A 72,089-nucleotide genomic window follows, 5' to 3' on the forward strand; every position below is an offset into this window, starting at 1 on the left:
TCCGCCTAAACTATCATTCTATGCAATAAACCTAACATATATCATTTTATCATTTTATCAGTCAGTCAAAAAGTATCATTTTATCAACTCAGAGTACCATTCCATCCGGCAAAACTATCATTTTATGCAATAAACCTAACATATATCATTTTATCATTTTACGTGATATTTGGCGAAATTCAGAAATTAAATGAGGGAAATGACATATTATCATTTTATCAACTCAGAGTATCATTCTATCGGGCAAAACTATCATTCTATGCAATAAACCTAACATATATCATTTTATCATTTTACGTGATATTTGGCGAAATTCAGAAATTAAATGAGGTAAATGACATATTTAACCCCGCGCTTTTTTTTTATGAAGTAAATCTAAGTTTGAATTTCAACCACAAGATTAGAAAATATGTGTGGTTCAGATTTGGTTATAGGGTTATTACGTGATTTAGGGGTTATCATATGATCACAATTATATATATATATATATATATATATATATATATATATGATCAATTGAGATTTTTAGGCTAATTGAGAAATGAGATGCAATATTAGCCACTCATTTTTATTAAATGAGTGGTCCAGAATTTGCCACATGAAAAATATTTTTAGATTAATTAATTATAAAAGGGCGGAATGGTAATTTCATGTTTAAAATGGGTTGTTCAGCTTGTGTTCTCCCTCTCCTTCCCAAATCACCGACGCAGATCCACGACCCTCACGTCCACGCGGCCCTTCCTCCTCGCCCTGAGGCGGCGCCGCTCCTCCTCCGTCAGGAAGCCGTCGCTGATCTGGCTCGCCGGGATCGAGAGGCGGTTGTGGTTTTTGCTCACGTCGGTGCGGAACAGCTCCTTCTGAATCACCAGCGTCGCCGGCGCCGTCAGCTCCTTTCCGCACGCCATCTCCTCGATCGCCCTCCTGAATTCCTCCGGCAGCTGCGGCGGCAGCGGCCGATCATGTTCCTGATGCGGCGAATTTTGCCTTATACTCCTCGTCGGCGCTAATTTGGATTGCGCGCTGCGTGGCGGCGGCGAGTACGTCGAATTTGTGGCCTTCTATTGTGAACAACAGAACAAGTCTTCCACATCTTTCAATGTTAAATCCCTAAATCCCATGAAAATCTGTCTCTGCGGCGTTTCTCGGATGTTGTTTATTTGTTGAAAATCTGCGGCATTGGCTGTTGGTTTTTGGGTGAACAAATTTGCTGTTGACATTATACTGAAACTTCAGTTGTAGACATTTGCTGTTGACATGTTGAAATGTAGGAGATGCTGGTTTGTTGACATTGTGAATTGAAGATGAAAATTTAGGATGACATTTTGTAGGTGCCTTTGGAGGTCTGTTGACATATTGACATTTGCGTTGCTAGTGACATTTCTCTGAAATTTATGAATACATTATGGGATGTTTTTTGCTGACATTTGTGGAATTAGCATGAGAACATACCTTGAGCTTCGTAAGACATATCCATAAAATACCAATTTTGTAGATGAGATTGTATAAAATATTGACATGTCATGTCAACTACGGTACATATCGTGTCAACTACACGTACAAGCCATGTCAACTACACGTACAACCATGTCAACTGCACATAGAAACCATGTCAACAACAATTATAAGTCATGTCAACTAGACATACAAGCCATGTCAACAATCCGACACATTAAAACACGAAATGACACTTATACCCCCGTGTTGACATAATGTGATAGCTGTTGACATGTCGTTAATCTTGTGGATTAGTGGCTGAGATTGCATCTCATTTCTCAATTAAGCTAAAAAATCTCAACCTAACAGGACCCTATATATATATATATATATATATATATATATATATATATATATATAGGGGTGCATTATAACGATAACCCCAATTTCCGTAATAACCCTATAACTAAATCTGGACCACACATTTTTAAAATCACGTGGTCTAGATTAAAACTTAGATTTACTTCATAAAAAAAGCGCGGGGGTAAATATGTCATTTCGCTCATGATAAAATTTACGTATCCAAATTTTGCTCATTTAATTTCTGAATTTCGCTCATTTTATCAGTCAGTCAAAAGTATCATTTTATCAACTCAGAGTATCATTCTATCCGGCAAAACTATCATTCTATGCAATAAACCTATCATTTTATCATTTCATCAGTCAGTCAAAAGTATCATTTTATCAACTCAGAGTATCATTCTATCCGGCAAAACTATCATTCTATGCAATATACCTATCATTTTATCATTTTATCAGTCAGTCAAAAGTATCATTTTATCAACTCAGAGTATCATTTTATCCGGCAAAACTATCATTCTATGCAATAAACCTATCATTTTATCATTTTATCATTTTATCAGTCAGTCAAAAGTATCATTTTATCAACTCAGAGTATCATTCTATCTGTCAAAACTATCATTCTATGCAATAAACCTAATATAATCGGCACAATACATAATATACAAACCTACAAAGCAGTAAACGTATCATTTTATCAACTCAGAGTATCATTTTTATAAGGTTACTGTCATTTTATCCGCTTAGATTATCATTTTATCATGTAAAAGTATCATTTTATTAAACAAAAATGTCATTTTATACACAAAAAATACCTATCATTCTATCGGCTGAAAGTATCATTCTACCCGGCAAAACTATCATTCTATCGGCTGAAAGTATCATTCTATCCGGTAAAACTATCATTTTATGCAGTAAACCTAACATTTATAAGCTAAAAGTATTATTTTATCAACTCAGAGTATCATTCTATCCGGAAAAACTATCATTTTTATAAGGTTCCTGTAATTTTATCCGCTTAAATTATCATTTTATCAGGTAAAAGTATCATTTTATTAAACAAAAATGTCATTTTATACACCAAAAATACCTATCATTCTATCGGCTGAAAGTATCATTTTACCCGGCAAAACTATCATTCTATCGGCTGAAAGTATCATTCTATCCGGCAAAACTATCATTTTATGCACTAAACCTAACATTTATAAACTAAAAGTATCATTTTATCAACTCAGAGTATCATTCTATCCGGAAAAACTATCATTCTATGCAATAAACCTAACATATATCATTTTATCATTTTATCATTTTATCAGTCAGTCAAAAGTATCATTTTATCAACTCAGAGTATCATTCTATCCGGCAAAACTATCATTCTATGCAATAAACCTATCATTTTATCATTTTATCAGTTAGTCAAAAGTATCATTTTATCAACTCAGAGTATCATTTTATCCGGCAAAACTATCATTCTATGCAATAAACCTATCCTTTTATCATTTTATCATTTTCTTAGTCAGTCAAAAGTATCATTTTATCAACTCAGAGTATCATTCTATCCGCCAAAACTATCATTCTATGCAATAAACCTAACATATATCATTTATCATTTTATCAGTCAGTCAAAAAGTATCATTTTATCAACTCAGAGTATCATTCTATCCGGCAAAACTATCATTCTATGCAATAAACCTAACATATATCATTTTATCATTTACGTGATATTTGGCGAAATTCAGAAATTAAATGAGGGATATGACATATTATCATTTTATCAACTCAGAGTATCATTCTATCCGGCAAAACTATCATTCTATGCAATAAACCTAACATATATCATTTTATCATTTTACGTGATATTTGGCGAAATTCAGAAATTAAATGAGGTAAATGACATATTTAACCCCGGGCTTTTTTTTATGAAGTAAATCTAAGTTTGAATCTCAACCACAAGATTAGAAAATATGTGTGGTTCAGATTTGGTTATAGGGTTATTACGTGATTTAGGGGTTATCATATGATCACAACTATATATATATAAATATATATATACATATATATATATACATATATATATATGTATATATATATATATATATGTATATATATATATATGGGTGCACTATAACGATAACCCCAATTTCCGTAATAACCCTATAACTAAATCTGGACCACACATTTTTAAAATCACGTGGTCTAGATTAAAACTTAGATTTACTTCATAAAAAAAGCGCGGGGGTAAATATGTCATTTCGCTCATGATAAAATTTACGTATCCAAATTTTGCTCATTTAATTTCTGAATTTCGCTCATTTTATCAGTCAGTCAAAAGTATCATTTTATCAACTCAGAGTATCATTCTATCCGGCAAAACTATCATTCTATGCAATAAACCTATCATTTTATCATTTCATCAGTCAGTCAAAAGTATCATTTTATCAACTCAGAGTATCATTCTATCCGGCAAAACTATCATTCTATGCAATATACCTATCATTTTATCATTTTATCAGTCAGTCAAAAGTATCATTTTATCAACTCAGAGTTTCTTTTTATCCGGCAAAACTATCATTCTATGCAATAAACCTATCATTTTATCATTTTATCATTTTATCAGTCAGTCAAAAGTATCATTTTATCAACTCAGAGTATCATTCTATCTGTCAAAACTATCATTCTATGCAATAAACCTAATATAATAGGCACAATACATAATATACAAACCTACAAAGCAGTAAACGTATCATTTTATCAACTCAGAGTATCATTTTTATAAGGTTACTGTCATTTTATCCGCTTAGATTATCATTTTATCATGTAAAAGTATCATTTTATTAAACAAAAATGTCATTTTATACACCAAAAATACCTATCATTCTATCGGCTGAAAGTATCATTCTACCCGGCAAAACTATCATTCTATCGGCTGAAAGTATCATTCTATCCGGTAAAACTATCATTTTATGCAGTAAACCTAACATTTATAAGCTAAAAGTATCATTTTATCAACTCAGAGTATCATTCTATCCGGAAAAACTATCATTTTTATAAGGTTCCTGTAATTTTATCCGCTTAGATTATGATTTTATCAGGTAAAAGTATCATTTTATGAAACAAAAATGACATTTTATACACCAAAAATACCTATCATTCTATCGGCTGAAAGTATCATTCTACCCGGCAAAACTATCATTCTATCGGCTGAAAGTATCATTCTATCCGGCAAAACTATCATTTTATGCACTAAACCTAACATTTATAAGCTAAAAGTATCATTTTATCAACTCAGAGTATCATTCTATCCGGAAAAACTATCATTCTATGCAATAAACCTATCATTTTATAATTTTATCATTTTATCAGTTAGTCAAAAGTATCATTTTATCAACTCAGAGTATCATTCCATCCGGCAAAACTATCATTCTATGCAATAAACCTATCATTTTATCATTTTGTCAGTCAGTCAAAAGTATCATTTTATCAACTCAGAGTATCATTCTATGCAATAAACCTATCATTTTATCATTTTATCAGTCAGTCAAAAGTATCATTTTATCAACTCAGAGTATCATTCTATCCGGCCAAACTATCATTCTATGCAATAAACCTATCATTTTATCATTTTACGTGATATTTGGCGAAATTCAGAAATTAAATGAGGGAAATGACAGTTTTACCCCCGCATTTTTTTATGAAGTAAATCTAAGTTTGAATCTCAAAACTATCATTCTATGCAATAAACCTATCATTTTATCATTTTACGTGATATTTGGCAAAATTCAGAAATTAAATGAGAGAAATGACAGTTTTACCCCCGCGTTTTTTTATGAAGTAAATCTAAGTTTGAATCTCAACCGCATGATTAGAAATATGTGTGGTCCAGATTTGGTTATAGGGTTATTACGATATTTAGGGGTTATCATATGATCACTACTCATATTTAGGGGTTATAGAGTTGTGATCATATGATAACCCCTAAATATCGTAATAACCCTATAACTAAATCTGGACCACACATATTTCTAATCTTGTGGCTGGGATTCAAAGTTAGATTTACTTCATAAAAAAAAGGCGGAGGGGTAAATATGTCATTTCCCTCGTTTAATTTCTGAATTTCGCCAAATATCACGTAAAATGATAAAATGATATATGTTAGGTTTATTGCATAGAATGATAGTTTCGCCGAATAGAATGATACTCTACTTCATAAAAAAAGGCGGAGGGGTAAATATGTCATTTTGCTCATTTAATTTCTGAATTTCGCCAAATATCACGTAAAATGATAAAATGATATATGTTAGGTTTATTGCATAGAATGATAGTTTTGCCGGATAGAATGATACTCTGAGTTGATAAAATGATACTCTGAATTTCGCCAAATATCACGTAAAATGATAAAATGATAGGTTTATTGCATAGAATGATAGTTTTGCCGGATAGAATGATACTCTGAGTTGATAAAATGATACTTTTGACTGACTGATAAAATGATAAAATGATAGGTTTATTGCATAGAATGATAGTTTTTCCGGATAGAATGATACTCTGAATGATAAAATGATACTCTGAATTTCACCAAATATCACGTAAAATGATAAAATGATAGGTTTATTGCATAGAATGATAGTTTTGCAGGATAGAATGATACTCTGAGTTGATAAAATGGTACTCTTGACTGATAAAATGATACTCTGAATTTCGTCAAATATCACGTAAAATGATAAAATGATAAAATGATAGGTTTATTGCATAAAATGATAGTTTTGCCGGATAGAATGATACTCTGAGTTTATAAAATGATACTTTTGACTGACTGATAAAATGATAAAATGATAGGTTTATTGCATAGAATGATAGTTTTGCCGGATAGAATGATAGTTTTTGCCGGATAGAATGATAGTTTTGCCGGATAGAATGATAGTTTTCGCCGGATAGAATGATAGTATATGTTAGGTTTACAGCATACAATGATAGTACTGTCAGATAGAATGATACTCTGAGTTGATAAAATGATACTTTTGACTGATAAAATGATAAAATGATACTCACAGCAGATAGAATGATACTTTGAGTTGATAAAATGATACCTTTGTCGGATAGAATGATAGTTTTGCCGGATAGAATGATACTCTAAGTTGATAAAATGATACTTTTGGCTTATAATGATAGTTTCGTCATTTTTTAGGTCGAAGTATCATTTTATCGGCTGTGAAATTAAATGAGCGAAATAACAGTTTTACCCATCTGCCTTTTTTTTATGAAGTAAATCTAAGTTTGAATCTCAACCGCGTGATTTTAAAACTGTGCGGTCCAGATTTAGTTATAGGGTTATTACGATATTTAGGGGTTATCAATATAACGCACCCCTATATATATATATATATATGTATATATATATATATATACATATATATATATATACATATATATATGGGTGCATTAATCTCCTATTGCTCCCCTAGATTTAAGTTTCTTCTTAACTTGGAGCGTTAGATTAGGTTGATGGAGGGACCGGATGAAATCCCATTTTTTGATCTCGTGTTGCATTATAGGGGGGATTCTGTGCGTTATAAGGATAAACTAGTAAAACATCAAAATTGAAAACCGCCAAAAACGGAAGGAGCAAGATTTATGCGGGATTTTGATACAACCTTTCATCTACTCACTCTCTCTCTCTCTCCAAATGTCTATCCCTCAATTCACGTCTCTGCAAATTGTCTCCCTAAATTCCACCCACTCTCCAATCCTTAGGCGCCACCGGAAGCAACCGGGTATCTCCAGAAATTGATCGTTTTTCATCGGATTCACTGTCCAAATCGAACTCCCGTAGCGCGCGACCGTATTGTTGAAGGCGTCGACAAGGCAGGGTTGAAAAAAGTTATTTTTTAACCTTACCTTAGTCGGGATATTCACAGTCTATAAGTCGATTTCTGAATTTTCATCCAAAAATGCAATGTTTTTAACCTTACCTTAGTCGGGATTTTATGTAATCACAAATGGGTTTTCGTTTTGGTTATGGTTTTGTCGTATATGGAATGTGTAATTATTTACTGATTTTCAATTGTGCATTGTGCGATTATTTAGATGATATGTTTTATGGATTTGATTTGTGGTTCGTCTCACAGATTTAACATGACGAAAAGAGGCCGACCATCAAGATCTCAACCTACCCAGGCGCTACAGGTCACCAATCTATTTCATTTGCATGTAAAATTCCTAGAGTAGTTGTACATCATTTAGTCTTCCTTTGTGCATTCTTCGACAGATCTTGTAAATGAGTGGATGGGTGAATATAAAATTCTTCTGTGCATTATTTGATTGCTTGGGTACATTATTAAATAATGGTTACACATTATTTATCATGTAGTATCCATTATTTGTCTGCTTGTGTAAATGGGAGATTTAGTCAGTGCAGTATACATGTGCGCATTATTTGATTGAATTTGTACATTGTTTATCTAGTAGTATACATTATTTATCAATTATTAGGCATTATTTGACTGCTTTGTGAGGGACGTGGATGATTGGGTGAATGCAATATTCCTCCGTGCATTTTTTGATTGAATCTGTACATTATGTACCTAGTAGTTTACATTATTTATCAAGTAATAGGCATTATGTGACTGCTTGTGTACATAGGTGAATGGTGAAAGTCATATTCCTTTGTGCATTATTTGATTGCTTCTGTACACTAGTTATCAAGTATTATACATTATTTATCAAGTATAAGGCATTATGTGACTGTTGTGTACATTAGTGAATGTGTGAAAACCAGAACTCCCGAATCTGCTTGTATAATATGCCTTAGTGCATTATTTGATTGAATCTGTACATTATTAAACTAGTAGTATACATTATGTATCAAATCTTATGCATTATTTGACTGCTGTGTACATAGATGAATGGGTGAAAGTCATATTTCTTTGTGCATTATTTCATTGCTTTTGTACACTATTAATCAAGTATTATACGTTATTTACCAAGTATTATGCATTAATTGACTGCTTGTGTACATGAGTGAATGGTGCATTATTTAATGAAAATGCGACACAATATTGATAGCTTCCCATTTAAATAATGTTCTGATGTTGTATGTTGGACAGCAGCAAAGCAGCTGAGATTCAGGAACAATGAAGTGAAAAAAAAACCCAGATAAATACTGTGAAAGCAGATGGATGAAGACGAATCTGTACATTATTAAACTAGTAGTATACATTATGTATCAAATATTATGCATTATTTGACTGTTGTGTACGTAGGTGAATGGGTGAAAGTTATATTTCTTTGTGCATTATTTCATTGCTTCTGTACACTATTTATCAAGTATTATGTTATTTACCAATTATTATGCATTAATTGACTGCTTGTGTACATGGGTACAACCACCACTGTATAAAATCACCAAAAAAACGTCTCAGCCAACATTTACATTACATATCATAAATGGTCTATTACAGAAACTAAAATAACCATTATAGAGTAATATATGTACATTATGTGTATCAGTAAAAACTACTCCCTACCCGAGATGATATCTAAACCCTAGATGAATGACTGAAACACGTGGACTTTGGCGGCAGTTTTGTACTCCCTCTGTCCCATTTAAGATGACCCCTTTCGTTTTTCACATGTGTTTTGGAAAAATCAAAATAAATAGTTAAAGTGGAGTAAAAATAAAGTAAGAGAGAGAATAATGTAAAAGAGAGTCTCTTCTATATTATTCTCTCTCTTAATTTACTTTCCCTCCACTTCAACTATTTATTATGATTTTTATAAAACGCATGCGAAAAACGAAAGGGGTCATCTTAACTGGGACGGAGGGAGTAACTTAATACATACTACACCCTAGCCCCAAAGGTTGCTAAACCCTTGGGGAATACATGAAACGTGCTCAGCAAACATTTACATTAAAGATCATAAATCGTCCATTACTGAAAATAAAAAAGCCATTATAGAGTAATATATGTACATTATGTGTATCGTTAAAAACTACTCCCTAGCCGAGATAATATTTGAACCATAGATGAATGAGCAAAACTCGTGCATTCAATTGGTCATCCTCGTTTGACTTCTTCTTGTCTTCCCTATTGCATACAACATAATACCAGGTTGTAACATCGTCTGTCTTCCTCATCCCTTGTTTGTGCATATCAAAACCAACAGTGCGGACATATACATCGTAAAATGTGAAAGCAAAATCTAGGGATTAGAATTTCTAACCGACGACGGGCTTCAAATCAGGAGAACATTCAGGTACAACCACGACTGTATAAAATCGAAATAAAAACGGCTCAGCAAACATATACATTACAGCTCATAACTCGTCCATTACTGAAACTAAAACAACCATTATTGAATAATATATGTACATTATGTAAATAAGTTAAAACTACTCCATAGCCGAGATGATATCTAAACCCTCATTGAATGACTGAAACTCGTGGACTTTGGTAATGATTTTGTTACTTACTACATACTATACCCCAGCCCCAAGGATTGCTAAACCCTTGGGGAAAACAAGAAACGTGCGCCGAACAATCAAACACGGCCAAACTTAAATTAAAATGGTCAGCAAACTTTTACATTACAAATCACAAATCGTCCATTATAGAAACTAAAACAACCAATACATAATAATGTATGTTCATTATGTGTATCAGTTGAAAACTACTACCTAGCCGATATGATTTCTAAACCCTAGATGAATGACTGAAACTCGTGGACTTTGACGACGGTTTTAATACTTAGTACATACTACACCCTAGCCCCAAGGATTGTTAAACCCTTGGGGAAAATAAGAAACTTGCAATGAACAACCATACACGGCCAGACTTAAATTAAACTGGTCAGTAAACATTTACATTACAGATCACAAATCGTGCATTACAGAAACTAAAACAACCATTATATCATATAACATGTACATTATGTGTATCAGTTAAAAACTACTACCTAGCAGATAGGATTTCAAAACCCTAGATGAATGACTGAAACTCGTGTACTTTGACGACGAATTTAATACTTACTACATACTACACCCTAGCCCCAAGGATTGCTAAACCCTTGGGGGAAACAAGAAAGGTGCGTCGAACAATCAAACTGACAAATAATATATTACTCATGACTTTGTATAACAACACAAAACATAACATACGCTCGATTGCTCCACCAAATCGGAAATTCAATTAACAAGTAGGAGTAAAAACCAGTGCCGCCAAATAAATAAGTACCTTCTTCCATTGTTCAGTAAAACGCAAGCAATGACGGAGGCCTTCAACAAATCGGTGCTGTTTGAGACAAAATAAATAGACGTGTTTCTTCGATATTGCAAAACATAAATGAATTTAGGACCTTAATGTGTTCAATGGAGAATAGACGCTGAAATTTTAGGGAGAGAAGACAGATTGCAACGTGTAATCTTTGAGAATAACCGCTGAGATATGTGGAAGAGAAAATCAAGGAAGTTACCATAACAAACACATTTGTGTATCCCTAGTTTACCATTTTTAAATTTTTTAATAATTTAATTTAAATTCATGTGCCATTATTTTGGGCCATCAGATCTTGAAATTGAATGGACGAGATTAAAAAGAACAATAGAACAAAATATGGAAAAATGATATGAATACATCCCTATATATATATTAGCATGTACGTGGTCACTAGTTAATAGTGCTACTAATCTTATAGGACAAATGTCAAAGAAATGGACTATATAGTATGCATGCTGTTATTTATTTTAATATTTATAATTGATTCAATAGCTTTAAGTTAATTTTTTTTATATATAACCGCCTTTGCATGTTTATATATATACGTAGGATTAGTGAGTTGGAAATGAAATGAAATAAAATAAAATAAAATAAAATAAAATAAAATAAAATTAAATTAAATTAAATGGAATGATAAATAGTTAGTAGTGGGAGACGAGAACAAAAATTAGAAAAAGAAATAAGAGTCGTAGATCGCAAAGCAGATTTGGGAAGTTGGTTAAATTATTTATCTTTAAGGTATTTATAAATCATACTTTTAATTTTACCGGGTTGTGATCAATTGAGATTTTTTAGCCCAATTGAGAATTGAGATGCATTATCAGCCACTCATTTTTATTAAATGAGTGGTCCAGAATTTGCCACATGGAAAATATTTTTAGCCCAACTATAAGTTGTTGACATTTGATGTGTAGGATATTGACGATAATACGCCCGAGTTGACATAATCTACTTTCAGTTGACATTTCGAAAATGTTGTGGATGAGTGACTTTATATGATACCCAGCGATAGAGCAATGACTCAACCCACAGTGCAAAATATGCGACCGACAGCATCGAGTACGGGCTTTGGTCGAGGTCGTGGCAGAGGACAGACTATGAGTGCTCCTATGGGTAGAGGACGAGGGCAGTCAGAGGCACAAGGATCTACACCCCAGGGACATGCTCGTGTGTTTGCTATAACCCAGGAAGAGGCATCTAGAGCACCCGAGGTCATTACTGGTACACTTTACTTATATGAAACTATCGTATATGTATTGATAGATCCAGGATCAACTCATTCATTTATATCACCTGTCATAGCATCGCATATGTATAAAGAATCTGAACCTCTAGAACGTAGCTTAGGCGTACACACCCCTTTGGGTGAAGTTATTTCAGTACATATAGTTTATCGAGATTGTGTAGTACGAGTTAATTCAGTAGACCTGCCAGCAGATTTGATTCCCTTGTTTATACATGAGTTTGATATCATCCTGGGTATGGATTGGTTGTCACTCCATCGAGCTAAGGTAGATGGTTACGCTAAGGAAGTGGTGATAGAATCTCTGGGACGGGGTCGAGTGATATTCTACGGCAATCGACAAATTGCTCCAACTTGCAAAGAGGGGCCTTCGTGGAAAGGTCAAATCAAAGAGGGACCTTCGTGGAAAGGTCAAATAATAAAAAGGGACCTTCGGGTCGTATACAATAGAAATCCCGGGTACATACCAGGCTTGATTTGTCGCAGAATAATAAAGAAGAACATAGAGGCATATGCATATGAATATTAAATTATTTATGATATTTATTGCTTTGGTAATATATGTTGGTTAAAGAATGTATTTGATTTTTGGGCTGTGAAATTAAAGGTAAGGTTTATATATACTGAGTTGTGGCTCATATAAACCACTATTATTTTTCAGGAATAAGATATCAATGAAGTTTTTGGTTGACGTGGGTCGTAGAAACTGCATGTGTTATCAGATTCGGCGGCTGACGCATTTTGACAACCTTCTCCTCCTCATCGTTTTTGTATGTAGATAAATGTATAGTATATAGAGTGGAGAGAGGGTCCCACTACTGTTCAGAATGTTTTGATATATGTACTTGATAAATGTTGGTTTTTGAACTTATATGGAGTATGTGTGTTTCATTTACTTGCAATGTGGATTATTTGTTTTATGTTTTGAATTTTTAGTTTGTTTTATTATAAATACTTTTGTCAGAAGGGTTGGGGTGTGACATCCTATAAACTAGGAAATTAAATCAAAAGTAAATCAAATCCTAACCACTATGGAAAGTAAATAAAATCATAACTACATAATACTAAAACATAAATATACGGAGAGAATATCAGCTCCCTTCCGAAATAAAATAGAATATCATGTCCCTATCACCTCCCCTAGAAACTGTCTTTGGACATGAGATCTCTTCCGCGACTTCAGTGACATAACCAATGATGACAACATCGATTTTTGGGCTCTGAGATTTGGTTTCCACCTAAACCATTGGCTCATCCAGCTTTTGAGGCGATTCGTCATCAATTTTTACCATCTCTTCGATGATGGGATCAAACTTGACATTTGTTGTTGGCTCATCATCTTTTTTTACAACAAGCTCGATGTTAGAATCAGATGTGGCCTCCTTTTTAGCCATGGCCTCCTTTTTAGCTAAATATGCAACTGCCTCCATAATTTTGTTGAGAAGTTTATTCGTTTCGGCGAAGTAAATGACATCCTCATCAAAGTTATGATAAACAACATCCAGAAATTCTTGCCATGATTAATCAGGATTTGTGCATCGATACTTATGGAGCCATACGGATGCTGGATGGTCAAAAAAATAACCTCATAAAGAACAGACGATCGGAATCAGAGAACAACTGATAGTCAAAATATTCTTGAATATAAAAAATCCATCTCACGTGGTTAACACCAGAAAATCGAGAAGCAGTAGGAGGGGAGTCTTACAGCAAAACAGACATGGTGGTAGAAAGAAAATCAATTGGAGGATGAGAATCTCAATAAAATATGAATTAATATGAGATTAATTCCTGTTGAATATATTATATGAAGAGAGAGCACAAAGGGAGGAAAATAGCGACTTCGAGATAATTGGTGAGATTGGCGGTTTCTCCAAAATGGAGAATCGATGGAGAGAATGATAGATATTAATTTAATTCATTTTGCTTGATAATAATAAAAGACTCCACATATATTTATAATATGTTTGGTACAAAAAGATCTCATATAAACTATGAAATTAAATCAAAAGCTAATCAAATCCTAACCACTATGGAAAGTAAATAAAATCATAACAACAGTAAATAATACTAAAACATAAATAAACAAAATAAATATATGGAGTGAATATCAGTTCTGATACGATCATATCTCAATTATTTACTTGCCTATTTGATTCACCATATCTTTCCAATTTATATTTAGATATTTGTTTCATATTCAATAAGTTAGGGTAGTAGTATTCTAGTATTATAAATAGGAGATATTATATCATTGTATAAATCAATTAATGAAATATTTTCCCGAAATATAACTTGAGCAACAAGCTTGTTTTATATTCTCAATTTGCTGTTCTTCGGACTACGTCCGTTAAAACATCAAAATTGTGAACTCTCTTTCGAGCACGTCGAAGGATTGATCACTCCAAATCGCGAGACAAACGCCATCCAGTCACGTTGTGGAGGAAGTTCGTAACAACTGGTGCTTTCATCTTGATCTCACCCTCCCACAATCTCGAATTCTACTTCTGCAATGCCCGATGGGAAGGATTCTCACGCGCCGCGTCGAAGTCAGACCACCATCATGTCATCCAACTACTCCAACTATCATCATCGCCAATTTGATCACAACCGTACACAACTCTGGGATTGGCAGCATCAACAAACCTCTTGGATGGCGAAGTTGGACTATCTATGGACCGCCTTGGACAAATTAGAGTCGCGTATGGACGCGAACGACCGGCGACTGGGGAAGCTTTGACCGCCACATCGGCCTGATCCAGAACCACCTTACGGTCTTCCTGATCGTGGCGGCGTTGATTGGGACAAGCAGCATCAGCGTTACACCCAGCCTACGTACCGGCGGCCACAACACCACCAGCCAGATAGGTACCCACCGCCGCCTCCATATCAGTCGGATAGGTGCCGGCCGCACCACCTCCACCAAACTCGTTATCAATTGCCCGAGCACTATAAACCCTTTGACTACGGCCGCCGCCCACGTACAGGGGGCAGTTGATAACGAGTTTGGTGGAGGTGGTGCGACCGGCGCCTATCCGGCTGATGTGGAGGCGGCGGTGGGTACCTATCTAGCGGCGCGACGGCGGTTGGCTGTCGCCTTCTTCTTTCCTTGCGGCCGGCGTTGGGAACTTCTCGAGCCGGGGTCGGGGCTACTCAAGTTAGCTCCGGCAAGCTGGCTAACCACCTCATCCTCCCCAGCGTCGGATAGGGATACCGACCTCGACCGTTTGCTGGAGAAGCTTGAGGAGGATGATACGTCTCCCCTATACTTCGGATGCACACGCACTTCCTGCCAAGCGCTGAGGTACTTGAATGGTTTGTAATGTTGGGATTGGTAGGTCGCCAAGGCGGCACTGATGAAGTCGAGCTCGCTCCTGCCGCTTTCCGTCGACCGCTCTTCCTGGAGGTAATACCCTTGGAACTTTTGGATTTCTTCATTGGCTCTGAAGATGGCATTGCGCACCATACTCTCATTGCGCTCGATGGTTCCATCCGGGCGGTTTGGCAAGAGACGGGCCACCAAAACCTTTCCCCGCTTTGGTTCGTGCCAACCTCCGGATCTTCGGAGATAATCAAATAGGCTTTGAATAACTGATCCATCTCCGCCAGAGTGTACGGGGTGCGAACGTGATGACTGTGGCCACGACCTTGAACACGAACACCAAGAGTAGTAGGAGTAGGAGTAGGAGTAGGAGTAGGAGGAGTTTGAGTGTCGCCGCTCCCTCCCGATCCGGGTTCGGGTGCCCACCCGTATCGCTCATCGGGGGGCATCTTGGTCGTCCACCGGGTAAGGCCGGTAGCCACTCGGAATTTGAGAACCTGGGGTTTGAGGAGGGGCCGAGAATTGCGTTTCCGGACTAGGGAATGGTTGTGAGCCGAACTATTCGTGGTTCCAACCGCGGAGTCGGAGGTGTGATCGCCGGAGCTGGACATTTTTTGTGAGAATTGATGAGAGAATTTAGATGAGAATTGTGTAGTGTGGTGGGAAATTTTTTGTGTGGAAATGAGAGTATTTATAGATGAAAATGTGAATTTTTGGGGAACAAAATTGAAAAATAAATTAAAAGTGGGGAGAAAATGGATATAATTTATTGGGAAGTGGGAAAATATTTTTTATTTAAAAATGATTTTTTAAATTAAATTCGAATTTAAAAAAAATGAAAATGCCAACGGCTATGCCGCTGGCCAATCCCGTCGCGTCACGTCTGCCTGCCTAGAAGAGCGGCACGGATGGAACTGAGGCCTCAATCCTTTCCTGGATTAGTGAGACTGAGGCCTCAACGGATGGAACTGCTTCAGTCCTTGTCACACAACTGCCCGCCTAGAAGAGCGGCACGGACGCCGTCCATCCCGAAGATCACCGATGCAGATGCTTTTAGTCGATTTATTTACACGTAGTACATAGACCAATAGAAAAGCATTGATTACTCTTTTGGTAACTGATCTAATATTCCAAAAAAGTCAAAAGATTACAAACCTTTTTTGAGTAAAAAATTAGTGGACAGGCCTACCAACTTGGTCGTACTAATAATTAATTGACAAATAAAAGGTCCACATCATATTATATAATGAGAATTCCTCTTTTTCATGGACAGAAATAAATATTTTCAAAATATGGTATGTTTTAGACTTCCTAACTATAATACACAATCGTATATGAACGTTTATTTATATTAGAGCATCCCCATCGCCACTCTTCGAGGCGGACGGCATCCGTGCCAGCGGCGCGACACAGCCCCGTCCACCGCTGTGCTCGCGCCAACGGCACGGCGCTACTCGATAATAAGAGCACGTCCGTGCCGCTGAGCAGCGTGCGATTGACCAACGACAATGCCGTTGTAAATTTTTTTTAAAAAAAATCGAAAATAATACCAAAAATAAAAACAAAATCGGATTCCCAAAAAATATAGCCGTTTATTACTGTTTTTTTGAAATTTTTTTGAATATTTTTTTAAAAAATTTAATCCCAAAATCATCTATAAATACACACATTCATCATTCATTTTCTCATACAACACATTCATCATCCATCTTCCTCTCCTACTCAAACCCTCTCTAAAAATCCAAAAATGGATTTCACCGATATCATGGCTGAAACGAAGCGCGAAGAACAAGAATACTATGAACAATATCGTGCCGCCTATGAAGCCTATGTCGCCGCCGCCACCCCCGCCCCTCCTCCTCAACCAACTAGATCAAAACGCCGCTACATTCCTCGTGACCGGGAGGGAGCCTAGGGCTGGCAAATCGTGCGGATTGGGTCGTTATCGGGTCAACCTGATAATGACCCAACCCAATAAGGCCTAACCTGAACTCGACCTGTTAAGGAGACTGTAAATCCGAACACGAACCCGACCTGCTACCTTCAAATCTGAACACGACCCGCACCCGACACGAACCCGTTATCGACACGATATAATATGGGTTGACACGACACGATAACAACCCGAACCTGATATTACACGATTAAAACCTAATATTACACGATTAAACTTAATTTTAAACCTAATTTACACAATTAAAATTAAAGTAATATATATTTTTTTAATTTTATACTATTTAAACTTAATTTATAAGAAATAAAAAAATTAAAGTAATATACATTTTTTTAAATAATAATAAAAATAATAATATTATTTCTTAATGGGTTACCCGTATCCGACCCGCATCCTACCCGAACCCAACCCGAAATTATCGGGTTCTTAATGGGTGGTCAACCCAATAAGGACACGGATCCAATAAGACTTGACCCCAACCCAATAATTTCGTGCGGATTCGTGTCAGATTATCGTGTCGTGTCGAAAATTGCCAGCCCTAAGGGAGCCCATGAAAGGCTTGTTGCCGACTATTTTTCCGACACGCCGCGGTTTCCGGAAGATTACTTCCGGCGCCATTTTTGCATGTCAAAACGGTTGTTTATGCGTATTGCCAACACATTGTCCGCCCGTGTTGAATACTTTCAATCACGTTGAGACGCAACCGGTCGGCAAAGTCTCTCGGCGTTGCAGAAGTGTACTTGTGCCCTTCGACAACTTGCTACTGGGCAAACGGCTGACCTCTTCGACGAGTATTTGCATGTGGGTGAGTCAACTGGAATCCTATGCCTCAAAAAATATTGCGACGACAGTCGTTCTGCTTTCGGTGAGGAATTCCTTCGGGCACCCACCACCGAAGATTGTCAACGGTCGCTTCATCTTCACGAAATAATCCACGGTTTTCCCGGTGCGAGAGAGGATCGAAACAAGACACACAATGCGCGATACCAAAGCCCACATTGAGCTACAAGAAAACCTAATCAAACACATTTGGGCGAAATTCGGCGACTAGTAGTGGATTTTTTAATTTTATGAATTTAATTATGTAATTTTTAATTTTTAGGACTTTAATTATGTAATTTTTAATTTTTAGGATTTGAATTATGTAATTTTTAATTTTTTAGTAATTTGTAATAGTATTCTAGGTATTTTTAATGCATTCTAATATTGTGGAAATATTTTTATTTAAATTGAATAATAGAATGGTGAGACCCTTGAACATGTCCTTGCGGAAGAGCATGAATGTGGGTGTTGTGCTCTTGGGGAAGAGCATGAGTAAAAAATGAATAAAAGTGGGTCCGGACCCACTTCCATGCTCTTGCCTAAGAGCATGGATGGGATGCTCTTAAGCTTAACAGCTACTTTATTTTTCAATATAATATATAATAATTTATGTAATTAATGATGTGCAATAATAAAATAAAATAAGAGCTAAATATAAAACTATTCATATAATTAGTATAATATTTAAGTTATGATTATGTTAGATCATTTTTCGTACATATAAGTATATATAATGAAAATGAAGGTGTTAAATTTAAGTTAAGATCATATTTATTATATCTCATTTTTAGCATATTTATATATAATAAGAAAAATATTAATAATGTCATTAAACTGAAAAGAGGATTACAAATATAAAATACGTAGATAAATTACATAAGGAATATAGTACAGTACAAGATTATAATAATGTATAAGAGATCCAAATTTTTGGATGTTTCCATATTTTAGGATATAACTTTTTTATAAAAAAAATGAATGTATTTAATATCCATATCTAGTTGGAAATAAGATTCTTCATAATGTCATTTGTTAATTATTTATTAGTATGACACAAAAAAAATAAAATGTAACACAACATCATGTACACAAAAAATATCTAGCTTGGAGAAATGTGTCATTTTTGAAGGGACATAAGGAGTATATCTTTTAACTTGCAATTATTTGTAATTGAACGGAGGTAGGGCATCTATTCACATTTATGTGCATTATTTGCAAATCTTCTCCACTCGTCAAGCTCAAGAGGTTTTATCTTATTCACTTAAATACTTTCGTCTATAATGTAGACTAAAAATGCTAGTCATTAATTGTAAAATTAATTGAAAATCTCGTTTTGAAATAGATATCATTTTGACGTTCAATGATCAATATCTGAGAACAGGTGAATTATTATTAAATTAAATAAAACAAAATAGTTATGGAAGGAGAAACCCTGATTCATGCAGACTTGTTTATTAGTTGGGACTTGATTAAAGTGTGAAAATCAAGACAATCCATCTACGTGACTCTTTATCTTGGGATAAAAATATCTAAAACTATATCTATCATCAAAGTGGGAAAAGTAGAAAAAATATATATTCCATATTTTTTACACAATAATCCAAATTATTTGTGCAAATTTACATGTTCCTCGTGCATGAAAAATGTTACTCATATTATTTTAAAATCATCCAATTATTTGATCTAATATTTTTTGTCTAAGATTTTGTTTTCGTTGATATATAAATTAATTAAAATTTGACGAAAATAAAATACGCATATATTATTGTACGTAAATCCATGTCTCCAAATAGATAAATAAAAACCAAAACGGAAATAGATAAAATGATGTTATGTTCATAGCATATACTAACATTTTATTTAATCCTATCAAAAGTTATGCCTAGTGGGAAGCCCGTTATTAAGCACAACACTTGCTACAGATTGCAGAGGCGTTTTTAATTGTTTGTTTTCGATATAGTGCTTGGAAATTACTTAGATGTGTGAATTGAATTTGTAGAGTTGCTATGCTATCTTGAATATACTCTCACTCCAATGTACACATGATTATTTGGTGTGATTTATTTGCATTGAAGGTGCTCTGTGATTGTTTAACGTTTGAGCCGAGCTATCATGTCAAATGATGCTGAAATTTGTATGTATTATTATGATTGATAAGTAAAATAATACTATATAATATAAAAACCGAAAAAATAGAATTGTGACTGAATTCCGTATGTTCATATTAATTTTGACTTATAAAATTAAATATTGCACATAAATTCTTTATTCGTATTCTTATTATTTGTACTATTTTATTTGATCACATCATTATTATCTCGAGTCAATCAATAATGGTAATAAAGAAAAATGTACGATTTTTTTTTATTTTAAAAAAGTGAGTTGTCGAATATTCGAGAGACACGATATGGAAGAAAGGCGGTGTTTGGTTTGTAATTTGATTATCCCCAAATTGGAATAATTGCAACTAGGGTTTCCTACTTTCTCTATATATACGTCATGTCTTTCCGTTCCTCCTCAACCACTCGCTCTCCTAAGGAATTTCCCTACCTTCCCTCCCCTCCCCTCCTTTCTCTCTATATTTTCCTTTCTTCTCAGCATAACTAAGGTATTTTTCATGTTCCTTTTCCTGTCGGGGTTTATCGCTTTGTTTAATTGCTTTTTCCAATTTTATATATTTTGATTGGATTCGTCATGAGCGGCATCGTCGATGTCTATTCTACTATCCGTTGTTTGTGCATAATCGGGGGCTTTCGATCTGGATTTGCTTTTGATTTGAATTTCGAGTGTCGAATATTTTTCGATTGGATTAAGGTTTCGATTGTTGACTTGTGCTTGATAGATGAACTGTTAATTAATCTGAATTTCCACGCTTTAGAGGATTGAGATTGGATTTTGCCGGTTTTCCGATTTGGATCTTTGGGTTGTGGGTGTGTAACTGGATTGGATTCTCTGATTGAGATGTAGGATTATGATTGAGTTTCCGTTTTGTCTGTTTCTAGATGAACTGATGAGTATGCGTTAAGGATTAGTTTTTTTGAATCTTTATACGTTATTAGTAATTTTATGCTGGAAAACTTCAGTTTTGCTAGCTTGATGATCAAGTTCTTGTTAGTTTTATGTGTGGAAATACTGGAATCCTGAATATGCTGTTTGGTTTTATCTGTTTCAAATACTCAAATTATTTGGTGTTATTATTGCACTGCATTGCCATATAGTAGTAATTTGTGTGTTAGTGCCTTCATAGATAATTGACAGCATGTTCTTGGTTCAGATTATAACTTCATGATACAGATAAACATGGTGTTATCCTATTTTTGGATGATTTTCTATTTTTGAAGATTTTTTTATATCAATACAAAGTCACCGTTACCTTATTTTGGACTCGTGTTTGTATGCAGGGCTTTGGCTTGTGGACTTGCAGTAATTGCAGTCAGCAAAAGTGGAGTGTCTCAAGTCAGAAACTTCTTTTATGTCTGAGCAGGCATCTCTCTTTTTATTATCAATTGGGTTGCTTGGAGAGTACTGTCCTTCACAGAGGAAAAAGGATAGAAATTCGGCACCTCTAGTTGGCTGCATGCATCTCAAGTCACACCAAGGTCATAAAATACGTGGTCAAGACTGCCAGTTTTTGGTTCCTGCTCCTTTTCTGTGGAATTCTTACAATTTTGGAGGAGTAACTCTTGCAGAACAGGGAACCTCGCGTCCGTACTGACATAGATTGTTACTTTCAACATCTGCAAAATGGCTTTGCAAAACATTGGTGCTGGAAACAAGGATGATGCCTTCTATAGGTATAAGATGCCCAGAATGATCACAAAAATTGAGGGCCGTGGTAATGGCATCAAGACCAACATAGTCAATATGGTTGACATTGCAAAGGCTTTGAGTAGGCCGGCCTCCTACACAACCAAGTATTTTGGCTGTGAGCTGGGAGCTCAATCAAAGTTTGATGAGAAGACTGGAACTTCCCACGTCAATGGATCTCATGATACTTCAAAGCTTGCTGGACTTCTTGAGAATTTCATCAAGAAATTTGTTCAGTGTTATGGTTGTGGGAACCCTGAAACTGAAATTATCATCACTAAGTCACAGATGATCAATCTCAAGTGTGCTGCTTGTGGTTTTATATCAGAGGTTGATATGAGGGACAAGCTCACAACATTCATTATCAAGAACCCTCCTGAGGCTAAGAAGGGGGGGAAGGACAAGAAATTGAGGAGGGCTGAGAAAGAGCGACTCAAGGAAGGAGAGGCAGCCGATGAAGAGCTGAAGAAGCAAAAGAAAGAGGCTGCAAAGAAGAAGGTGTCATCTGGTAGTTCCAAGGATGCAGTATCAAAATCTTCAAAGAAGAAATCCCACTCTGATGAGGACCATTCTCCACCTGGTAGCCAAAAGGATGATCGTGAAGTGGCTGAAGACAGTGATGATGATGTCGAGTGGCAGACGGACACTTCTGCTGTGGCTTCACAACAAACAATCCAAGAACAGCTGAATGCTGTTACTGCTAGTATGGTCATGCTCTCAGCCAGTGAGGAGAAGGGAAAATCAGGTAAGAGCTCTCCTGTAAGGGAAGGGAAATCCAAAGGGAATGGAGAGACAAATGGGAAAGCTGCTGCTGATAAAGATGAACTCTTTGTGTTGATCAAGGAGTATGTGAGCAGGGGTTCTTCCGCATCCCAAATCAAATCATTCCTGGAGTCTCTCTCTGGCTCTCGCCAGCAGCTTGTGAATGCTTACTTTGAAGCCTTATTTGAGGGAGCTGGAAAAGGTTTCTCCAAAGAGGTTGTGAAGAAGAAAAATTATATTGCCTCGGTACTTGAGGGCGAGGATTCGCAGCGCCATCTGCTTCTAGCCATCGAAGCCTTCTGTGGGAAAGCATCCCCAGAGGCTGTGAAGGAGGTCGCTCTGGTGTTGAAGGCTTTGTATGATGGCGATGTGCTGGAGGAGGAGTTCATAGTGGAATGGTTTGAGAAGGGCCTGGCTGGTGCCAACAAAAACTCTCCAATATGGAAGAATATCAAACCCTTCATTGAATGGCTGCAGAGCGCTGAATCTGAATCTGAAGAAGAGTAACTCTTTACAAACTGCTTTATTTGCCAGTACAATTTCCCATTATGTTCTACTAGTGTCTATAGCAACGGCATGGCACGAACGATGCTGTCTGTTGCAGTTGGGTTGTTGTTGTTGTCGTCGTCAATAAATGCCGTCGGACACAGGTTTTTATTGTGGAGTGGTTTTAAGTTTTTGTTGTTTTAGCGTCTTGGAAGAGATGTTTCTTGTTCTAAGAAACTCTTCTGTTGCGTTCCGTTTGCTATTATGAATGACATTTTTCTTTAGTTATTAAATCGTTGGTGTGTTGTTATTAATCAATCGTTCTATGAATGTCATCCCATATTCCCATTCGATTTTTTATATATTCACTTAGTAACTTCCATAGCTTTTGGTGTAGTGATATATAGTCTGAAGATATAACTAAAGTAGTACTCCCTCCATTCCATAGTAGTGGGGGCATTTCTTTTCGGCACGGAGATTAAGAAAGTAGAGAGATGAAGAGAGAATAAAGTAAGAGAGAGTAAAGTAAGTGAGAAGAAATGTGTTAACTTTTACTAAAAAGGGAACTCCACTACTATGGAATGTACCAAAATGGCAAAATGACTCCACTACTATGGAACGGAGGGAGTAGTATTATATATAATTAAAAATCAAATCTGATTTATTGGATCACTTTTCACAGTATATTATAATTTAAAATAATATATTTTGATCACTATATATTGATAATGATGATTTTGGTTTGGTTAATTTATTTAGTTCTGAAAAGTAAAATATTAAAAATAATTTTGATTCTCACCTATTTCATAACTTGAAAAAGTGAGTCATAAGAAAATATAAATCAGATCATATTTTACATTGTTTAATTACATACTACTATTATGTATTGAAAATGAGTTAGTAGTCCTCTGTCCCACGAAAATATATAATTTTTTTATTTTTAGCATGTTTTATAAAATTATGCATTTTTTAATTTTAGAATTTTTTTAATAAGGTACAACTCATTTTCTACGAGCAATACTCTAATTACTTTTTCTTTCTATAAATCTTTCTTACTTTCCGATTTTACATTAAAATTCATGCCAAATCCAAATTTCATATTCTTTTGTAACAGAGGGAGTATTATTTTACATCAAATACTAGTGTTGGATCATTGAATCCATAAATTTAATGGCTTGGATCATTGAATCCATAAATTTAATGGCACGTTTTCACGTTAGCCATAGATTATAAATGGGAAAATAATTGTTAAGTTTATGGCGCTATTAAGGAGTGAAAACCGTGGCTTTAATACTCCCTCCGCCCCCCATAATTTGTCATCATTTGACCCGGGCACGAGTTTTAAGAAAAGTTATAGAAAGTGAGTTAAAAAAGTTAGTGGCATATGAGTCCTGTTTTTATATATTAGTTTTATAATAAAATGTGAGTGAGAATGAGTTAGTGGAATATGAGGTCCACTACTAAAAATGACAAAAGTGAAAGGTGATAAATTTTTAGGGACGGACGGAAATGAAAATAAGTGACAAATTTTCAAGGACGGGGGAGTATGTTATTTTTCTAAAACAATAATAGAAAAGTAATATGGCCAAAGTTTTAAGATAATGATGTGAGAATAATAGGACCAACTCGCCTTTGACAGCCAGGAAGAGCCGATTTCTTTTTTGCAGTGTAATTTTTCTATGAAATGAGTCAATTACCCCAATTGGTAACTTCTTGAACTAAATGGACATTCATCCATTGATAAAAGAAGTACCTTTATTATTGAATAAGAAGGTTTTTTATAAATTTTAAAATAAATAATAAATAATTTGAAGACTTCATTGATTCTGACAATTATTACCGTGTTAATCACATGTCTTTCAATTCTTAACTATAGATCATGGACCCATAAATGGGAATATTTCCTAAACTACAAAAAGAAAAACTCGAACGAAGCTAATAGATATTCTTGACACTAATAATAATACTCTCTCGGTTCCATAATAATGGAGTCATTTTTCCATTTTAGTACGTTCCATAATAGTGAAGTCATTTTCCTTTTTAGTAAAATTAAGTCAATACATTTCTTCTCATGTACTTTATTTTCTCTTACTTTATTCTCTCTTCATCTCTCTATCTTTTTCCTTTACTACTTTATTCATCTTTTACTTAACTCACTTAACACAATTTTTCATAATCTCTGTGCCGAAAAGAAATACTTCAACTACTATGGAACAGAGGGAGTATTAAACACAAAAGATAAAACAAAAGGAGAGGATAAGATTATCGAGCCTTATTTGCTCACATAGTTTTGATAACGATCAGGGCATAGGGTTTGACCTTCGTTCCTTTAGCGCTACAGAGTGCAGGGCCTCTTGTCTCGGGCTCTAAGTGTGGTGCACGTATCATAGCCTCAGACCAAATGTTCCTTGAGTTTCTTGGTCCCATCGGACCATTTTTTATATGAGTTGGAATCCTGACTCAGGGAATCTCTCAACGGTTCAAGAAATCAAGTTAATAGAACTGGACTGGTTCATCCCGCTTGTTTTTAAATCTGACATATGTTAGTTAAACATACAATTTTCGTAGTAATTTAGAGGATTGGATCAAGCTATATTGGATTTGATTAAGAATTTGGATTAGACTATATTGATGTGCTTTTAGCTGTATTTCATGTTATTTTCCTAATGCATATATCAGGAATATTTCTACTTATAAAATGTATGGAGTAATATATATGGCTTTTCTAAAATGTCTGAAATTGACAGGAAATAAAACATATAACACCATGATATATCAGACTCTCTATTAATTTGATATAGGATTCCTAATTAATCTTTTCTAAAAAAAGTGGAATGATAATTAGCTTAGCATCCACGTGGAACTGTTTAAATGGTTGTTTTGTTTGCTAGCTGATTGAAATATAATTTGGCGAATTCAAATGAACTGACCCATTTATATTGATTCACTAAAAATATGCCGAAAGTAACAACAAATTGTATAATGGAGATTATGTATATAATAAAACATATAGTGATTTATATAATTAAAAATCAGGTTATTCTTTTACAATACACGAATAAATATTTAATTAATGATTATTTTTCAATGCGCCTACATATAATATTTGTCAAAAAAATTAGTCAGTCATAGACACAAATTTTAATATAAAATTAATTAAATAAAAAAAATAAGTGCAAAAGTATTATTATTAATATATAATGAGACTCGCTCATTACAGATAAAAAAAATTACTACGCTCCAAAATAAATACATTACTACTCACTTCCATCCTATAACAAATATTACTCCGCATATTTTGAAATGATAATATGATTATGTTAGTGGATAATGATGTCTATAAAAATTTTAAAAATACAAATGTTTATTTTCATAAGATGAACTGACAAAATAATACTCCTATAAAGGAGTATATTGAAATCGATGAGATATTTATTGGCAGTCTTTAGAATTCGTCAAAATATGATATATATTGAAAAATGTTGAAAGCTTTTAATTAGCAATCATTTTGAAATGTATATAATAGAATTATGAATAAATCTTTCAGTTAGGATTTATGAACAGATTTTACGAACTGTTAGCGTATCTCATTCATTCCATCCAATGCGGACTCAGAAATGCACTCCACATTTTATCTGTCTTCTCTTTTCTCTCTCTCTGTATCACAATTCACAACATATATATCTATAAATATATAAACAAAATTTGTAGAAACGACAAAACCTCAACCATGACTTCACCCCCAACTGCCGCTGCCGAAATCGATTCCTCAATCTGGCACGCAATTGCCGGCGCCGGCGTCCACGTTCCTACCGTCAATTCCGCCGTCTACTACTTCCCGCAGGGGCATCTCGAGCAGTGCTCCGCCGCCGCTAATCACAATTTCACCCACACTTGCCCCTGGATTCCTTGCCAAGTCATCTCCGTTCGCTACCTATGCGATTCCGTTTCCGATCAAGTTTTTTCCAGAATTCTCCTCCAGCCGCTGTATCAGTTCGATTCGCTTCCGACCGGTGGAGGCTCCGCCGCCGCCGATGACGAAATCCTCTCGTTCGCGAAGATCCTGACGCGATCGGACGCCAACAACGGCGGCGGTTTCTCGGTGCCTAGGTTTTGCGCGGACATCATCCTGCCGCCGCTCGACTTCGACGCGGATCCGCCTGTGCAGACTCTGGTGACGAGAGACACTCACGACAATGCGTGGGGGTTCCGTCACATCTACCGAGGCACGCCGCGGCGCCACCTGCTCACCACTGGCTGGAGCAAGTTCGTGAACGCGAAGCGCCTCGTCGCCGGCGATTCGGTCGTGTTTATGAAGAGGAAATCGACGGACGAGCTGTTCGTCGGGATCCGGCGCGCGGAGAGGTTCGGCGGCGACGAGAAATCGGAGGCCGCGGAGGCAATCTCGGCGATCGAGAGCGCGGTGAGAGGACTGCGGTTCGAGGTGGTGTACTACCCGAAGGTAGGGTCCCCTGATTTCGTCGTGGCGGCAGAGAAGGTTAACGAGGCGCTGCGGATTCCGTGGAGCGCGGGGATGAAGGTTAGGATGGCGGTGGATAGTGACGACGCCTCGCGGCTGGCGTGGATCCAAGGTGGCGTAACCGCCGTGACGATACCGATGACCGGGATCTGGCGCAAGTCCCCCTGGCGCATGTTGCAGGTTAACTTTCTGCTTTGTTTATGTTTAATTTTATGATGATTTAATTTAATTGAATTGAATTGATGTGTGAGAGCAACATTATAAATGTGTGTAGTGTTTGATAGAGTAATGTCTGAAATCTAGTCTACTATGACGCTACCTTTAAATTTCTGTTTATAACTATAACGTACTAGTACATATACTTTAGGTGAATTGGGATGACCCCGAAGGTTCGCATGCGAATGTGAGCCCATGGGAAGTGGAATACCTACCACTCTCTCCACTAATCGATCCCGGGTTCCATCCCGCGAAGAGGTTGAGATTCTTGCCTGATCCGGGCATCCTAGCGACCGATTCGTCACTATTGCATCAATATCCTCCTGCTGGCATGCAGGGAGCCAGGCGAAACCATATGACGGCCGACGTCGTCCAACCTCCAACCGACGTCCCCCAGCCTCTGAACGACATCCCCCAACCTCCAACTAAAGAACCTGATGAAGAAGTCATATCTATCTCCACAGTGTTGACTATTGGGAGATCCAGCTCGGACATTGTGTCGCCGGTCAGCCAGAACGGCGTTCAGGCTGCTACGTCATTCCAGTTGTTCGGAAGGAAGATTGCGACGTCTACGGAGGAGAGGGATGCCATTGCTGCACATACAGACTGATTTTTTTTGACTGTATAGGGAGTCCATTTTTAGACATTGTTTCAAAATGTGATTTGACTTCTTTGGAAAATACTACTAGGAAATGTTGTCTGGCTTGCTTTGCTTCTTGTTTTAATGCTTTCAACATACAAAATTAGTAAAAATTAGATGCTGTCACCTAATTCAAAGGTAGAGATATTTCATGTATAATTATAATGTTTGCATGGACTGCAAAGCATACGTATGGGACTTAACTTGGTTTATATGGTAGTATATCACTTGATCAAATTAAGATGAAATATAATACACAGATGATGAAATATATTATACTATACTATACTATACTATAATTATACTACAACACGCAACGAACAAGATGTTGAAATATAATTACATTACAGTACAAGTGAGATTTGAACCCAAATTTAACCATAAACCTTTCTCCAAGAAAAATTTCGACACTTTTTTTTTTGACTAATTGACGATGAGCCCAAACATGTTTTTATCAAGTTAAATCAAGTATCTTGTTCAAAATATTTGGGACTATTTGTTTACGTATCAGTTACTTTATCTATATGTGAGCTTTCGGATTTTACTAAAACTAAGTGAGTCGTCCAAAAAAAAACACTTAACCAAATAAACCAAAAAAGGTTGATAAATTATCTTCTAGTATAAAAATAAATGACACTTTGAGCAGAAGAATCAGGATAAAGATAATTCGTTTGCTAGATGAAAAATGGGACTATATCAAAAAATAAAATTGGTGCAAACTATAAAACACAAGAATATAGTAGGAGTACGAAAGTCTCCCTTCAATTATCAAGTAGTAGAACACAAGAAGACCGGACTAGTATTTAAGGGAGATATGATTTCCCCTTTTTCTTCTCTCACAATATACTCACCAAACTCTCTCTTGTTCATTTCACTAGTTGTTTTGCACATGCAACTCTTGCATTTCAGTTTATCAGTTTATAGCTCACCCTGCGAGTCTCATCGAGTATCCAAACGTGAACTTCCTGGAAACTATGTCACCAGCCATGTTTGTAGCCGTATATGCATTTAATAGGATATGATTATCACCAGACTTCACACAAAACCTAGAAGTACTTACTCAATGCACTTTTCTTGGGTACGTTTTCACTCACAACACAATGAATTTTGGAAAAGTATATGTGATTATCTTGTCACAAAATATAGATCAATGATGTATTTTGTTATGATTGAGAAGCTTTATCAAGAGATCATATGAACTTCCTTTCGAAGTTCACTGACTAGCAATGTCATGCATTTTGTTTGCAGGGATATATTCAAAAGGATAATTTTTTTTAATATGCTTGAAGTGGTATACTTTAATATTAATACAAGGTGAAAAAACAACTCACTCTCGATTCAAGATTTCTATTAATCCAAATGAAGAATTGACTTTAACATCAAACATGGAAGTGAACATGCAGAATTGATTGTGAAGGCAAAGCTTATTAGTTATTATAAATGATGAAGTCCCTACGATCCATATGTACTGTATTCAAAGTTAAAACTTTGGATATGAGTTTGCGAGTGATCGAGTATAAAACTATCTTTTGGTGGAAAAACGATTGTGTTTGGTGATGAATTTAGACAAATATTAATAGCTAGTCAGCAAAATGTGGTCAAAGCTACAATTAAATCTTCATATCTTTGTAGTTATAAAGTTTTTGGAAAACATGAGATTTTTTTTATTGAATCTACTGAAGATGCATCAAAATTGAAAGATTTCTCTAATTATTGAGGGAACTAATGATACTCATGCTATTAGAGTTAGCCCGAAAATTAACCCTATCTACATAGGATTGCCTGAAATGAGTTCATTATCATTATTTATGAAAAAAGTTGTATTTTCATGCCTACATATAAAATTATCAATAAAAATACGTTAATTAAAAAATTAAAATTTTTTTAACCGAATTAGCCTAAAACAAAAAGTTGTAATATTGACAATTTATACTGTAGGTTACGTCGAAGTTTACTTTTTTTCATTAAAACAAAAAGCTTTATAGGAAAATTCGACATGATACATCCGAAACATATAGTAACATAACAGAGTATGAAATTAATAACAAAAAATTATAAAAACAGGAGAGACAATTCCCAAACTAAATAACAAGAAGGCTATCATCGCGCATTGTCAATTCTCAAACAATATTTTTATCTTCGATCATACTTTGGTTTTGTCATTTTCTCGAACTAAACAGCAAAAATGGATTTATCATCACCATCTCTTTCCAAAAAACCAGTGGACACTTAACCACCACCAGATCCATATTTCTTTCCGAAAACGATAACCTGAAGCTTGTCATAACCCGCAAGCACACCAGCACCAGCAACAGCACGAAGAATGTTTGCTCCAGCACCCTTGAACAACGACTTGGCACCCTCATTCTTGAGGATCTGGGTGAAGGCATCCATTGAGCTTTTGTACTTGACAGCCTCACCTGATGTCATCATCATTCTTCTGCGAACAGTGTCAATTGGGTAGGAGGCAAGACCAGCACCATTGGTGATGAGCCAACCGAGGGCAAAACTAGCAAAGAAACTATCCTGTAATCATCACAAGCATTGCCAGTTTAGTACGGTCAGGAATTTTTTCCGGATCAGAGAGCATTCTATATGGATTCTAGGGGAATATAGTAACTAACCTGCAGAGATCCAGTTAGGAGGACTGGCTTCAGAGAGTCGTACATACCAAAATACAGACCACGGTATACGATGATACCAACACATGAGATGTTGAACCCACGGTACAAACCAGCCAAACCATCTGATTTGAGAGTCTTCCTGTAGACATCAATTAGACCATTGAACTGTCTCTCACCTCCTTTCTTTGCAGCCTTGGAATCATTGGCAAGACGAGTACGAGCATAATCCAAGGAGTACACAAAGAGAAGTGAGGAAGCACCAGCAGCACCACCGGAAGCAAGGTTGCCAGCGAACCATTTCCAGTAACCATCACGGTCCTTCTTGAAGTTAAACAGTCTCTTGAAGTAATCCTTGAAAGCAAAATTCAAGGCCTGTTGAACACACAAAAACCATGAGTTAGCATCATAACAGCATATAGATAATGATACAGGCAACTATATGACTGTGCATAAAAGTGAAAAACTAGGTGGACCTGAGTGGGGAAGTAACGGATGACATTAGCAGTGTTTCCTCTCCACAGTGATCCAAACCCTTCATCCTTAATCGTCCTACCAAAACACTCTCCAATTCCTTTGTATGGCTCAGAAAGACGGCCGGCCTTGATCATTTCATCTTGGTTTTGGATCAAAAGCTTCACACGCTCAATAGGAGCAGCAGCGGTCTTTGACACAGCAGCTGAAACTCCTCCCATAAGAAAGTCGATTGCAAAGCCAGCAAAGCCTTTCTCTGAGGGAGCCTGAGCAAACACTGGGTTAGCATTCACAGAGACCAACGACAGATCCTGGGTTGCAACACAGGTCTTAGGATATTGGAAGGCTTGGTTTGTGTAATTGCCATAAGCAAATCGTCTCTGATATGCGGCAGGTTGTGGGACACCTCCATTGCGCACTTGTGAGATGCTCGATCCCAGATGTAATTGGTTAGTTACCTTCTGGGAGATAGTTGGGAAATGGTTTTGATCTGCCATAATACCTAAATATCCCAATAGGACAGAATATTAGGCACGTAAGGGGCTGGCACGAGCTTGATTAGAAGTACACATCAAAGTTACAATGGAACAGATATCTACTAACTCTTCATATTCAAATCCTATGCATACACAATTACTTGCTTTGTCAAATAGCAAGCCAACATTAATTATGTAATCATAATAACTCAATGACGAAATTTCATCATATTCTAATTTGCAGTAACTCTAACAATCTGGACTCCAGAAATTTAGAGCTAGCCAAAGAAAATGATTGCCTATCATAAGCAAAACTAATTGCCATAAAATTTATAGAAATACATTCAAACATGCTTGTTATTGTATACAAATGAATCAGATCTAAGTCTAGCTCTATTCGAATCTACAATTCCAGATCTAGGCGAGTTCATACCTTTCTCTATATAATAACCCTACATGAAGTACAAAAAAATTGCAAGCCACATTCGGATCCAAATCAGCATCACAGAGGGCAAACTTAAATACTTGTATGGAAGCAGTAAATAGAAGAACATTCAAATGCGATCCAAGGAAAAACAGGGAAAGAGAAGTTTTCAGAATCATACAAAGACGCAAATTCCGCTGAATCCATAAAAAAATTAAAAAATTTTTAAAAAAAATAGATTTTTAAAAATGGCAGTAAAGAAGTAGCGAGAATTAGGAGGGAAGGTGTTACCTGGCTGCGGTCGACTTGAAAATGGGGGGAGAGAAATGATGGGATTGGAGGAGAGACGACCGAGGAGCGAGAGAGTCCAATAAAATTGGCTGCAGATGCCCGTTTTATAGTAGTAGAGCTGAATACCTAGCATGAATTTGACGAGGAAGGGCGCATGGAACACGCTGCGTCGCGGAGCATGCGAAAATTAGTGCGGGTCAAAATGGAGTAATGGGCCGGATCATTTGTATTAGAGCCAGGGAAGTCGAAGTAAGTGCATCCTTTTAACCTTGGGCTTTCTAGTGTTGAGGTTAATTATCGATTTGTCGTGCACAAACTTTTTTCTAGACCACATGTAAATCGAAATCGCCTTTGGTGGAATCTGATTAATCCTGTTGGATCGGGTTTGCCGATTAAGGCTGAAAGTCTCCCAATGGGTGGCGGGGTTTGAACCTGTGACTTGTCATCACAAAATTTTACTTATTTTTTGCAATATCATATTGACTAAAGTCCAATTTTTGTCCCTTACATTTGCCCTAAAATTATTTTTGATCTCATACACTAAGTTTGTGACCTTTTGGCCTCTAACATATTATTTTATTACCTTTTGGTCTCAAACATATTATTTTGGTCCAAAATAATCATTTTCTGTTAAAATTAACCGTAAAAATGTTTGATCAATTTAATAACTTAATTATAATCTAGGACTAAAGTCTAATTTTAGTCTCATACATTTTCCACAAAATTCTTTTCGGGTCCCATACATGTACAAAAATAATATGTTAGGGACCAAAAGAAACTTAATATAAGAGACCAAAAAGAATTTTAAAGCAAATGTAAGGGATGCAAATTGGACTTTATTCTATCATATTCCATTCGATTTATTACAATTAATGAATTTGTTGAACAAAATTTAAGAAAATGATTATTACATTAAGTGGAGAGAAAAATTAAAATAGAAAAGTATAAGGATACAATAAAGTAGAAAAGTACAATTGGTTGGTTTTTTCCTAAAAATGAAAATGATCGCTTTTAATGAAACAACAAAAAAAGGAATAACAATTATCTGGAAGGAGTGCAATTTTTTTAGATAAATTTTTTATTTGAATGTGAGTAGTGTTGCCCACGGTTCAAAAATCGGCAGTTCCGGTTCGGAACCGCCGGTTCCGGTTTTGTCGAAGGTGGAACCGGAACCGAACCGTGAGGCTATTTCATGGTTCCGGTTCCGGTTCGAAAACCGGCGGTTCCGGTTCCGGTTCGGAACCGCCGGTTTTTCCGGCGGTTTAGGCGGTTCCGATTCGGAACCGGCGGTTTCGCGGTTCGGTTTTTTTTTTTTTTTAATTTGAAATTTGGATTTATATAACAAATTGGAACAAGACAATGTATAATTCACATAGAAATACGGCGAATAAGGAGAAAATGATATCAATTTTATTGAGTTTGAGTTGTAACGGACAACGATACATTACAAATTACAATACATATACATAATACATCTACAACAAGCGGGTATCAAAATCAAATCAGAAGGAACATGAGGACAACTTCTAAATGTAAATGACAGATAGAGGGGGGTATTTATAGATAAAAATGGGGTAAATGGAAGAATTTGAATTTGAAATCTGAAATTAAAAAAAAAATTTGAATTTCGGAAAACCGGCGGTTTCGGCGGAAAACCGCCGGAACCGCCGGTTTCCGGGCGAAAACCGCCAGTTTCCGGGAAAAAACCGCCGGTTCGGTCAACAAACCGTCTGCCAAAAGCTGCGCCATGTTGCCTCGTGTCCCACGCCGCCTCCGACAGCCCCTGAATCGGCGGTTAACCGCCGGTTTTCACGGTTAACTGGCGGTTAACCGCCCAAAAACTGCCGGAACCGGCCGGTTCCTGTCACGACCCAATTCTCGTTAAGGATAACGAGATTGAGTAATTCGCGACTAATGGGGGATTAAAGAAGCGGGGATAGAAAGGGGGTAGAATCTGAAGAACTTGCCGAAGCCAAATGATGGATATCACAAAATAAGAACCAAGTATTCGGTTACAATTTCTCAAAACAGAGTAATTCAACAAGTCAAATGAATCAGAGTTCGATGATGAGACATTTCTATTCTCATTTAACAAAACACAGCGGACTAGGTCCCTACTGAACGACTTCGTGTATGAGGACACGAATCGCCTGGGAATCCACACGATTATTTACTAGCATCGACTCCGATCAATTCTCCTCTCTCTGGGCGTTCAACCTGCACATTTATAAATACATGCAGGGCTGAGTACAGGAGTACTCAGTGGACACGTGCCGAAAACAAAACATACAAATATAAGTTGTCATCCATCCACAGTATCACGCGGGGTTTTCTCAAAAGGCCCGAGCATACTAAATTCTTTTGTGATCTTACAAGTCCGACTGCAGTCTAAGTTCTTTCATATTCTACCATGTCTGAGAAACTAGTGTGTCGTGAAGGTGGCCACCTTCAACGAACACCCTCGCCGGCCAACCTCTCTCTAGGATGGCTCACAGCTCTTGTGCACATTTTTCCGAATAGGATTTGCGGTCCTATAGGGAACCGAATTCGTTACTAACCTTTCGGCATCGCCAAAAGTCTCGGCATATAGCCCATTTCAGACAGGTCTCAAAAACAATTATTTTATGGCATGACAACAACTTTGAAAGAGATGATCACATTTTCATTTTTCAGAAATGATATTTCATAACTTCAAAACATTTGCTTTATATCCACACTATAGTGCTGGATATTAAAAGAAAGCCCACCTGTTATGCTTATCTCCAATTAACAATTCCTCGTTCGGCCTTTCTTGCCTCTTGAACAATTTCTCCTTTAGAAATAAATAGCGTAACACGCTAATTAGTACTCAAACTATTCCTTCTGAGAAAAAGAATGCATGCATCCTATTGGATAGCAACTATCTTTGTCTCGGTTTATAGGATTCTCTTAATCCTACACCGGCTTCACTACTCCGCAGAGTTTATTTATTCACTTTACTAACTTTGGAGAAATTCTATTTTCTCTAAATAATTCTTTGGGCGCTTATTTAATAAAATATGGATTCTCGGAAAATCCCTTTCTTAGATCTTTTCTTAAGATTTTTCTTAAGGCCGCCCATGGCGTCGCGGGGCGACGCCGGTCGGCCCTTCGCATCTCCGCTTAACTTTTCACGTCTTTGGGACACTTAATTTATCTAGAGATTAATTTAATTAAGCTCCAAGCTTAATTCCTTAAATTAATCCCTTTTCCAAAATAATATAAATTTCCCAAGCACCAATTTAATTTCCCTCCAACAATAATTTTCTCCCAAGGCCCAACTGAGAAAAAAAAAACCCATTTTTTTTCCTCTTTTCTTTTATTAAATTCTGGGCCCAAATCAAATAATTTAAATGGCCCAAAATTCTCCATACTCCCTTCTATCCATCGTAACCCACTCTCTCCCTCTACCAAAGTCAACTCCCCCAACATCTCATTTTCTTTTCTTTCTCCCTCATCAAATTGAGATTCCCGATCTGGGAAGAGTAGTTCACGCTCCCTCCTTCATCTCTTTCTTTCTCCTTCCCGGCGACCGACGAATTTTCGCCTTCCCCCGCGTCGCCGTCCCGTCTCCCTTCAAACCCGTCGGCCAGTGGAGGGGAGGCGTCGCCTCCTCCTTCCTTCCCCTGCCGCGGCATGCAGCTGCTCCGCGGGAGTTTCCGGAGCTCCGCCGTCACTCGGCTTCCGTCGGACGGCCCTACACACCAAGCTAAGTCACCCTTCCCCTTTTCCCCTTTCACCATTTCGTGATTCATTCCAAGTTTGAGTTTGGACAGTAGCTTGCTAATGTTTTTGTTATATCAATCCTTGTTCCAATGATTATTGTGCTTTGAGGGGAAGTTGGGCAGTAGCTTTATCTATCCCAAGTTGTTCATTGTTTGAGGGGGGGGGGTCTCCCTACTGTGACTGCTTATGAATTGCGAAGAATCACATTGAGCAAATCTATGTTCTTGTGCTATCTTATTTGTCTATATGATGCACGAGTGAGTTATCGAGTTACCTTGCTCGGTGAACTCTTTCGGCCTGCCCTTCTCACTGTCGCTGCTCCGCTCCGCCGCTCCCTACTCCGCTGCACTCCTTTGCCTTCCAAGATTTTGGTAATTATGTGTGTGGAGTGGGGAGGGGAGGGCGGTATTTATAGGCCAAAGCCTTGGCTAGTGAGGGCTGATCCTTGGGAGGCTTCCATGCCTAGATTAGTGAAATTCTTGAGGGGAGGAAGTCCTTTGGCGGTTGCTTGAGCCTTGGTGAAAGGGAGTCCTTACTTCCACCTTTGGTTGTCCTTGCTTGCCAATTATTTCTTCTTTGAGCTTGTGTCCCACCTTTATCCTTTGTGTCAAAATTTTAATCCCCAAGTTCATGCTAAAATTTTGCAGGTGGAAAGGCTGTCCTTCTTGATGTTTGGTGGGAGCAGGAACCGAGAAGAGAGGGGATGGGGAAAGAGAAAAGGATTCCTCTGCATTTTCTTAGCTTTCTTACCAAAATAAATAGCTTCTAGCTTTTTCTACTAGGGTTGAAAGGATGGAATGGAGGAGGTAGTGTAGCTATGTGAAGTCTCTTTCACATGTGAAAACTTGTACAACTTGTATTGTATTGTACTATTAGTATTCTTATTCTTCATTAGACATTTGGATGTAGAGTTATTTGTATGCACTCACTTTTCCTTTATAAAAGTATCACAATTTACTTTTATTCTTGCACCCTTTTCTTTTGTATACCAATTATCTCATGAAGTTGTATTTGCTTTTTCTTCAACCAATTCCAATAATCTCTTATTTAAAATCTTGCTATTTAAATAGAAATCCTTGTTGCACTTAAACTTTCCTCCTCAACAAAATACTTAATTCGATTCGACGTCGAAGATTACAACAAGATATCCTTCGTTCATACGGACATTAATCGCGCTAAAAGAATCTGATAAAACGATTAAAAATCCGGGGCGTCACATTCCACCCTCCTTAAACGAAATTTCGTCCCGAAATTTGTACGGCTTTACTCGAACAGCTCGGGATATTGCTCCCTCATCTTATCTTCCAACTCCCACGTGGCCTCTTCCTGCCCGTGGTGCTCCCAAAGTACTTTCACTGAAGGAATGGATTTGTTTCTTAACTGCTGCACCTTCCTGTCCAGAATTGCCTTCGGTTTTTCCTCATAACTTAGATCCGGATTTAATATCATCTCCTCCTGATGAACCACGTGCTTCGGATCAAACACATACTTCCTGAGTTGGGATACATGGAATACGTTGTGAACATTTCCAAAGCTTGGCGGTAACGCCAATCGATAAGCTACTGGTCCCACAGCCTCTAGGATCTCGTACGGTCCTATATATCGGGGTCGGAGTTTTCCCTTGACTCCAAATCTGGCTATCCCTTTTGAGGGTGATACTTTCAAGAAAACTTTATCTCCCACCTCAAACTGCAACTCAGTCCGTCGAACATCTGCATAGGACTTCTGTCTGTCCTGAGCCTCCTTGATCCTCTCTCGGATTCTTCTGACAATTTCTATCATTTCCTCAATTACATCTGGGCCCAAAATCTTCCTCTCACCGACCTCATCCCAGTAGAGGGGTGATCTACACTTTTTCCCGTACAGCGCTTCATACGGAGCCATGTCAATCGTGGCTTGGTAGCTGTTGTTATAAGCAAATTCTATCAATGGTAGCACTTGCTCCCAATTGCTCCCTCTATCGAGCACTACTGCTCTCAGCATGTCTTCAAGCGTCTGAATGGTTCTTTCCGACTGTCCGTCGGTCTGTGGGTGAAATGCCGTGCTGAAATTCAGTCGCGTCCCCAGCTCTTTCTGTAGGCTCTTCCAAAATCTGGACGTGAATTTGGCATCTCTATCCGACGTGATCGTCGCTGGTATGCCATGCAGGCGAATGATTTCCTTCACGTACAACTGGGCTAGCTTCTCTGATCCATACGTGATAGGAATCGGTATAAAATGAGCGCTCTTGGTGAGACGATCAACTATCACCCAAATCGCGGTATTTCCTCTTTGAGATCTTGGTAACCCCGTGACAAAATCCATGGCTATATGTTCCCATTTCCACTTGGGAATCTCTAACGGCTGCAACTTTCCATACGGCCGTTGGTGTAGGGCCTTCACTTGTTGACAGGCAAGACACCTCTCGACGTAGGATGCTACATCTCTCTTCATGCCGTCCCACCAGAACTTCCTTTTTAGGTCCTGATACATCTTTGTACTCCCTGGGTGGGCGGTGTATGCGGTATCGTGCGCTTCGCTCATTATTTCATTTCTGAGCTCTTCTTGGTTGGGTACACACAATCTCCCTTCAAACGTGAGCGCATTGTCTGCCTCTTCCTGGTAGTTCTCTTGTTTACCCGTCCTCAATTTCAAACGCAACTTCTCCAGAGTTTCGTCCCGTCTCTGGGCTTCCACGATCCTGCCCCTCAAATCGGGAACAACTACTAGAGTCGAAATTATACTTTCCACCGTCTCAGGTGCTTGCACCATCTCCAAACTCATTTTGTCGAATTCTCTAAGCAGTTCTTCTTCCTGGGTGAACAGGACTGCTAGTTGGTGCTGACTCTTTCGGCTCAAAGCGTCTGCCACAACGTTGGCCTTCCCCGGGTGGTAGTTTATGCCACAGTCGTAATCTTTCACTAGCTCGAGCCATCTTCTTTGTCTCATGTTCAAGTCCTTCTGCTCGAAGAAGTACTTGAGGCTCTTGTGGTCCGTGAAAATCTCACACCTAACTCCATATAGGTGGTGCCTCCAAATTTTCAATGCGTGAACCACTGCTGCTAGTTCTAGGTCGTGTGTTGGGTAGTTGAGCTCGTGTGGTCTGAGCTGTCGTGACGCATAAGCAATCACCTTCCCATTCTGCATCAACACACATCCAAGTCCGTTCTTGGAAGCATCTGTATAGACAACGTAGTCCGTCCCTGATTCTGGGACTGCTAGTACGGGTGCGCTGGTTAATTTCTCCTTTAGTAGTTGGAAGCTTGCCTCACACTCGGGAGACCATGAGACTTTGGTTCCCTTCTTGAGTTGCTGAGTCATTGGCCTTGCAATCTTTGAAAAGCCCTCAATAAACCTTCTGTAGTAGCCAGCTAGTCCGAGGAAACTTCGGATTTCGTTGGGCGTCGTCGGAGCCTTCCAGTTCCTTACTGCCTCTACCTTGGCAGGATCTACTCGGATTCCTTCTGCTGTTACAATATGTCCGAGGAAATTCACCTCCTTGAGCCAGAATTCGCACTTGCTGAATTTGGCGTACAACTTCTCTGCCCGTAGTGTCTCTAGGGCAAGCCGTAGGTGTTCCTCATGTTCCTTTCTATTCTTGGAGTATATCAGTACGTCGTCAATGAAGACTAAGACAAACTTGTCGAGATATGGGTGGAAAACGCGGTTCATCAAATCCATGAACACTGCCGGTGCATTCGTTAGTCCAAACGGCACCACCGTAAACTCATAGTGACCATATCTAGTTCGGAAGGCTGTCTTGGGCACATCCTCCGGCTTAATCTTCAGTTGGTGATAGCCTGACTTCAGGTCCATCTTGGAGAACACACTGGCTCCCTTGAGCTGGTCAAACAGATCGTCGATCCTGGGTAACGGGTACTTGTTCTTGAGAGTCAGCTTGTTAAGCTCTCGGTAGTCCACACACATTCTCATGGTTCCGTCTTTCTTCTTGACAAACAGTACAGGTGCTCCCCACGGCGAGACGCTGGGTCTGATGAATCCCAGGTCCAGGAGTTCTTGCAACTGTACCTTCAGTTCATCCAGTTCCTTTGGAGCCATTCGATATGGTGCCTTTGATACCGGGGCAGATCCTGGTTCTAGATCTATGGTGAATTCTACTTGTCGGTCTGGCGGTAGACCCGGTAGTGTGTCAGGAAACACATCTGGAAAGTCGCGAGCGACTTCGACTTCCTCTAATTTCCTCTCTTCTTTCTCCTCTTTGTTCAGGTAGACAAGGTATGCCGGACATCCTTTCTTCATCAACTTGCTGGCTTGCAGCATTGATATTACGGACTTCCGGTTTCCCATGGAGATTCCTTGAAAGCGAGCAGGTTCACCCTCGATGGTTTTAAAGGAAATTTGCCTTTCCTTGCATAGGATGGTGGCATGATTTTCAGCCAGCCAATCCATTCCCAGGATTATGTCTACGTCCCACATAATCATAACACTGAGATTGTTTGCTACAACCTTAAGTTCACCCAGAGTGATTTCTAAGCTCGAGCAAGTACGAGATATTTCTATCCGTCCTCCTACTGGGGAAACTACTTCCATCCCATGTTCAGATTCTTTCGTCTCGAGTTTCAAAGTAGTCACGCAATGAGCAGATATAAAAGAATGCGAGGCACCAGTATCAAACAGAAGCATAACGGGTGTGTTGAAAAGCTTACCCATACCTGCCAAATTTCCCTGGTTCACCTCTGGCTGCTTCTGTCTCATCGCATAAGCTCGAGCCTGTGTTGGGAGTTTCGGCCTCTGCTGCTGATTCCTTGGTGTCTGCTGTGAATTTGATCCAGGTTGAACATTCATTGCGCGCAGTTGTGGGTGCTGAGCTGACGGGTGAAGTTTTGCTCCCGTCCCTGGGTTCTTGCTTGGGCAGTTCTTCGCAAAATGTCCAGCTCCTCCGCAGTTGAAGCAAGTATCAGCTCCTGCCTTGCAGATGCCGCCATGCAGCCTATTGCATCTAGGACACGGACTGGTTTTTGACATGTTCCCCCTGAAAGATCCAGGGGTAGTCTGGTATCCACCATATTGTGGCCTGCTTGGTCCATACCCTCCCTTCTTAGGATCAGGTTGAGCTCGTGGTCCTTCCCATCTCCTCTTGTCCCTGGGTGCTTGGGACTGAGCCGGGGGTGGAGTAGGGTTCACAGCTGGTGTAGTCTTTTCCCCCGGCATGGCTGCCTCGATGTCCAGTGCTCGTCCCAGAGCCTCAGTGTAGGACAGCCCTCCGTGGCTAGCCAGCGTCATGCGTATCTCGTGCCTAAGTCCAGTACAGAACTTTTCAGCCATCTTGGCGTCGGTATCTACCTGATCTGGGGCGTACCGAGCCATCTCACAGAACATCCGGTCGTAGTCCGTCACTGACATTCGTCCTTGCTTCAGATGGTAGAATTCAGTCTCCCTTTTCTTCCTGTAACTCTTGGGAATATACTTTTCATAGATTTCAGCTTTAAATTCCTCCCAAGTCATCTCTCCTAGTTGCATTTGAGCCATAGTCTTTTTCCTCGCCTCCCACCAAAAGTCTGCGGGTCCAGTCAGCTGAAAAGTCACACAGGACAGCCGCTCCTGGTCTGTGCAGTGTAAAAAGTCGAATATGCGTTCCAAAGCGCGGATCCATGTTTCTGCCACCGTTGGGTCTCCTAACCCGTTAAAAGTTGGTGGGTTCTGTCTCAGAAACATTTCCTCGACCCGACGATCCTGTGGTTGGGGTGGTGGCGGTGGTGGAACTGGCGATGGAGGTGGTGTTACCTCATTCCACTCCTCTTGCACTTCCCCTTCATAGATTGGGAGGTTGTTTCGGGCTTGTCCTCTGCCCCTTCCATGTCCTCGGCCTCGCGGCCTGCCTGCTCTCCGTGGTGGCATCCTATAATTTATAAAATTTTCTCATTACGTACACAACATACATGATAGCTAAACGGAAAGCTTGGATTTTTAAGATATAAACGAACACCGCTCTTCAAGATAAGGAGATCATACATAATCGCAAGTCTAGTACACCATCAAACAAGTTTGCCTCGAAAGGTCTTTTTACAAAAGAACGTACATCCAAGTACGCATCATGAAGCTCCTATACTGCGGAACATCACCAAAAGTACTTAGCCACTGCCCGTCTAACAGCTCGGGTCTTACGTGCTAATCCAAAAGAAATCTACTACCAATCTCAAAAGAAACACTACATCAGAACGCCATCATATTAAGACGTTCTGATGGTACAAGTCACCTACCGCTCCTCGTCTGATCCTAGAGAGCTCAATCCTGAACTCCCCTCAAAGTCATCATCACTATCCACAACCAGGATAGGATCCTCAAGTGCCGCCCCTGGCATATCCTCGAGCGCTGGGGGTGGAGCTGCGACCATCGGGAACAGGACCTCCTCTAGGTCCATCTCAGCGCGGATGGCCTGCAGCCAAGCCATCCTCTCCTCCGACTGCTGACGGAACCTGGCGCGGAGGTCCTCCACCCAGGGGTGAGCTGGTGGTGGCTCGGGTGCCTTGACTGCCTGTCTCACCCTCTCCGGGGCCCTCTCCTGAGCTACCATGGGGTGAGTCATCCGGACCTCTCCCGGACTCTCATCCTCGTCGGCAACCACCATCGGGGCCTTGCCTCGCCCCTCTGGATCGTGCCTAGCTCTCTCTGGCTCTGGCGTCCCTGGATGCCGGGACGGTCCTGCCTCGTGGTCGTGGCGGCCCAAGGTGCTGCCCTCGGGAGGGGTCGACATGCTCCACTGGAGTGGGGGTGGTGGAAAGTCGCCCTCCGCAACAGGTGGAACGTCCTGGAAATGGACATACTGTAAGAAGATGAATGATATAAAGCCGCGAAAGTCCCCAATCATCTCCTGGGTATCGACCCTCCTGTAAATGTAGCTACTGGACATCCAAGCGGCCCAGACCCTCCACTCATCGGGAAGTACAGAGATCAGCTGGTGGATGCCATCAAGCTCGGTGGTACCATACTCGTGGGTCCTTTCCCACAGCACGTAGAATCGGCACAGAATCGGCAGTATGCCCTCTCCGTCATACGGGCGGTAAGATCGGTATGCACGAAGCAAGTACTCCGCTAGGCTCTCGTAAGCATCAAGCGTAGGTCTGGCTGGGTCCCGTCCCTCCATCTGCACGGAGGTGGATCCCGAGTCAGAGAGTGCAGTCGTAAGAAAACGTAAAGAACGTAAAGGCGATGCATGCGAGTCTAAGGTATCACCAACTGGAGCCACTATACTGTGATCTATCGTCATTAGACTAAGTTCTCATCTCAAACTATTGTTCCGTAAGGCTTTTGTGGTGAAGAACACCAATTTCTTTGGATTTAAACGAGTGACTTGGTCACCGTGAGGATCCATCTTGTGCTAATTCCTTATAGCACCGTTCCTTGTCTTTCTGTCTTAACAGTTGCCCCTCTTGTGCTCTCACGCACTGGGCGTTGGTTTTCTGGCTAAAAGTCGTGTTTCCTTGGCTCACACTTTCATACTCAACTTTGTGATGCATCATCTATCTAAAAAAAAATCGATTGCTCGGGAAAGCAACCATAGGATTTATAGTTCATCCTTCGTAGTCCCAGTTTGAACTACATTCTCTAGGAAAGTTCTTATTTCCCTTCGATTCTTCTTTATTTCCTTTATCAGGAGGGCATCCTCGTCGCACTTGGTTCTAGCGACCTCAAAATCTCACTTCTTTAACTTTCACCTCGGTTGAATGTCCAGGAGCATTGATCGAGTCGATTATTCGAAAGGATCTAGTGAACGAGTCTAGATCTTGACTGAAGAAGTGTGTGGATAGCAGAGCCGGAAAGAAACTAGGGCTCTGATACCACTCTGTCACGACCCAATTCTCGTTAAGGATAACGAGATTGAGTAATTCGCGACTAATGGGGGATTAAAGAAGCGGGGATAGAAAGGGGGTAGAATCTGAAGAACTTGCCGAAGCCAAATGATGGATATCACAAAATAAGAACCAAGTATTCGGTTACAATTTCTCAAAACAGAGTAATTCAACAAGTCAAATGAATCAGAGTTCGATGATGAGACATTTCTATTCTCATTTAACAAAACACAGCGGACTAGGTCCCTACTGAACGACTTCGTGTATGAGGACACGAATCGCCTGGGAATCCACACGATTATTTACTAGCATCGACTCCGATCAATTCTCCTCTCTCTGGGCGTTCAACCTGCACATTTATAAATACATGCAGGGCTGAGTACAGGAGTACTCAGTGGACACGTGCCGAAAACAAAACATACAAATATAAGTTGTCATCCATCCACAGTATCACGCGGGGTTTTCTCAAAAGGCCCGAGCATACTAAATTCTTTTGTGATCTTACAAGTCCGACTGCAGTCTAAGTTCTTTCATATTCTACCATGTCTGAGAAACTAGTGTGTCGTGAAGGTGGCCACCTTCAACGAACACCCTCGCCGGCCAACCTCTCTCTAGGATGGCTCACAGCTCTTGTGCACATTTTTCCGAATAGGATTTGCGGTCCTATAGGGAACCGAATTCGTTACTAACCTTTCGGCATCGCCAAAAGTCTCGGCATATAGCCCCTTTCAGACAGGTCTCAAAAACAATTATTTTATGGCATGACAACAACTTTGAAAGAGATGATCACATTTTCATTTTTCAGAAATGATATTTCATAACTTCAAAACATTTGCTTTATATCCACACTATAGTGCTGGATATTAAAAGAAAGCCCACCTGTTATGCTTATCTCCAATTAACAATTCCTCGTTCGGCCTTTCTTGCCTCTTGAACAATTTCTCCTTTAGAAATAAATAGCGTAACACGCTAATTAGTACTCAAACTATTCCTTCTGAGAAAAAGAATGCATGCATCCTATTGGATAGCAACTATCTTTGTCTCGGTTTATAGGATTCTCTTAATCCTACACCGGCTTCACTACTCCGCAGAGTTTATTTATTCACTTTACTAACTTTGGAGAAATTCTATTTTCTCTAAATAATTCTTTGGGCGCTTATTTAATAAAATATGGATTCTCGGAAAATCCCTTTCTTAGATCTTTTCTTAAGATTTTTCTTAAGGCCGCCCATGGCGTCGCGGGGCGACGCCGGTCGGCCCTTCGCATCTCCGCTTAACTTTTCACGTCTTTGGGACACTTAATTTATCTAGAGATTAATTTAATTAAGCTCCAAGCTTAATTCCTTAAATTAATCCCTTTTCCAAAATAATATAAATTTCCCAAGCACCAATTTAATTTCCCTCCAACAATAATTTTCTCCCAAGGCCCAACTAAAAAAAAAAACCCATTTTCTTTCCTCTTTTCTTTTATTAAATTCTGGGCCCAAATCAAATAATTTAAATGGCCCAAAATTCTCCATACTCCCTTCTATCCATCGTAACCCACTCTCTCCCTCTACCAAAGTCAACTCCCCCAACATCTCATTTTCTTTTCTTTCTCCCTCATCAAATTGAGATTCCCGATCTGGGAAGAGTAGTTCACGCTCCCTCCTTCATCTCTTTCTTTCTCCTTCCCGGCGACCGACGAATTTTCGCCTTCCCCCGCGTCGCCGTCCCGTCTCCCTTCAAACCCGTCGGCCAGTGGAGGGGAGGCGTCGCCTCCTCCTTCCTTCCCCTGCCGCGGCATGCAGCTGCTCCGCGGGAGTTTCCGGAGCTCCGCCGTCACTCGGCTTCCGTCGGACGGCCCTACACACCAAGCTAAGTCACCCTTCCCCTTTTCCCCTTTCACCATTTCGTGATTCATTCCAAGTTTGAGTTTGGACAGTAGCTTGCTAATGTTTTTGTTATATCAATCCTTGTTCCAATGATTATTGTGCTTTGAGGGGAAGTTGGGCAGTAGCTTTATCTATCCCAAGTTGTTCATTGTTTGAGGGGGGGGGTCTCCCTACTGTGACTGCTTATGAATTGCGAAGAATCACATTGAGCAAATCTATGTTCTTGTGCTATCTTATTTGTCTATATGATGCACGAGTGAGTTATCGAGTTACCTTGCTCGGTGAACTCTTTCGGCCTGCCCTTCTCACTGTCGCTGCTCCGCTCCGCCGCTCCCTACTCCGCTGCACTCCTTTGCCTTCCAAGATTTTGGTAATTATGTGTGTGGAGTGGGGAGGGGAGGGCGGTATTTATAGGCCAAAGCCTTGGCTAGTGAGGGCTGATCCTTGGGAGGCTTCCATGCCTAGATTAGTGAAATTCTTGAGGGGAGGAAGTCCTTTGGCGGTTGCTTGAGCCTTGGTGAAAGGGAGTCCTTACTTCCACCTTTGGTTGTCCTTGCTTGCCAATTATTTCTTCTTTGAGCTTGTGTCCCACCTTTATCCTTTGTGTCAAAATTTTAATCCCCAAGTTCATGCTAAAATTTTGCAGGTGGAAAGGCTGTCCTTCTTGATGTTTGGTGGGAGCAGGAACCGAGAAGAGAGGGGATGGGGAAAGAGAAAAGGATTCCTCTGCATCTTCTTAGCTTTCTTACCAAAATAAATAGCTTCTAGCTTTTTCTACTAGGGTTGAAAGGATGGAATGGAGGAGGTAGTGTAGCTATGTGAAGTCTCTTTCACATGTGAAAACTTGTACAACTTGTATTGTATTGTACTATTAGTATTCTTATTCTTCATTAGACATTTGGATGTAGAGTTATTTGTATGCACTCACTTTTCCTTTATAAAAGTATCACAATTTACTTTTATTCTTGCACCCTTTTCTTTTGTATACCAATTATCTCATGAAGTTGTATTTGCTTTTTCTTCAACCAATTCCAATAATCTCTTATTTAAAATCTTGCTATTTAAATAGAAATCCTTGTTGCACTTAAACTTTCCTCCTCAACAAAATACTTAATTCGATTCGACGTCGAAGATTACAACAAGATATCCTTCGTTCATACGGACATTAATCGCGCTAAAAGAATCTGATAAAACGATTAAAAATCCGGGGCGTCACAGTTCCGAACCGTCCCGAACCGCCTGTTCGGTGACGGTTCCGGTTCGAAAAAACTTGAACCTGAACCGGACCGCGACCCGATTTGTAACGGTTCCGGTTCGGGAAATTTGCCACGGTTCCGATTCGGAACCGGAACCGCCGGTTCCGGTTTGCTGGTTAACCGCCGGAACCGGAACCGGTGGGCATCTCTAAATGTGAGTATTGGCGTCACGATGATAAATTCTCGAATAGTGGTTGACCGAATAGTGATCGAATAATTTCTAGCGTAATGGTTGAGAATACTTGAGATAGACCATCAGGCACTATACCATAACGGTTGGAATCTAGGCCCGGTCAAAGGATTTTGACCAATTATAATTTTAACGAGACATTTAATTTTATGAAATATAATGATATAGTGTCAATCTACGTTCGGAGTAGATGACCGTGGTATATTAATTTTCTCAAATCCGATTCCCGGTGAGTGAGAAATAATGGATTAAAGTTGTATAAAATTACAAACTAATTAAATAAGCTATGAGAGAAGCCATGTGATTAATTAAGATAGTTAATTATCCCACATTGGAAATTACAACCTTATTAATTAAGTATTTAATAAGAAGAATTATTCCATGTAATAATTATAGTGGACTAAGATGGGCTGTAGAGCCCACACGGGCGCCCCGCCGCGAGCCCGAGCCCGAGCCCGAGCCAAGCGGGATGACACCTTGTCAGTATGACGCGGTAAAGCCAACGTGGCTGACACGTGATGAAGTCCACGTCGTGAGCGAACCTAGACGCGTAGTGTGTCCCGATACGTTCGTCCAGGATCAACCTCTCAGCGTGTCCTGATACGTTCGTCCAGGATCAACCTCTCAGCTCTCGTAACGGTTTGTAACGCCTTGTAACGCTCGGCGGTTTCTAATCCACAATGATGACATCCATCATCACTGTTCACCCCTGCAGTGGACTATGCCTATAAATAGGCTAGCCATTCCATGCAAAGCATTCATTGTTAGAGTTTGTATACTAGAAATCATCTTTTGAGTGATTGAATATTGTAAAACTCTATATGTTATTTTCCAAAGGAATGAAACAGATTATTTTTGTCATAATGTTGTTATGTTTTACATTTAATGGAGTCATTTCATGCATCAACACACCAATTCACAAAGCATTCACTGTTAGAGTTTGTATACTAGAAATTACCTTTCGAGTGATTGAATACTGTAAAACTCTATACGTTATTTTCCAAAGGAATGAAACAGATTATTTTTGTCATAATGTTGTTATGTTTTACATTTAATGGATGTTTATTGCATATTTAAATGTATAAGCAACGTAACAATGTCTAAGTCTTTGTTTTCGTAGATCGGTTGTGGGCGTCGTCCACTTTAAGGTAACACGGTCAGTTCTGAACAAAGAAAAATAAGAATTTCACAACCTAGAGTTTCTTGCTAAGTCCACTTTAAGAACCTAGCTAGTTGGAGTTTGATTACTCTATGAATAATAAATAAACGTTTCTTTCTAAGTCCACTCTTAGAGTTAATAACATGTTAATTAATTAAGTCCATAGCAGACGTTAATTAATTAATTGACGTTTCTATCTTAAGCGCGCGGGAAATTGATGACAAACAAATGGAAACCCGGAATACTTGTAATTTCGGATTTGGATGGGCAGTGCAACATTACTTCTGTAGTGACTGCTCGTAATATTCCAATATAAACTTATATTAAATTGTAGGTTCAATTTAATTAGTAAAAAGCTAATTGGGGGAGGCCATATCCAAATTCTTCCATAGATCCCTGACTGGGCCCAATATGTGACTTATTATAAATAGGAGAATAAAGGAGACAGAAAATACACATTGTTTTCTCCAAGAATTTTCGTCCCCCTCTCCTTTAAGCAGAGAGATGATTTTCAGCTCCCTCCGTGATCAGTTTCCGTCTTCTTTATTTGAGTCCTAGTATTCTGGTAAGATCAGCCCACACTGATATCAGATTACAGTCCGAAAACTAGTCAGAAGATCTGTGGTTTAGTACTCAAGATCTTCACGCGAGCTATCTTCGATTCTTCAGTCAATCAACGAAGTAAATTGGCTTACTCCGTAGCAAACATATTTTAGGTGATAAATGCGCTAAAGCATGCTTAAATTCAAGTTATGAGCATGATACATGTGAGAATTACGCGAATAGAATTTGTCTAAATAATCTGCTAAATATATCAGAATTATTATGAGATCCGTTAGAACGCACACTTCTGCTGCCTATCCCAACATTCACAGCATAAGCTCTCTCCCTCTCCTCCATCCAGTTCGCCAGAGCTTTACTGATAGCGGTGCTGCTTCACCAGAGACGTAGCCGTTTTATCTTTGGGGACGAACACCAATCCGAGAGCACTACCGGGGCGTATCTCGTCTTGCGGAAAGAGGACTCCTCGACTCGGCTAACAACTGTTCACGGTTTACTGTTTCGATTTCTATTTTGTAATTCGTTTCAGTTTGTTCTTCTGTATTTTTTTTGGGTTGTATTATGCCTGGTTTATATCTTGTAATTCCAAAAACCAACAATCGCAAGACGAGATAGCTTGTCTTTGAAGGAATTTGGACCTTTAAACTGAAACTAAAACTTTCGAAACTTAACACCTTTGCTGGAGATGTCGACTGAATCCAACACTGCTTCTGCCACTACTCCGGCCACCACCGCTGCTGTCATCTCTTCCACCATGTCGAACACTGCACCAGTCAACACGTCGTCGATTCCCTCGATGATACCAACCCCCGGGTTAATTCCATCTTCATCAACAACCCCTTGGGAGTTCATTAACCCCTTTGGGCCCACTGGTGGATCCACCTCGAGTGGATCGGTTGGCTCCACTTTTAGTGGTTCCATCGGATCATTTATTGGATCGAGTGCTGGGGGCCTTCGAGTCTCACACGGGTGCTGGTTCCTTCTGGTCCGGTATGACCATGGCGGGCTCTATGCCCAACATGAATAGTGGGGGCTCTATGCCCAACCAAATTGTTGGCTCCTTTGGGGGCAACAGAATTTGTTCATTTCATAGACCAAGTGCGGGACCGCTGGCACCAGGAATGATGCCACCCGCCAAGAAGCCACCTAAGTTTGGAGGATCTGACTTCAAGAGGTTATACCAAAAGATGTTGTTCTACTTGACAACATTGGGCGTCGCCAACTTCCTCATGGAAAATGAGCTGCCGTCGCCAAGTGATCAAGAAACAAGGATCGAAGTCATGGCGGACTATGAAGCTTGGCGGAAAGAAGATTATTTTTGTAAAAATTTCATTCTAAGTGCTTTAGATGATAGTTTGTACAATGTATACTCCGTTGTAACCACATCAAAAGAGATGTGGGAAAGTCTAGAAAAGAAGTATAGCATAGATAATGTAGGTACTGAAAATTTTATAGTGGCCAAATTTTTGGACTACAAAATGGTCGACTCTCGACCCGTCATGGAACAAGTTCAAGAGTTCCAAATGCTCATCCACGCACTCGTGGCTGAAGGGATGACCTTGCCCGAAAACTTCACATGATGCACGATCATTGAGAAGTTCCCTCCTAGTTGCTAGGTCTTCAAGAGCTACCTCAAGCACAAGCAAAAGAGGATGACTCTCGAAGACTTGATCGTGAAATTGCGCATTGAGGCCGATGTTTGCAAAAACGACCAAAAGGCTAAGGGTTATAACCCTCTTGATGCAAAAGCAAACCTGTTGGAGCGTGGCGGTCCCTCCAACAAATGACCTCGCCCAAGTCGTCCAAATGAAAAGGACAAAGGGAAGGGCAAGCTGCCCGCTAAGAAGTTTGAAGGAGACTGCTACAAATGTGGCAAACCTGGCCACTTTGCCAAAGACTGCCGCAGCAAGAAGAAGAAGCCGGCTGCCCACGTCGTTGAGAAGGAGTTCAAGGACCGGGATGAAAGTGACCTCGTTTTTGTGGCAACCGATGAAGTGAACCTTGTGGATAATAAGGGTGGCTGGTACATTGACACCGGCGCTACTGCTCATGTCTGCTCAGACAAAAGCAAGTTTGCCTCCTACACTGTTGTTGAAGGGAGGAAGATCAACATGGAGAATCAATCATCGTCCGAAGTCCTCGACATTAGCAATGTGATTCTCATGATGACGTCCGACGTCACAATCACTTTGAAGGATGTGCTGCACGTCCCGGACATCCGCAAGAATCTAGTGTCAGGATCAATACTAGTGAATAAGAGGTTTAAACTTGTATTTGAATTTGATATGTTTGCTTTGTACAAGTTTGGGAAGTCCCTCGGAAAAGGTTATGTAACCGATGGACTTTTCAAGCTTAGTGTGGCTACACGCCTTTTCCCGAAGCCATTGGCTAATAATAATAAACCATCTACTTCCTCCTACTTGATCGTGTGTTCAAATTTGTGGCATTATAGATTGGGACATGTAAATCAAAACGCCATTAAAAGATTAGTAAACTTAGATTTACTAAAGGCAAATAAAGTAAATACCTAAGACAAATGTGAAATTTGTCTTGAAGCAAGAATGGCTAAGTTACCGTTTCACTCAGTTGAACGGAAAACAAAACCCCTTGAATTAATTCACACGGATGTATGTGATTTAAAGTTGGTGCAACTAGAGGTGGTAAAAAGTACTTTATCACTTTTATAGATGATTGCACAAGATATTGCTATGTTTATCTTTTAAGAAGTAAAGATGAAGCAATTGAAGTGTTCAAAAATTAAAGAACGAAATTGAGAATCAACTTGGTTGTAAAATCAAAGCGATTCGAAGTGATAGAGGAGGCGAATATGTAACCCCGTTTGAGGAGTTATGCAACGCAAGTGGTATAATTCATCAAACAACTGCTCCATATTCACCACAATCTAATGGTGTTGCAGAACGCAAAAATCAAACTCTAAAAGAGACGATGAAAGCGCTGCTACTAAGTTCAGGATTGCCCCATAACATGTGGGGGGAGACTATTTTGACAGCCAACTATATCCTAAACAAAATACCAATCAAAGGAAATGACATCACTCCTTATGAGTTATGGAAATGAAGGAAACCATCCTACGAATACCTAAAAGTGTGGGGTGTTTGGCAAAGGTAATGGTTTTCCGCCCAAAGAAGTTACAATTGGCCCTAAAACAGTCAATTGTATCTTCATTGGATATGCACTTAACAATAGTGCGTGTAGATTTATTGTTCACAAGTCTGAAATATCGACTATAACAGTAGAAACAACAATCGAGTCAAGGAATGTTGTGTTTCTAGAAAATACATTTTCTTGCAAAGACAAAGAAGATGTCACAACCTATTCTGAGACGAGAATTGAAGATGAAGCCACTAGTTCTAAATCAGTGGATGAAGAACCTCAATCGCGAAAGCGAGCAAGGCCTGATCCAAATGGTGCAGTACTAAGACGTGGTAGTAGGGTCAGAACACCAAAAACATTTGATCCTGACTACATTGCTTTTATGTTGGATGAAGAACCAACATCAATAAAAGTAGCCTTTGCTGGCCCAGACGGGTTACATTGGAGAGAAGCTGTTCAAAGCGAAATTGACTCAATTTTGCTAAACCACACTTGCTGGCCCAGACGGGTGTTGGTTGATTTAGCCGAAGGTGCTTAACCTTTAGGGTGCAAATGGGTACTTAAAAGGAAATTTAAGGCCGATGGAACAATGGATAAATATAAAGCCCGGCTGGTGGTAAAGGGTTTTAAACAAAAGGAAGGACATGACTTCTTCAATACCTACTCACCTGTAACGAGGATTACATATATCCGAGTATTTCTCGCGATTGATGCACTGCACAATCTTGAGATTCATCAAATGGATGTAAAGACTGCGTTTCTAAATGGTGAATTTGAAGATGAAATCTATATGGAACAACCCGAAGGGTTTGTAGTACCTGGACAAGAGAAAAATGTTTGCAAACTCGTATAGTCCCTATATGGATTGAAACAAGCGTTGTTGCAATGACACTTGAAATTTGATAATGTGATGTTATCAAATGGGTTTAAAATTAACGAATGTGACAAATGTGTTTATATTAAGAACACTGATAACGGATATGTTATAGTGTGTCTTTACATTGATGACATGTTAATCATGGGTAGTAACACTCAAGTGATTAATGAGACGAAAGCCATGTAAAAGAAACTCTGACATGAAAGACATGAGACTAGCCGATGTAATTCTTAGAATGAAAATTCTAAGAACATCTAATGGAATCATCTTAACCCAATATCATTATGTTGAGAAAATATTGAAGAAATTTAATGCCTATGATAGCGCCGGTTAAGACTTCAATTGAACTCGACGTTCACTTGAGAAAAAACAAAGGCGAACCCGTTGCACAAGAAGAATATGCACGGGTCATTGGGTGCATTATGTATTTGACTAATTGTACTCGAACGGACATTGCTTGTGTCATGAACAAGTTGAGTCGATACACGAGTAATCCAAACAAAGAGCATTGGAGAGCTTTAGTAAGGGTTTTGAGATACTTACCTACTCAAAATCATGGCCTACACTTTTCGAGATACCCCAGTACTTGAAGGATACTGCGATGCAAATTGGATATCCGACAATAAAGACTCACTTTCAACAAGTGGATACGTCTTTACTATTGGTGTCGTCTCGTGGAAATCCACGAAACAAATATGCATAGCCCGATCAACCATGGAACCGGAATTCATAGCTTTGGATAAAGCTGGTGAAGAAGCCGAATGGCTTAAGAACTTCCTTGAAGATATTCTATGTTGGTCTAAGCCAGTGCCTCTAGTGTTGATTCACTGTGATAGCCAAGCCGCTATTGGAAGGGCAAATAATGGCTGCTACAACGGTAAGTCTCGACATATGCGTCGACGACATAATACCGTGAGACATTTGATTACAACAGGGGTGATTACAATTGACTATGTGAAGTCAATAGATAATCTAGCGGATCTGCTAACCAAAGTGTTAAACCGTGATCAAATGAACAAGTTGCTAGAGGGAATGAGTTTGAAATCCACAAACTAAAGAATTGTCATAGTGGTAACCCAACCATGATGACTGGAGATCCCAAGAACTTGGTTCAATGGGAAAACTAAGCTATGAGAGTTCGTGTGAAACACTAATCTACATCTATGCCCTAGAGAGCAATAGAGTGTTTGGAAAACTTGCCTAGTGGTGAGGATGAGTCTAGGAATTTTAATGATTCCTAAGGATCTCAAGGAGATTAAGTTCTCGAGGAGACCGAGTAGAGCAAGATACTCGACTAGGAATCACTTTTCAAATAAACACACTTATGAATCCAAAGTGGTGCCCAAAGCCGCAAAGGACACAAAACGTGAGAACGGATGAGGTTGGGGTGTTTAAGTGTTAACACCATTGTCTCGGTGCACCCCGTGGAGGAACAGTTCAAAGCATCGCGCTACTAGGCCGCCTGTGTATCCGATGGCGTTGACTATGGATGGTTCAAAGCTAAAAGCTACCTATCCTTATGCTTATATACCTCTTGAGGGTTGAGCTTGTGTCTGCATGCATAACCATTTGGCTATTTCCACTCATGTAGGGGATTGTTGGAATCTATGCCCGGTCAAAGGATTTTGGCCAATTATAATTTCAACGAGACATTTCATTTTGTGAAATTAAATGATATAGAGTCGATCTACGATAGGAGTAGATGACCGTGGTATATTCATTTTCTCAAATCCGATTCCCGGTGAGTGAGAAATAATGTATTAAAGTTGTGCAAAATTGCAAACTAATTAAATGAGCTATGAGAGAAGCCATGAGATTAATTAAGAGAGTTAATTATCCCACATTGGAAGTTACAACCTTATTAATCAAGTAGGAGTATTTAATAAGAAGAATTATTCCATGTAATAATTATAGTGGACTAAGATGGGCTGTAGAGCCCACACGCGTGCGTCCCCGCCGCGAGCCGCGTGCCTCGAGCCCGAGCCTGAGCCTGAGCCTGTGCTCGTGCCCGTGTCCTTGTCGTTATCCTTGGACTTGGATCTTGACAATTGGTATTTTGGTGATCTTTAGACTGTTCTTTGGGCCTGGTCGTGGGGCTCAGTGTTCTTTTTAGACCCGAGGTTGGTCTAGTTCTTTTTAGACCACCACCGGTTCCACGTCAGCGAGCCAAGCGGGATGACACATTGTCAGTATGACACGGTAAAGCCAACATGGCTGGCACATGATGAAGTCCATGTCATGAGCGAACCTAGAGAGAGGGGGGGGTCTCATAAGCTTTCTTAGTTAGAATATCTTTAGGAATTCAACTCTCTACTAGGGCTGAAATCGGAGCTCTGCCGCTTCATTTTCTTGATTTCGTCGTACACACACACTTGGTTCTAGCTTAGTTTAGTTTAGCTGGTAGTTTGGTGGTAGTTTCCTGCATTTTTAGCAAGTAGTTTAGTGGTAGTTTCCTGCATTTAGTAAATTTGAAGTTATGTTTCGTTTTCAGTCGATGTGTTTTGTTTCATGCATGAAGTTGCCGGTCTGTTTTCGGTTTCCTTTTCATGTCGCACGTCTTAGCTCAAAAAATGTCCGGTTCTGTTTTATTTGGTCAGATCTGTTGTTTATGTTTGAGAGTTTTGAAGATGTTTAGCTCTAGCAATTTCTGTATTCCATGTTGATTTGGTGAAGAAGATGAAGCTGTTAGAAAGTTTTTACTTTATCGTACACTTTGCAGGGACTGACAGTCACCGTTTATTCTGTTTGTCCATTTATGGAAAGTCCGGTCGAGTTGATCAAGTAGATTAGTTAAGCTTTATGAGTTGCTCAGTTTAGTTAGTTTAAGTTTCTTAAGTCCAGTAGTTTAACTTAACCCACCCCCTAGAAAACGTGGCAGCAGCCATCCTCAAGTCGTGTCAAGCAAACAAATGTCAAACGCTTCATCTCTGTGGGATCGATCCTTACTTCCCTATACTAGTTAATAGTATTGTGGGTTAAGGTTTTGAAAACACGTCTTTTGAGTTCTTCCATAACCATTCATCTCACTCAAGTAGGATTAAGTTGAGGTGATCAGTCTGAATCTCCACCGGATCCACTCACCTGTTTTCACAAGTAGAAGGCGTACAAATTGTCTAACCAGATCAGTTTGACAATCCAACCTGAGCGAGCCACAACGAAACACTAAAAGAATGAAGGAGAACACACAAAAGCTAACGAGCTTTTCAACCCCTACAGTGGACTATGCCTATAAATAGGCTAGTCATTCCATGCATCAACACACCAATTCACAAAGCATTCACAGCATAAGCTTTCTCCCTCTCCTGCATAGTTTTTTTGTCGAAAGCTCTGCCCTCTCCTCCATCCAGTTCGCCGGAGCTCTGCTGATAGCGGTGCTGCTTCACCAGAGACGTTGCCGTTTTATCTTTGGGGGTGAAACATCAATCCGAGAGCACTATCGAGGCGTATTTCGTCTTGCGAAAAGAGGACTCCTCGACTCGGCTAACAACTGTTCACAGTTTACTGTTTCGATTTCTATTTTGTAATTCGTTTCAGTTTGTTCTTTTGTATTCCTTTTTGGGTTGTATTACGTCCGATTTATATCTTGTAATTCCAGAAACCAATAATAACATATTTTGAGAAGTAAAAATATCAAAACAAAGATCCTTTCTAGCCTCTATGATTTCAATAATAAAGAAAAGTTACATACTGCTTATTATTTATTCAAATTTATCATTTTTACACTTATTTGAAGAATATTTTTGCAATTAGAAGAATCAATCCTTTGAAAGATGCATGGACAACGTATTTTCCTTTCATTTTTTAGTTTGTTAATTTTGCTTTACATTCACAAAAAGAAGAAAGGTATACAAGTGGGAAGTGGCTATTAACTAATTTCAAACACGTTCAAATTTGATATGTTAGGATTAAATGTCTTGTCGTTGTCGCTAAGATAAAATTACAACCGACAGCTTTATAGTTTAAATCTTACACAAATAAATTTAAAAAATAGAAGAGTGAGAACAAATTGTGGAACTAATTTGAAAATCTCAAATACTTAGAAATAACTACGCTATGATCAAGTTGAACACCATCGTGGTAAGTTCAGTTATTAGTAGTTTATAACTACGCAAAATTTGAATTTGATATACTCCGTTCCGTACCACAATAAAAGTCATATTTTGTTATTTCAGTCCGTCTCACAATAAGATAAAAGTCAGATTTCACTTTTACCATAAATGGTAAGTAGGTCTCACACTCCACTAACCCACTTCACTCACATTTTATTATATAACTAATATAAAAAAAATATGTCTCATATTCCACTAACTTTTCCAACTCACTATTGTTTACATTTTTTAAAACTCGTGTCCCACATCAAATGTAACTCTAAACTTGGTGTTGACATCAAATGTAACTCTTATCGTGAGACGGAATGAGTATTATTTATTTGAAAGTCAACGCTTAATCAGGTTTCCTTAATTTAAATACACATTTCTGTGTATTTTTAAATAAAATATCCGCGCTAATATAGTATATTCACTAGTATTTTTTACGGAAAATAAAATTAGTTAGAGATTAATACTATGATTGTTACATAGAAATGTGAATCAACACTTACATGCACTCTTTAAAGCCCTTCTTGATTCGATGAAATAGAGGAGAGAACGAAATGGCGATTCCTATTTTCATTCATGTCCTTTGTGTTGGTATAATGAAATGAAATGTTCATGTAATGTAATGGGATAGTATGCAAACGATTATCATTCATCCTTATCTTCGTTCTCATTCCATTCCAGCATATCAAGACGGAATTAGGTAGTATTTTATAAGCTCATTATGGTTTAACCGTTTTAGTCTGTTCTCATATGTAGTGGCTTGACGAAAAATGGACAAATGGTGATCAGAGACCAAAAAGAAAGGTTTTAAATTCTTATTTTTAATCCTTTTTTGAACACCACTAATGTCTTCATTTTCTAAAGAATTTTGCATGGATATATGCACGCCTCAATCGGAGTCATGCGGAGAAATTTATGGTTGTTTACGAAAACTGTCAAATGCTCAGCACCATCCGACTGGATAGTGTCGTGACCAAATTTCATCCGATTGGGGCACACTCGACGACCCTAAAAGAGCCACCCTAAATCTAGAAATATCTACCTTCCCTGAAAAGCTAAGAATAAACATAAAATCTCAAGGATCCACACATGAGAAGTTATGAAACAAACATACAACAAACATGCAAGATACATAGCATGTCAATTCATTCTCCTATGAATTTGACATAAAAAAACCATTGTGAAAGAAGAATATTTTGAATGAAGCACATTGGCATATTAAACTGTTATCTTAAGAAGCAACATCCAAGTTCTGAATCAAGAGACGAACTCCATTTCCAGGCTCCATAACTAAATTCATGGCCGGAGCATGAACATAGTTTGGAGAGAGAGAGAGAAAGAGAAGTTTGACAATATGTGAGCAACAAGTATCTTGAGTTCAAGCATGGCTAGGTTCAAACGGCATGAACAAATGTGGGAGTTTGCACACGCCAGCTGTGCTGTTGGCGAACCTCTCTGGTTTAAACTGATAAGAATCTGGTCCCCAAATGTTCGGATCTGTGTGCAAAGTTACAATCAATATCCATGTTGTAACACTTTTTTAGAATACGAGCGTCGCTGAATTCCATCTCTTTTACAACCTCTCGTGCCAACGCACCCACCGGAGGATAAAGCCTTAGCGATTCATTGATTACCATTGTCAACTGTAAACACAAGACGACCAAGAATACCGTTGATAGTTATTTTATTTTAAAAAATGTGTCACTTTAAGTGAAGTACGTACGTACCTGTTTCATATGCCTAAGAGAATCAAAATCTAGAGGCTTTCTGTTAGTTTAATGCATCAAGACTTCCAAGAAGCATATTAAGGGTTCCAAGAAGTAGACATTTATAATACCTTGTTTCAAAATATGTCTAGTTCCTAGAATGTATTAATTGTGGTATCCTAACAGTCACCAATCCTCCTATAAATTAATGTAGTTTGGTTATCTTCCATCATCAATAAAAATACAAATCCTTTCAGTGGGACAGATTAATGGAGTTTGGTTATCTTCCACTAGTTATTTAAAACTTTTGTTTCTGCATCTTGTGACAAATTCTGTTTTTTAGTGCGAAACCTGTGTTTTGGCTAAAAGCCACAGACAATCCTTTAAATCCAGCAATACTAGAGTGAACTCAATTTTTTCTTTAGTACATTCCAATGTGTGGGGTCCTTGTCCAATTTCTGGGGGTAACGGTTTGAAATACTTTCTCATTCATTGATGATTGCACTCGCATGATAAGGGTGTAATTTTTTAAAAATAAATCCGATGTCTTCTCGAAATTTTCTGAATTTTATACCATGATCATCACCAAATTTCAGACAAAAATCAAAATTCTTTGATCCGACAATGGAGGAGGGGGGAGGGGAGTTTGTTAACACAAAACTGAAAAATTTTTGTATTGAGAAAGATCTGATCTACCAAACTTCTTGTGCCTACACATCTGAGCAAAATGGAGTGGCTGAACGCAAAAACTGAATTATCCTAGAAATGACTAGGGCAATTCTTTTTTAGTCAAAAGTACCAAAACATTTTTGGCCCGAGGCTATTGCTACGTCAGTTTACCTTGTTAATCGTCTCCCTACTAGAATCCTTAACCTAAAACCCCCCTTCATGTTTTATCTACCTTCACTGATGTCCCTTAGACCCTATCCCTCGAACCTCGAATTTTTTAATGCTCTGTGTTTGTTCATGTCCTAAAACACGAACGAACGAAATTGGCCCCTTGTGCAATAAAGTGTGTTTTCATTGGGTATGGGAGAAATAAAATAGGATATAGATGCTACGATCCACAAAATAGACAGGTCATCACCACGATGAACTGTACTTCCCTCGAAACAGAATTCTTCTACAACACCCAACTTACCAGTCAGGGGGAGAGGGAAGCAAATGTTGACATGCTAAGTTGGATGCCTATTTCCCATGATCATGATTCCAACGAAGGCCAACCCGAGCCAACTACTCATGTCGCCGAGCAAGTCTTAAACACAACTCAACTTGTGGATCTAAGTGTCACCCAATCATCTCCTAATCCGATATCTGAGGTAAACAACTCTACTCATAACTATGTTATTATTACTACTGACAATATAGTTGCAGAAGATGAAGTAAGAGAGATCATTGATGAGGATACTGGACAGTATATTTTGCCACCTCGGAGCAACCGAGGAATTCCACCCAAACGATACTCTCCGGAGAAGACGGGCAGACGAAAATCAAAATATCCAACGGGTAGTGTGGCAAGAGCAAACTTGACAAAACTGGCTAGAGCCTTTGAGGTGGCTTTATATGAAGAAGAAGAAATACCATAAACAGTGAAGGAAGCCTGATAAACTCGTATTTTAACTATTTTATTGGGCATTAAACGTGATGATAATTGGTGTTTAAATGCATATTACTTGAGTTTACGTCCATATTTCACTATAAAGGTGCTTTGATGAGTTTATCCAGTGTTTGAAGTTAAAATAGGTAAAAAGGAGTCAAAATGAGCCAAGCCGTGACTGGGGTCTGCTTCAAACGTTAATCTGCCTATCAATATGGGGTCCAAATCCTATTTTGAGAGTACCATTGTCTTCATCATCGAAAGAGCTTCGCGTGGGTACCTCACACGCCCCAATCGGAGTTCGGATGAGAGAGATATGACCGATCTATGAAAGCCGCGCGGACTGCCGGGAGCTACCCGGCCGGGTGAATTTTATGTGCAATAATTCCACCCGGCCGGGTGGCCAATTTTGTTCATAAAGAGTCCAGAGACTTCTACCCGACCGGGTGGATTTTATGTGCAATAATTCCACCCGGCCGGGTCCGTCTGACTGACGATTTTTAGCCCATAATCGATTTTTCTGAGGAAAATAAAAAAGAGAAAGGCTAGGGCAACGAAAATTCATTCTCTCCAAGCCGCAAAAAACACACACTCTCTCTCTAGGAAGCACTCTTGGAAGAAGATTGGAGATTCAAGCTTCAATTCCTCCGCCAATTGTAATCCGTATCATGGTTTCCCTTGTTTTTCTTAGTTTCTTTTTGTTATCTACCTTGAACATGAGTAACTAAACCTTTTATGTAGAATTCTTGGTGAAGATGCATTGATTCATAGTTTTAATCCAATTAATTTCGTTTTTATCTTGCTCTTGTAATTGTTTGAATTATTCTTGTGCTTTTTCCTATCAATTGCTTGATCACCAATTAGGAGTGTTAGGATTTCTTAGAGTAATCGGGAGATGAAATATTTAATCTTGAAAGAAGAATAATTCACACCTTAATTCAATAAAACTCGGGAGAGTTGAGATTATGAGTGGGATCTTTAATCTAATCAAACCTTTGGGAGTTAGGTCTAAGATTTAGAAGGGGACTTCACTTATTACACCTAATCTACAGATTTCTCACATCGGGAGGGGGTTTAATCTACAATTGTGATTGATTCAACAATTCTAGAGACTTTAAATGGTAAATTGGTTTTAATTGGGTTAAGCAATGAGTTGTGCATCGGATCCTTGAATTCTGCATATTTCTCCATCATCTACACAACTTGCTTTATCACTCTCTTGTTTATTTTTCTATTTTATTCTCTGAATTTACATGCTTTTAGTAGTTTTTAGTTTCAAAACCAAATTTCCTGATTGTCTGGATAGTAGTTGAAATTTGTTCGTGGTACTTAGGTTTACACTTAATTGTCTCTGTGGGATACGATATACTCTTGCTTGCTAAATGCTACAATAACCCCGTACACTTGCGGGTATTATTTGGGTAAAATAAAGTTGAGTCAAGTTTTTGGCGCCGTTGCCGGGGACAATTTTGTGTTATATAACTTGATATCGTGATAATAATCAAGATTATTACTTCAGATTTTATTGCTTTTTGTTTCTTTTTACTTCATTTTTAATTTTTTTGAGTTCTCACATTTGTGTTTCTTGTTCAGGTGTATGCACACACGTTCTAAAGACTTGCCTCTAGAACCTTTCGATCTGGAGATCGAAGCAACAAACCGGAAGAGGAACGCCTATAGGAGACTCACGCAGAAAATTCAAGCTTCTTCGCCTAACCGCATAGGAGCATCTTCAGTTCAAAGCGACCTTTCACCCATCCGATCACCAGTTCAGGACCATATTTTGTTTGATCCCGTTTCTCCTAGTCTGATGGAGTACGAAGAAGGTAACAACGGTCCACCACCCCCTCCTCCCAATTATGCTGAGCTTCTACGACAGCTGGAGGAGTTGCGTCAACAGGTCAACCGTGGACCACCTGTGCCTGTGCAGAATCAATATGTATACCAAGGCCAGGCAAATCCAACTGTTCATAGCAACATCGCGGCTAATACTTTTGAGCTGAAAAGAGGACTAATCCAGATGGCGGAGAACATTGCTTTTAGGGGCAAATCCACTGACGACCCTAACAAGCATATCACCAAGTTCATCCAGATTTGCAACACAACAAAGATGAATGGAGTTACAGATGAGCAGGTTCGACTAAGGCTGTTTCCTTTCTCATTAGAGGATTCAGCAAAGGATTGGTTGGAGAGTTTGGAGCCAGGATCGATTAGAACATGGGATGCTATGGTGGAAAAAATTTTGGAGAAATTCTACCCCCCTAGTGAAGCTATAAAGAGGCAACACGAGATCATTGCCTTTCAGATGACTCCTGCAGAGAATATCAGAGACGCATGGGGGAGGTTTAAATCTTTGATGAAACGGTGTCCCAACCATGGGTTAACCCCGACAGTTCAAGTCATTACATTTTTCAAGGGATGCGTGCCTGAAGCACAATGGGAGTTGAACTTGAGCTCAGGCGGTAATTTTCTCAAGAAATGAGTGAATGAAGCCATGGAAGTGATTGAGGAGCTCGCATCTAATGACGAAGGATGGAGCAACGACAGGAGTAAGGTGCATAGGGTGGCTTCTACTACAGATCATGATCCTATGAGCTCCCTATCCGACAAGTTGGATGCGCTGACCATGAAATTCGACTGCATAGCAATGGGGCAACCATCTCAAGAACCCCAAGGAAAAATGGGGGACGTGAACTATGTGAATCAAGGGGACAACAACCGGTACTTCAATAATCACCGCGCCAACTTTCAGGGTGGAGGATATAATCAGTTCGGGAACAAATGGCATCCCAATCTATCTTATGGAAACCCAAATAATGCTCTGCAACCACCCCCGGGGTTCACAGTTACTGATGGAGTGGTTAATGATCCGAAGAAGATGACCACGGAAGACATACTCAAGTCTTTCATGCTACAGTCCAACAAGCTCATGGAGCAGAACAATCAAAGGATTGAGAAGGTTGAGACAGATGTGCAAAGTATGGCCACTCATCTGAAGAACATAGACACACAGATCAGCCAGATTTCCCATACTGTGAGTACTATTACTCAACCGGGAAAATTCCCTTCGAACACCATCATAAATCCCAAAGAATGAAAAGCTGTGCATCTAAGGAGTGGCACTGTCTATGAAGCTCCCTCACTGCCTGCGACCACATCTGATACCGTTCTTGAGCCCAAGGCTGCCGTGGCAGAGAAGGAAAAGGAGGCTGAAAAGGAGAATACTGGCACCACTTCTGGAGTAAAGGTGCCATTCCCGCAGGTACTGAATCAGAAGAAGAAGAAGAAAGATGAGCAGTTCACTCGATTTCTGGACATCTTCAGAAAGGTGCATGTGAACATTCCTTTGATCGAGGCACTGCTGCAGATGCCTAAGTACGCTAAGTTTCTGAAGGAGGTGATAGCCCAGAAGACCAGTTGGGGGCAGGTTGACACTATTAACCTAACTGAAAATTGTAGTGCTCTGCTGCAAAGGAAATTGCCTACCAAGCTGAAGGACCCTGGAAGTTTCACTGTCGACTGCCTCATTGTTGGCTATAAAGTGGAGAATGCTCTCTGCGATCTAGGCGCGAGCATCAATCTAATGCCACTATCGGTGTTCAAGCAACTGAACATCGGTACTTTGAAGCCCACCTCAGCCACACTACAGATGGCAGACAGATCTGTCGCGTATCCAGAGGGCATCGTGGAAGACCTACTGATTAAGGTTGGGGAATTTATTTTTCCTGTCGACTTTATGGTCTTGGACATGGAAGAAGACAAGGGAGTCCCCCTACTGCTAGGACGTCCCTTTCTTGCCACTGCTGAGGCAAATATAAACGTGAAAATGGGAGAGTTGACAATCTTCATGGGAAAAGAAAGTCAAACGTTTTCCCACAAACCGAGAAGCATGGATGGAAGAACTGAGGTGTGCAAGGTGGTGCGTCTGAAGCACCAAGTGACTACTGAAGAAGAAGGATCGAGTGCAGTCAGAAAAGTGAAGCAGAAGGACTTTTATGAGCCTCACATGGAGATGATGGCTTCCACTGACTCGGAGCCATTAGCATGGATCGATGCAGACCATAGTCGCTCTTCACCGGTGCACGCGGTGATCACTACTGAACCCCCTAGGATGGGGGGTAAAATACCAACTACTGTCAAGGGAAGAAAGATAACTGCTCCAACACTGAAGGAGCCTATCCCGAGAGAGCCTGAAAAGTGGTGGCTCACCAAGACTTGGAACGATCTATTTCCTCATGGAGGAGGAGCCAAGCGATCACCTGGAGGCAACTCTGGGATGAAAGGGGATCTCGGTTGATATTTGAAGACGTCGGGCACACGACGATAAAAAGGTGCGCTGCATGGGAGGCAACCCATGAAAGGTATTTTTTTTTTGTTTTATGTATTTCTTTTAGTGTGTTTGCTCAGTAGGCATCACCTCTCCACCAACGTTTCAAACTTATTTCTTTGCGTAGCTTTGAATAAGTTTGGGGGGTGATATGGTGGATGGTGAACCTATGAGCATGTTTATTGTTTTCATGTTATTTTTGGGTAGTTTTAAAATTTTTGGGTAGTTTTAAAATTTTTGCTTAGGATTTTAATTGACTTGGATGAAACTGAATGGGGTCGGAGCAATTTGAATTGAATTCAAGCATGTTTGTTGGATGAGTTGCTAATGATGCTTTATGTTAAAATGTTTGTGAAAACTTGTTGATATGACCAAGCATGCTTGTATGTCCTTATTGTGATTTGCCTAAAGTGAATTGCTCGTTGCATTGTCCTTTGCCATAACCCTGTGAGACTTGAGCCTATATATTTCTAAATGTGTGATTATCGTCATTGTGTTATATGTTTCTAGAACTTGCTCGCGATCTTCCTTGAGTCTACATAGTGAGTATAGATTTAGGAAGTGACGTTAGGCCATCCGTTCTAGCCTTGTTTTTACTTTCACCCTAAAATAAAAATCATAATCCTTTGTTAGCCATATTTGAGCCTAATAGCCTTTTTCTTTGATAACTTGGGGTTGTATATATGCTTGAAAATAATTTTGGGGGAAAAGAACACTTTTGGATGATAAGAAGAATTTAAAGATGAAGTATTGACTTGAATATCGTTGGAAAAGTGGATGTATGCTTTTAGTTGTGAAAAAAAAAGAGTTGTAAAAAAAAAGAAGAATAATTTGGTGGTATAAGCTAGGCGAAGCCTAGAGGGGGTATAAGCTAGACGAAGTCTAGAAATGCGTAAGAAACCAAGTTTGGGGGAGAATTGGTAGATGAGAAGAGTCTATAAAGACTACTGAGGAGTTGAGTTGTTTAAAGAACGAAGTTATTATAGTTTCGAAAGGGATTATAAGTCACTTTGGCCAAATTTTCCTCACCTAACCAAAAAGCCTACATTACAACCTACAAATAAGACCTGTCAGATCCTTGATTTATAGTCACAAAATAGTAGAGGAGAGGTTAGATTTCGAGCAAGCCTATGGTAAACTATGCATGATTGATTGATTTGAGAGCTTGTATTTTACCTATACACTTTGAGAGTGGGAGAATTACACTACATATCTATCTTGTGAGGGCAAATTGACAAGGTTGCGTACGTGTTAGTAACTTGAAGCAATGATCAGTTGGTTTACATGTGTGTGAAGTTATTGATGCATGCTATTATTTATTAACTGAGGCAATGATGAGATCCAACTTATGTGTACGAGTTTATATTTGATTGTTGTCTGCTTCTTGTTTGAGGACAAACAAGTGATTAAGTTTGGGGGAGTTGATAAACTCGTATTTTAACTATTTTATTGGGCATTAAACGTGATGATAATTGGTGTTTAAATGCATATTACTTGAGTTTACGTCCATATTTCACTATAAAGGTGCTTTGATGAGTTTATCCAGTGTTTGAAGTTAAAATAGGTAAAAAGGAGTCAAAATGAGCCAAGCCGTGACTGGGGTCTGTTTCAAACGTTAATATTCCTATCAAGATGGGGTCCAAATCCTATTTTGAGAATACCATTGTCTTCATCATCGAAAGAGCTTCGCGTGGGTACCTCACACGCCCCAATCGGAGTTCGGATGAGAGAGATATGACCGATCTACGAAAGCCGCGCGGACTGCCGGGAGATACCCCGCCGGGTGAATTTTATGTGCAATAATTCCACCCGGCCGGGTGGCCAATTTTGTTCATAAAGAGTCCAGAGACTTCTACCCAACCGGGTGGATTTTATGTGCAATAATTCCACCCGGCCGGGTCCGTCTGACTGACGATTTTTAGCCCATAATCGATTTTTCTGAGGAAAATAAAAAAGAGAAAGGCTAGGGCAACGAAAATTCATTCTCTCCAAGCCGCAAAAAACACACACACTCTCTCTAGGAAGCACTCTTGGAAGAAGATTGGAGATTCAAGCTTCAATTCCTCCGCCAATTGTAATCCGTATCATGGTTTCCCTTGTTTTTCTTAGTTTCTTTTTGTTATCTACCTTGAACATGAGTAACTAAACCTTTTATGTAGAATTCTTGGTGAAGATGCATTGATTCATAGTTTTAATCCAATTAATTTCGTTTTTATCTTGCTCTTGTAATTGTTTGAATTATTCTTGTGCTTTTTCCTATCAATTGCTTGATCACCAATTGGGAGTGTTAGGATTTCTTAGAGTAATCGGGAGATGAAATATTTAATCTTGAAAGAAGAATAATTCACACCTTAATTCAATAAAACTCGGGAGAGTTGAGATTATGAGTGGGATCTTTAATCTAATCAAACCTTTGGGAGTTAGGTCTAAGATTTAGAAGGGGACTTCACTTATTACACCTAATCTACAGATTTCTCACCTCGGGAGGGGGTTTAATCTACAATTGTGATTGATTCAACAATTCTAGAGACTTTAAATGGTAAATTGGTTTTAATTGGGTTAAGCTATGAGTTGTGCATCGGATCCTTGAATTCTGCATATTTCTCCATCATCTACACAACTTGCTTTATCACTCTCTTGTTTATTTTTCTATTTTATTCTCTGAATTTACATGCTTTTAGTAGTTTTTAGTTTCAAAACCAAATTTCCTGATTGTCTGGATAGTAGTTGAAATTTGTTCGTGGTACTTAGGTGTACACTTAATTGTCTCTGTGGGATACGATATACTCTTGCTTGCTAAATGCTACAATAACCCCGTACACTTGCGGGTATTATTTGGGTAAAATAAAGTTGAGTCAAAGCCATAAAAATCAAACACTGGAGGGAAGCAATGATGATTGAATTAAAGGCCTTAGAGAGAAACAAGACTTGGAAGAAATGTCGACTGCCAAAAGGAAAATGCACTGTAGGCTGCAGATGGGTCTTTACAATCAAGCGAAGGCCCGACGGGACTATTGAGAGTTGTTAGGTACCTCAAAGAAACTTTTGATCATGGAATTATGTTAAAAAAGAATGGACATTTGGAAATTCATGGTTATACAGATGCCGACTGGGCTGGAAACCCAATGGATAGGAAATTCACTTCTGGGTACTTCACATTTGTTGGATGAAACTTAATCACTTGGAAGAGTAAGAAACATAAGGTTGTAGCATTATCAAGTGCAGAGACAGAATTCAGAGGAATCCGAAATGGTTGACAGAGGTAATATGGCTTAGAGGATTGATGGAAGAATTGAGTTTTTTTATCACAAAAACCATGTCGATTGTTTTGTGATAACAAAGCTGCAATAAGCATCGCAGAAAATCCAGTCCAACATGATCGGACAAAGCACGTTGAAGTTGACAGACACTTCATCGAAGAGAAGATCGAGGCAGAAATTGTTGAGTTCCCATTCGTTCGATCCAAAGATCAGCTTGCAGATATCTTGACAAGAGCAGTTGGGGAAAAAGCTTTCTCAGACGTTCTTATCAAGTTAAGTATCGGAAATCTCGTTACTTAACTTGAGGGGGAGTATTAGTTTAATGCATCAAGACTTCCAAGAAGCATATTAAGGGTTCCAAGAAGTAGACATTTATAATACCTTGTTTCAAAATATGTCTAGTTCCTAGAATATATTAATTGTGGTATCATAACAGTCACCAATACTCCTATAAATTCATGGAGTTTGGTTATCTTCCATCATCAATAAAAATACAAATCCTTTCAGTCTCAATACTTTCGTCTGCAAATTCCAACAACCTCCTCTCTCACGCGATGCTGCCATTCTGGATTCGAAGCTAATAACATAAGGCACCAAGATGCTACGACCGCAGTGGTCTCGAATCCAGCAAAATAAATGCTTTTGCAGTTATCAATGGTGAATTTTGTGATTGCATCTGGACTTGGTTTATTATTGCTTTCTGCTGCCCCTTTGAGAATCATTCCAAGCATATTTTTGTCCATATTTTCTTCATTTTTTTTGTTTCAATAATGTCAATATCAATTCTCTTATATCTCTCTCTGTAGCCTCCATGACTTCCTATTGTGCTTTGTGGGCACATGTCTACATATATATCCATCAATAAGTCAGTGTAGCTTCATTAATTAAATCAATATAATTACAAAAAACAATACTCACCTCATGCCAGGAATGCCCAGACAGAATCCTTTCATGGCTGTAATTTGTTGAAGCGCAGCAAGTTTGTGAAAAAGAGGTTCCCCCTTCAGCATAGCTACTTCCAAAACAAGCTCTTGAAATTACTTCTCCTGAGAATTTTTTCAAGTAATCATCAATTTTAATATCTGTTTTGCCACCTTCAGCATCAATCAGACCCTTCCATGGGTCTATCAACACCAATGTTGATTGTTCAATCAAATTTGTCATTCCCTACCAGAGTTCAAACATTAGTTGACATTATAAAACACACTATTAGTTTCTAAACTCAATATAGTTCGTTGATTTATTAGGATTTTGAAAAAAGTCAACAACTACTAATATCATGGTAACTGATATTAATGAATCAACAAGCTATTGGTTCTCAAGTTCTCGATTGATCACAACTCTGTGTTTCGATTATATATTGTTACTTCCTACCTTGACTTTGTCAATAAACAATTCAGGAGCAAGATCTTCCTTTGATAAGCCCAACTGTTGCTGTTTGCTGTCACAATGCCGTTGCCAAGCAACGCCTCCAAATCTAACCCAGGAAATGAAGGTTTCGCCAATTCGAGCGATGTGCATGTTATCACCTCTTTTATTACATCATATTTATTCACAACTAATACTGGTGTATTTCCAAGCGAAAACATATACATATCACCTCTTTAATCAAAAACCATATTTATCATTCAAACAATAATTATAAATTTATAACTATAATATAGGATTATGTTAAGATGACAACCCTTTTTAAAGTGACAACGTACCACCAATCTCGTGCTGCCACGTGGCACGTTATCCAACAATATTAGAGGCATATCCAGTAATATTCATTTAGTATGCGTTTACAGATTGCATGATAGTAATAGGTGGATTGCTGTGTAGATTGTTGAGTATTACTGTATAGGCATAGAATGTTTCAGTTGCAGTATATATATAGACAAATTGCCTTTTTATACCGTTATTTTGCTGTATAGCTAATACAACAATACTCAGCACTCCACCCAACAATCCACGTAGTACTATCATGCAATCTGTAGAAATTCTTCTAAAACGCTTACTTTGATATTGCTGAATACGCCCCTAATATTGCTGGATAGCGTGCAACATAGCTGCACGAGATTGGTGGTATGTTGTCACTCTAACTATGGTGGCACCCTAATGCTCCCCATATAATATATATTCAACTCAGATTATTTTTTAATAATGATTTCACTAAACTGTACTTTTTTTCCCACGTTGCTTGAGTCATTTCTTTTTTGCAATCGTTTTGAAAAAATGATAATAAATAGTTAAAGTGGAGAAAAAGTAAAGTAAGAAAGATAATAATGTTCTCTATATTATTCTCTCTCTTACGTTACTCTCTGTCCACTTTAACTATTTATTAATACTCCCTCCGTCCCGCACTACTCGCACCTTTCCTTTTGGGACGCCCAGAAAGGAAATAAGTGCAAGTAGTGCGGGACGGAGGGAGTATCATTTTCACAAAAAGAATGCAAAAAAGATGTGGGACAGAGGGAGGGAGTACTTAACCGTATAGCTGTCTCCATTCATTAAAAGCGGGAAAGAGAATAGCTCCGCAGTTGTGAGAGGCCGGTGATCCGTCGGCGGCGGCAACAGCGGCTGCGACAACGGCAGAAGCTCGTGAATTCTTGATGTCTAAGATGTTACCAAGTAGAAAAGATGGTGGCGGCCCTCCGACGCCTTGTTGCTTCAGCGCACGTCGCAGCAGTCGGGGCGCCGCCACCAGATCTCTGTACAGCCTGAAAATTAGTGCAAGAATAGATGCTAAAGCAATAGACACGATTATTTGAAGCTAAATACGTTTATCCATTAGCAAAAATGCCATACTTTGTTTTGTTTTTTCTTCTCCTAAAGTAGGGCAATTACTTAGTTATATGAATAAGTTGTGATTCTCACGTTTATTTTTTAATGAACTACTACTATGTCAGCATGTAAAGAATTCAACTCTCTATTTTCAAAATTTATTCTCGAATCAAACTTTATAGAATTGACCTTTGACCAAAATTTTTTATGATTTTGTGTGGAGCCTAATTAATTTATGAATCTTGGCAACTAATGTGGGAATCATTTTAACGATTGTACAAATATACAAGTTTTAGAATTTGGTGGAAATTGATTAACATCAAAAGGCAATTTACAAAGCAAAAGGTCGCCGCTGAGTGCGATATAAACTAAGTACTATACTGAAAACACTGTTTCCACCTGCAGATTATTTTTCTTCGTATTCAATAATATTTTAAAAAAAGTCGATATCAGCTCCAACGACTATGTTAACTGCCACCATAAAGTAATTTGAATATGTAATCGCAGCACACCAGAATAAAATACTATAGTAAAACTATAATAAATGACTTCCATCAAGATTTATAAATAAATAATAGTAATAAAAGGAGCAGTTAAAAATGCTCTTTGAGAATAATAAGAATTACTAATACAACAAATATTTAGACCAATTTGGTCTATGAATGAAAAAAATGGTAGAGTTATCTT

The 72,089-nt window shown here is 38.9% G+C and overlaps 6 protein-coding genes and 2 long non-coding RNA genes across 8 annotated transcripts in view; 5 read left to right on the plus strand and 3 right to left on the minus strand.

The window, feature by feature from the left end:
* The first annotated feature begins 20,859 nt into the window (after positions 1 to 20,859).
* Positions 20,860 to 23,755, plus strand: LOC121759354 (eukaryotic translation initiation factor 5-like). The gene is made up of 2 exons (XM_042154909.1): positions 20,860 to 21,015; positions 21,809 to 23,755. The coding sequence occupies exon 2, from the start codon at positions 22,152 to 22,154 to the stop codon at positions 23,481 to 23,483; it is 1,332 nt and encodes a 443-aa protein (XP_042010843.1). The 5' UTR covers positions 20,860 to 21,015; positions 21,809 to 22,151; the 3' UTR covers positions 23,484 to 23,755.
* Positions 23,756 to 27,186: 3,431 nt separating this feature from the next.
* Positions 27,187 to 28,875, plus strand: LOC121758311 (auxin response factor 17-like). Its single transcript, XM_042153730.1, has 2 exons — positions 27,187 to 28,122; positions 28,310 to 28,875. The coding sequence occupies exons 1-2, from the start codon at positions 27,193 to 27,195 to the stop codon at positions 28,766 to 28,768; spliced, it is 1,389 nt and encodes a 462-aa protein (XP_042009664.1). The 5' UTR covers positions 27,187 to 27,192; the 3' UTR covers positions 28,769 to 28,875.
* A 1,938-nt stretch (positions 28,876 to 30,813) lies between these two features.
* Positions 30,814 to 33,270, minus strand: LOC121759297 (ADP,ATP carrier protein 1, mitochondrial-like). The gene is made up of 4 exons (XM_042154831.1): positions 33,085 to 33,270; positions 31,896 to 32,395; positions 31,423 to 31,794; positions 30,814 to 31,324 (listed from the first exon to the last, which is right to left on the minus strand). Exons 1-4 carry the CDS (start codon positions 33,215 to 33,217, stop codon positions 31,028 to 31,030), a joined length of 1,302 nt encoding a protein of 433 aa, XP_042010765.1. The 5' UTR covers positions 33,218 to 33,270; the 3' UTR covers positions 30,814 to 31,027.
* Positions 33,271 to 37,258: 3,988 nt separating this feature from the next.
* On the plus strand, positions 37,259 to 37,708 carry LOC121758204. The gene is made up of 2 exons (XR_006041375.1): positions 37,259 to 37,375; positions 37,476 to 37,708. It is a non-coding gene; the product is annotated as an uncharacterized LOC121758204 (long non-coding RNA).
* A 9,213-nt stretch (positions 37,709 to 46,921) lies between these two features.
* LOC121758148 lies at positions 46,922 to 47,371 on the plus strand. Its single transcript, XR_006041353.1, has 2 exons — positions 46,922 to 47,038; positions 47,139 to 47,371. It is a non-coding gene; the product is annotated as an uncharacterized LOC121758148 (long non-coding RNA).
* A 16,172-nt stretch (positions 47,372 to 63,543) lies between these two features.
* Positions 63,544 to 65,346, plus strand: LOC121757733. The gene is made up of 2 exons (XM_042153232.1): positions 63,544 to 64,087; positions 64,184 to 65,346. Exons 1-2 carry the CDS (start codon positions 63,544 to 63,546, stop codon positions 65,344 to 65,346), a joined length of 1,707 nt encoding a protein of 568 aa, XP_042009166.1.
* A 3,974-nt stretch (positions 65,347 to 69,320) lies between these two features.
* On the minus strand, positions 69,321 to 70,925 carry LOC121758186 (cytochrome P450 714C3-like). The gene is made up of 3 exons (XM_042153611.1): positions 70,011 to 70,925; positions 69,555 to 69,803; positions 69,321 to 69,479 (listed from the first exon to the last, which is right to left on the minus strand). The coding sequence occupies exons 1-3, from the start codon at positions 70,155 to 70,157 to the stop codon at positions 69,456 to 69,458; spliced, it is 420 nt and encodes a 139-aa protein (XP_042009545.1). The 5' UTR covers positions 70,158 to 70,925; the 3' UTR covers positions 69,321 to 69,455.
* Positions 70,926 to 71,962: 1,037 nt separating this feature from the next.
* LOC121757325 (probable magnesium transporter NIPA6) overlaps positions 71,963 to 72,089 on the minus strand; it is a 3,421-nt gene continuing 3,294 nt past the window's right edge. The window contains exon 9 of the mRNA XM_042152870.1: positions 71,963 to 72,089. This exon is cut by the window's right edge and continues 255 nt beyond it. The gene's annotated coding sequence lies outside the window, so the exon portion shown is untranslated.

This window comes from Salvia splendens, chromosome 12, assembly GCF_004379255.2.
Source record: "Salvia splendens isolate huo1 chromosome 12, SspV2, whole genome shotgun sequence".
Classification (NCBI taxonomy): domain Eukaryota; kingdom Viridiplantae; phylum Streptophyta; class Magnoliopsida; order Lamiales; family Lamiaceae; genus Salvia; species Salvia splendens.

Coding starts and splice junctions, on each gene's coding strand:
- LOC121757733 (XM_042153232.1), top strand. CDS start 63,544: ATGGAAGTGATTGAGGAGCTCGCATCTAATGACGAAGGATGGAGCAAC. Junction 64,088..64,183: donor CCAGATTTCCCATACTGTGA/GTACTATTACTC, acceptor CTGTCTATGAAG/CTCCCTCACTGCCTGCGACC.
- LOC121758311 (XM_042153730.1), top strand. CDS start 27,193: ATGACTTCACCCCCAACTGCCGCTGCCGAAATCGATTCCTCAATCTGG. Junction 28,123..28,309: donor CCCCCTGGCGCATGTTGCAG/GTTAACTTTCTG, acceptor CATATACTTTAG/GTGAATTGGGATGACCCCGA.
- LOC121759297 (XM_042154831.1), bottom strand. CDS start 33,217: ATGCTAGGTATTCAGCTCTACTACTATAAAACGGGCATCTGCAGCCAA. Junction 32,396..33,084: donor TTCAAGTCGACCGCAGCCAG/GTAACACCTTCC, acceptor TGGGATATTTAG/GTATTATGGCAGATCAAAAC. Junction 31,795..31,895: donor TCCGTTACTTCCCCACTCAG/GTCCACCTAGTT, acceptor TGTGTTCAACAG/GCCTTGAATTTTGCTTTCAA.
- LOC121758186 (XM_042153611.1), bottom strand. CDS start 70,157: ATGCACATCGCTCGAATTGGCGAAACCTTCATTTCCTGGGTTAGATTT. Junction 69,804..70,010: donor TGTTTATTGACAAAGTCAAG/GTAGGAAGTAAC, acceptor GAACTCTGGTAG/GGAATGACAAATTTGATTGA. Junction 69,480..69,554: donor CTGGGCATTCCTGGCATGAG/GTGAGTATTGTT, acceptor ATATATATGTAG/ACATGTGCCCACAAAGCACA.
- LOC121759354 (XM_042154909.1), top strand. CDS start 22,152: ATGGCTTTGCAAAACATTGGTGCTGGAAACAAGGATGATGCCTTCTAT.